This window comes from Anopheles moucheti, chromosome 3 (genome assembly GCF_943734755.1).
Source record: "Anopheles moucheti chromosome 3, idAnoMoucSN_F20_07, whole genome shotgun sequence".
Lineage (NCBI taxonomy): Eukaryota > Metazoa > Arthropoda > Insecta > Diptera > Culicidae > Anopheles > Anopheles moucheti.
Window position 1 is genome coordinate 87480439 of NC_069141.1, and position 58613 is coordinate 87539051.

Consider the following 58613-nt stretch of genomic DNA (forward strand, 5'->3'; position numbering starts at 1 on the left):
CGCAACGGGCCGGCAGGAACGCGATTGTACGATCAGGACTATTTAACGATGACTTAATTTATCATTTTACAGCAATTGTAGTACACGGGACGGGATAGTGTTTGCTCTAATGGGGCGATATGTTTTGTTGCTGTTAATTTGGCCATTTTTTTGTTTGGTTCGAAGTGAGAAATAAATGACCGAACAACTTTATTAATAAAGCGTGAGTGTGGACCATCTTGACAAAAGTGTAACATGAACAGTCAGTTTATCATCAGATCTAGATTAATTTGTTACATTCTTTTAGTTTCGTGCCTACTTATTTTTCCCAGAAGAGTATTACTTACTTACAGTTCTTACGAAGTTTAAGTTCCGAAAAATGGAAGGGCATTTAGAGTAATCCTCATCTTTTGTAATTATACTTCCTATATAAGAATCTGCCTTCAATCAATGTATTTTATGATCTATGATTAGATCTTCGGGAGAGAGAGATGGGCATTTAAATGGGCTACGGATTCAAGCAGATGCGTGAGAGTGCATATATTCGTGACGAATTTATCTTCACTGTTTTTATATTAATTAATGTAATTTTGATCTTAAAAATCATAAAGTTCAAACAACAATCAAATGCCGAAAACCATCTGCAACCTATTAGTCTCAACATGAACGAGCCTAACATAATTTGTAACCGATCGTTAAAAGCTTGTATTTATGCCCTGCAGCATCCCGAAACACCGAAACCCAATATTATCAAGTTACAGGGTGAACAACTCCTACTCAACCCCCCGAATATGTGTCACTCGTCTACACAATGCACACGATTTGCAACTCTTCCACACCTTCTGTTTCGCCCGGTGGATTTAGAACCATTCTGGCAGGGCCAAATATCGCAGCAGGATTTTTTCCGGCCTGTTTTCCCCTTGTTTAGCTCTCGCTGCTCTCGTGGCCTACATCTCAGTACTACAACAGAAATTACATAATCGTACCGATCAAGCGGCTAAGTACCGTCAAATTACTCACACAGTGTGTGTGGTGCCGGCATGGAAGGATTGGTGCGTTGGTCAGGATCCGCACGGCACGGTGTTTGAGAATGGAATAGAAGGAATCGAATCGAAGAGATTTTTTTCACTTCTGCCACACTCTCGTGCCGCTCTTGAATGCTGCTTAATTCAGCCATTTTCATCACCCTCCGCAGGGTGATGGGGACAATCGCAGCCACCAGAATGGCACGTGCTGCCGGGCCGGGCCGGGCATTGCTCTAACAATGCACTGTAGAGGTTTGGCAAGGAAACGTAAAGCATAATTGTAATTTGGACGCTATTATTCCCAGTTTGTGTGAGTGTGTGTGGGCTTACCACACCACGAGTGACGGATCCGCACGTGATTATAGTGATTTGTCTATTAATAGCTTCATTGTTAGACGCTCAAAGACGATTTACCCGGGTTGGGAAGCGGGCGATGTTGCAATTGGGAAGAAACATATGCTTTCTAGTGTATAAAGAAACCGTTGACAAGGAAGAGAAGCGGACACATTTCCAATTTCAAAGTCAAAAGTTTGAAATGAAAAAAATGGACACATTCGACAAAACCGAAAAGAACCCTTCCTTAACAGCTAGCGCCACATTCCCAGCGCGACATCAAACGCGATGAGTGCGCGGCCCCAACACAAGAACACAACGCCCAAGTCCGAGTGTAATTAATTCAATTAGCACGTTGACGCCGTGGATTCAAGGAAAACCCCCAACGATCCTGCCGAGCGGCCGCAAATGCCGCCGATGGTGCTGCGAAACTGTGAGCGCGAAATTCCCGCGCCACTTAGGGCGGCAGCGGCGAAACACGACCCCGTTTGCTGGATGCGCCTGCGAGACCTTCGAGGATATTGAGCGTGCGAGGGTTTGGCGGTTCCGGCGCATCCCGAAATGGGTACCCAAGACGCTCCGTGGCCGCATTATGCCGCACCTCGCCAGTGAAGACAAAGCACAATCTCTTAAACGATATAATACGATCAGAAATAATAAAACTTAATAGATGTTTATTGCCATCCTGTGCGAATCGGAGTCATGCACACGCACTGTCCGGTTCTCGGGCATGTTCGGAACTGGGACGGTCTGGGATTTTGCCCGTGTCGCTGCTGTATCAGCTCGAGGCCGGGGCGTGCATGATTTCTGATGGATCAACTTCACGCGAAATATGTGCGCGTCCGCATCAGTTGGCTCGGTTGGCACATCCAGATGGCGGTTGGACAGATTTGACCTGAGAGCGCGATAAAGCAAACAGGACACAAACGAAAAATGGCAACCGAAAACGGCTGTGGTAAATGCGTGGATGATAAGGCGCAAAACCAACGATCTCCGGTGCTGGATTTAAGTGAGTCCAACGCCCCTTAATTAAAGTGTCTAAACTTTAATCGAAAAGGTCACACGATCTCGTGCATCGATGGATGGAATGGAACAACATAACATAAATAACATAGCAACCTTCTCCCTGGGCAAGATGTTTCTCGATGAATAGATCTAGCTGCCATTGAACTACTCGAATACTCGAATACGCACAAAAATGCTTTCGAGCAGTGAATAAACCCACCTCGTCACAACCGAAACCAACCAATTTCATTTATCTTCATGAAGCAAATTGAACATTTCATTTAAGCACCCTCAGTGGGGTTGAATTCGTTTCATTGAGATATTCCTTCATAAAGTGCATATTGCACGATTCTTTATTTATTGCCTTGTCTCGAAAATGTAATCAGTTTCGTGTCAAGGACATAGCCATTTGTTTTCCAAACGACTTTTAATGACACAACAGGATTGTTGGTGAAGCATCCTCTTTCTGTTCACATACAAATCGTTCACAAATCAAACAGATGATTATACGTTACTGCATTGCTGTTAGCTTTCATCACTTCACTTCATTCACACAATTATTGCGTTAAAACCATTTCTTAACAAGCCCTCCAGACTATGGCAATATACGAAGCTGCATCTTTACCTTCAGGATCCTTCAGGCTGCTTTCCGATCCGATCCGAGCACAATTCAAAAGTCCTTGTTTTCTATTTTTTAAATGATTCAATTGCACAACCTCCCCGTTTCCTCGCTTTTTACGCGGTTCGGTCCTTTTTTCTCTTCACTGCATTGTACGTCTCACAATGCGCAATGTGTTTCCTGTGTGTGTGTGTGTGTGCTGTGTTTTTTTTTTTCGCTACAGCATCCCTTCGCCCAAGCAATTCCATTGTGTGCTCCCTTTTGGCATGTAACGGAATACGAATGTGCATTATTCGATCGGTTTCTGGGCGAGGGATTGGGTACGTTGGGACGAGCAGAACAACGCCCGATAAAAAAAAACCTCCTTGAAACTTTACTCGCTTTGTACGATGGGTGGAAAGATATTGGCGGCCAGAAGATGAGAAGTAATGCAGAGAAATTGCGCAAACTGCACCCAGGAAACCGAGGGACAGACGAGGGACGTGAACTTCCGGCTGAGTGCACTGCTACGGAATCGACGGTCAGGTTGCTGTAAAGGGAGTAGAAAATCTTCAAGGTAAGCCGATACCAAGTTTTGGCGAGGTAAAACAAGAAACTTAGGATACTGTTGTACGGTAAGCCCTTTAGATGCACGACATCGCCTAGCGCTTTTATGTTAATGTAATAGTTTAAAACTTGTATAAAACAAACGTAAAAGAAGCAGAAATTCACAATCAAAACTATTCTTCATAAAGTAAGAGTGAAGTAAGTAGTAATAGATTTATTGAAACAGATTGCAAATATCTGGATAGGAAAGTTATTTTAATAAGTTATTATGTTCCCCTTGCACTTTCCTAATAAAAAATCACAATGTTTTCGAAATCTGTTCATGCTTCCTTTGATTCGCTTGAATCTATGTTCAATTCAACCAATCTGATTTCTAAAAGCCCTTTAGTTACGATTAACATTTTAAAATTATCTGGATTGAGTAAGAAGAAAAGAGATTTTTATAAACAAAAATCTTCAACTTGAGTAGCCTCCACACAGTAGCGTCATACACAAAAAGCTTTTGATCTCGTTCTGAGTTCAGCCCACTGAAAGCGGAGCTGGGCAGTGAACTCTAAACCTATTCGAATTCAAACAAAACGTAGCAACAACTCCATAAACGTCCACACTTGCGTCCTATTTGCCAACACGCTTCGGGCGAGGGTGATCGGTATCAAAAAGGTTCGTTAGAAGATGTAGAATGATGTTGAAATTAAATACCACTACCGGGGAACCCGGGAGTTCCCTGCCATTATGCAACGCAACCCCGATAGGTAGATGGTAAAACGCATCAGCTTCAAACTAAAGGAACTCTATGCTACCCAGTTCCTAGACTACCGATTGCTCCCTAGAGCAAAAAAAAACTAGGGATGGATTCAAAAAAGGATTGCACCAGCGGTGTTCACTCCCATCGGCAGAGTTGAAAGTCGGGCGACCCAAAGCAAACGCAAGATCGTGTCCATGTCTCTTTACCAAACGGTGTAACAATTCTGTTGCCACGTATTCGCGGTACGCCGGTACCTTAAATGGATGACCGGCGGAATGAATGGAACGAATGAGAAAGATATTGAGAGAGAGACAGAGAGAAGGAGATAACAGAAAACAACAACGCGATCAAACAACACAAAATCATTTCCTTACGAGCGGAAGGAAGCACACAAAAAAACCGAGGCCGACATTAGCGGCCCTTTCTGTGATCGTGGTTGGTGTGGTCCGATCAATGTCGCCCGCTAAGGTGGGTGTTTCGATCGATGCTAATAAAAAGTAGATTAAAATTTTCCGGCCACTTAACGCTACGATGCAAAGGAGGTACCGGTAAGGAAGCAACATTGCTTTTTTGCCTTATTTTTGTTTCGTTTCGAGTTGATCTAATTTGCAAATGCGTTAAGAGGCAAGTAAGAGAAGAACTATCTTGCTCAGTTTGGTACCGACAAACGCCTTTGTGATTGACATTAAAGAGCATTCCTGCTACAGCTAATACAACCAACAAAGTTTTAGTAAGAAAAATTGTAAAATGATCAAACATTTATTCTATTTAAGTCAAACTACAGTTCGCAACATAACATTAGACTTGTTGGATGTTTTACAAAATTTATCAAAAAGTTCAAAACCTTCGGGCAAAAAAAATGTTTATCCAAAATTATTATTTGATAAATGATTACAGTCTTCTTTAAAACACTTATTGTTCTTGATTTTTTTCGAAAAATTCGCCTAGATTTTCTCAACACAATTTTTTTTTGTGATATTTTTTTTTGAGAACTTTTACTGATCGACCTATATGTCCCTCCTATGTAAAGAATACTATTTATTGATTATTTTCCAGAAAATGAAAAGGGACCAACTGTGTTAAGTTAAGAATAAAATAACAAACTGATGTTTTTTTTTTAAATTATTCTAACGACATTTTTTCAAATAATGTCGTTCCTACATGACTTTAAAATTGGACGCACTACTGTTATATCTTCAATTACATCACTACCGTACGGTATTTACTGCTTCCCACAAATCTCATCCTCATTTCTTTCGTTCAGAGTTCCCACGTTCCTCTTGGCTTGCTGGCGATTGTTGACCACCCGCCGAGACACTACCGACCATCAAAAGAACAACACAAATACACGCGTTAAGCTGACACCCCAAAAACGAAAAGACCATCCCGCAACCCCTCTGAGGATTAGACCGCCGTGACATCTTTCAGGAATTTCGGCAAAGATTAGCGACACACCAATTGGTAAGCTCACCAACCACCGCCGGTGTGTCCCACATGGCGTGGCATTGAAATCTTTTAATAATACATTTCGCCCATCCCAGCCTTCGATGATGGTGATTTGTACGGAGCTTTTCGTTACCACTCAACCACGGAACGGTGCATTTAATCTTGTTACCCCCCGGTGGTGTAACAAAAGGCGAGTACAAGCCAGCCAAGTAAAAAAAAATGTATGGCAACCCTCACGATTTGCATCCAGTCGGTACACTCGCAACAAAGACACAATCACTTAGAGAAATGGTGGGAAAGTTCCTTCCCGGATTTCCAGCACACAAACAAACCGAGCGACAATTTTCCACCGCCCAGGTGGGAATGAGTTTTCCATTTTCGCCATTTGCACATTTGGATTTCGATCGCGCCCGTGAGACGTGGGTTGATCGTATTTATCTGCCGAGCGTCGCCTGGGTGCCATCATGATGCGCTTTTTGCCATTTTTCCCCCGGACGGTTTCAATTTTTTGCTCTTTGTCGTTTTCTTCGCTTCATTCTTTACCCCATTTTGTTACATGAAATTGTGGCACCGCTTGCGCCAGGGGTTCATTTGGGCGGACCGTCACCGTCGTGCGGTTGGCGACATGCGGCGCATATATGTGTTCCCGTTTCGCCCGTGTCCCCTGGTTGCTGTATGTTGTATGTGAGCAATTTATGTGACTGCTACCGTGCTCCGAGGTCCATGGGTCCCTCCTTCTCATCCATGACCACGGTACACACACACATTTACCGGCGCGCGCGCGCGCACACACACGGAAGGTGAAAGGAGGAGTGTAGCGCACGGTAGCATGCAACCGAGCGATAAGGAGACCACAAAGCCCGACCGGCTGTTAGCCGTTGCATCGCTGCATGGTGTGCAAAGGGCACTGCACCAACTGCACCAACCAACACAAAAACGTACCACTAAAAAAAAGCAAACTAAAGAACAGAAGGATACGCCGCCCAAACGTTCACGGGGCACCGACATGGCCGACATGTTTGCAGTCAGTTCTGGAGCTGGGCTACTGCTGGACGAAAGAAGAAATCTCAAGGGACCAAGGCACGGTGTTCCGGGAGCCGCCTGCTGCAGGCGGAGGGACCCGCGCAGGCAGGGGATAATTACAGAGTACATGACATTTATTAACATTGAATTCCCGTTAACCCGAAAGACATCTGTACGAATCGACATTTTCCCCTTTCATGCGTTCTCTCTCGCTCCCTCGTTGCTCGTTTGGACACCGCACACAACGATCCGTGGCGTGGTACCGGCGGAAGCTCGATCAAGGCAGGGCGACAACGTCGGAGCGCAGCAAACCGAGAACCACAATGACAAAAATTATCCAAACCCAACACACACGGGCAAGCGTGCGGGCGCTTCGATGCCCGAACAAGAGGCAAAAGAAACCGCGGCTTGTGAAATGAAACTGAAAATAAAGCAAACGCACACCGAAAACCCACCCTGCGCATCGATGGGGCCCCTGGGCTGCGCTAAGCCGGGACCTCGGTCGCTGTCGAAACCATCAAAACATGAAGCAAAACTGTCATAATTACACCCTGTCGCGTGTTTGTATTTGCTGACGGAACACGGTGCGGTTGACTGATCGAAGCGGGAAGTAGCGTGAAGGCAGGGAGCGTGAGGGAAGGGTTGTGGAAGGAGGGGGATGATCTCGCGATTGTAATATCAACCACCCTGTTGCCAGCTGGTTCCGGCTTCTCCGATTGTCGCTTCAGCAAAAGAAGAGGTGCAGTGACATCGACCACCATCCCCACTGGGCAAGATGGTGGCCACGACGGCATTGAAACGAGCATGGATCGTTCGGATAGTGAGAGAGCAAGGCAGAACAGTTTCGCTCAGTGGACACGCACATGTTTTCTTTTCCATCCCAATGGTTTCCTTCTGCACTGTCTTCTCGTTTACAACTTAAAAACTTTCGTGCTGGCAAGGGTGTATTGAAGATTTTTTTATTTGAAAGAGTGACCATTAGGTAAAAGTTTGATAATTAGAATTTGTAAACATGTAGCATAATACATAAGCATTTAATAAACAATACTCACCCTTTGATTGATTCCAACTTCCGACACAAAGCTTTTCAGACAATAAAACATACACTCATGCTTTGTATTCTTTCACCAGCAACGAATCAACAACCAAATGCGCATAAGTGTTTCGATTTTCATAATAATCTTTAGTCGTTTGTTTGTTTGATCGTTTTGTTTTTAAATTTTAGCGATACATACATACACAATGACCACCCTATCGCAGCCTACTGCATACGGCCAACATTGCTGCATCCAACAGACATACGCCACACTGTACCAGCGACGGAATTTGCTTGATTGATGTGAGATTTTTTTGATTACATTACCATTCGGTTCAATGCAGAAAAGTCAAAATAGATACAGGAAATATCGAAAAAACGAACAATTGAACCAGTACTAGTGGGGTTTGAAAGAAATTTCCCATGAAGAAAATCATCGCCGGAGGAAACAAATTCGTTACTTGATTATTTTTTATTTAACTCACTGGAAACTAGACACTTTGTTGCTAGCCTCACTCACAGCATTAAAACGTTTGTTTTCTCCTTTCGTTTGTATGGTTCTGGCAGCTGTTCTGGTTTAATACCTTCGTACAGTTTTCTATTAGTTTACCGCTTTTCGTTAGTACTTACGTTTTCTCGTTGGTTTTAGATACATTTCCTTTACTTTACTGTGTGTTATGTTTGTTTTGTTTCAATTTTCGTTTTGACAAAAACATATCATTCTTTCTTTTTATTTTGTTTTGCAATGAGATTCAAACCATTTCATTCTCTTTTGTAATTTTTTCCATTTTATTTCACTTCGTTCGTTTGCTGACGACCACTTTCACTACTACTGCCGCAGCCAGCACGCACTATATCACTACCTTAAAGTTACGCCATCAAGTTTTAGTTGCTGTTTTTTGTGTTTTAAAATGTTTCATTTTCAATTAAATACTTTCATGTTGCCTGCGCTCGCGCTACCGCCGGTGCAGCTTCGCCCTATCCACTCCGATCCGCTACTATCCGCTCAATAGTGTTAGTCAATATTGTGTCTGTGTGTTTTTCGTTAATTATTTATAGCATAGCTTCGTGTATGTATAGGTGTCTCCTGCTAAAAAGGGACATGCGTTTAAATCTGCTATGTACAAATTGGCTTACTAAACAAAAACCTTTAAAAAACAGTAGCACAGCTCAGTTGTAAGCTTTCCCGGATCGTGTTTTGTGCTGTGTGCGTGTGTGATGAAATAAAAGCTTATCCCTCGTTTTGGCGGGTTTTTTAGGGGTGGGGGGGGGAGTTTTGGTTTTTGCTTTTAAACGAAATAGTCTATCCGCGAGCCCCCAGATCGATGCCCAAAAGAACATGATAGATGTGCTGCGACAGCACTCTCAACCATTCGCTCGTTCACTCGCTCGCATGCCTACAGCTTGCTCGAATAAAATTACCATTTTAAAAGGTGAGCCAACAGTTTGCTCGGCGCAGACCGATTTTAAAGTTTAAAGTCGAGATAGCACGCTCGTCGGACACGTAAATTCGTTTGGTACACATTCGCCGACTCGACAAGCGTTGCACCGGAGCGGCACGAGGGAGCTTCAGACGTTGTGCCATCTTTGATGAGATGAGATCGCGTGTCCACGGGCACGATCTGAGGCAAAAGGTAAATTTTTGTTTCCTTCTTTTATTGGCAAGCTTCCTACTCGTTTAAAAAAGGCTTACAGCGATATTGATTGTGTGTGTGTGTGTGTGGGTGTGTTCTTTTGGGAGGTTTTCAATATTAGCTCATCATTTGTTCTAAATAGTTTAGGTTCAAAATGGCGGCATATGTTGTTCAGTTTTCGTATAATTCTTGTTGGTTGAGGATTTATGTTTTGTTAATCGAAATTCTAATGACAGCTTTGTACCGATTGCAATGTTGTGCGCAATGACTAACTTGTGGGCAATAATTCAAAACAAAGAACTTAAGTAACCGACACTGTTGGATTTCGAATTAAATTTAGAAGACAACAAGTCACAAATCGAGTATGTGAATTATTTGTTCTAATACTTCCGAGACGATCGCCATCACGCGCAACCCGTACACGTGTACACTAAGGATACGTGGCATTTATTTTTACGCTTAAGAAATATTGCACAGAACCTATTCCATTGTACCATTGAACATGTTGGACGACTTGATCCTTGTATTAGAACACCCGGCCGATTCCGAACCCGAACCCGGCTCCGAAATGCCGTAGCGAATTTAAAACACACTGGGCTTAAAAAAGCATTTGTCGCACCATGGGCAGGGGGGCGCGAAACTTGCTAATTAAAAGTAACGTATGTCAAAATATAAAACGGAACAAAAACCGCAAATATACAATATCGATTTGTTTTTTTTTTTTGCTTTTTAAATCCTTCCGATCCGAAATCGGCACCGCATCCGCAACAAGTATATTACTACACGAAAAAAATACATTTAACACGCCCTGTCCTACGTGGCGCACTAGCTTTTACTTTACTTTTTCCCTATAAACGTCATATAAAATGAACAGATCACGTGCCAGGATTAAAATCATAGGATGAGCGCTCCCGCTTTCTCGCTCGTTTGCGGGATCTTCGCTTTCCAGCTACTAAATGTCTGGCGCGTCGCCATCTTTGAATTGGTTTTTAGTGTTTAATGTTTTTTTACGATTATTTCTTTCCTGCGCTGCTCTTTCTTACTGTTTTCCTTCGGTTCATTGTTCTAAGGGTTTATGCCGGCAGTATAGGATCGCTACCTATGCCACCACACTTATCTAGGAGAGTTATTTCTTACCGTCTTATGCACTAGGGATGGTTAAAATTATAATTTACATTCTCGTTATGTTAAACCGCTGGCCACACTCTGCGAGAAAGGGAGTAAAGCGAGAGAGAAAAGAATATTTTTAATTATTTTATTTTAAAACAATTCAATGATCATGAGAAAGCGTTCTGTCCGCAATTCTCTGAGTCTGCGGCTTCACCCTCGAATTCAACAAATATTTAGATTGCACTTACGTTAACAGCGACGGGTTCGTTTCCGGCTGATACCAGTACTGAGGTACGTAGCCACCCATCTGCGGTGCATGGGTCGGTTGCGGAGGTGCATGATTCGTCTGCGGTGCCATCTGCGGTGGTTTGTGGTCGGCCCAATGCGGTGGCGGTTTCTGCTCCCAGGGTGCTTGCGAGGGCGGACTAAGACCTGGAATGCGGCCAGTAGTGAGCGAATAGCGCTATTAGTCTTCAGCGACCCAGAAATTGGACGAGTGTGGGGGGGATTCCGGTGGGATTCTCCCCAGTGACGGATGATGCTTGGCTACTTACCAGGTGATAGTTCCGAGACGGGTGTGCTAGACGGCGTTGGACTGTGTCCGGGAGGTAGGAAATGCGAAGGCGAACCACTGCTAGAGCCACCACCGGGTCCTGCGAATGAAGGTTTCAAACAAATGGAACATTCATTAATTCGAAAATCTTTTCCCTGTTCTGACTTAAAAAAAAGTAAATTGTGTAACAACTCTTACCTTGATGCATGTTCTGGTGCTGTGACGGACTGTGGCCTCCCTGGTTCGGTCCACCCAATGGAAGTCCACCTCCAACGCCCGGTGCTTGGGCGGCTTTCATCATCTTCTTGTACTTGGATCGTCGATTCTGAAACCAAATCTTAACCTGAAAATAATCAGAAAAGAAATATTTCAATTGTTAATTAACTTTCCGATAGCTTTACTCCAGCAATTAATTGAAACAGAATTTGTGAAGAAATTAAATATCCATGCTGCTTAACTTGTAAGCATGGATGTTGCGATAAACACGAATGTTGCGTGTACATGCTGTCGCATGGTCATGTTGCACCGGAAAGTCGCACGATGCGACAAACGAAACAAGTAAGACGTCAGACGTTTCATATGGGTTAAATGAAAATTTTAACTTGTATTAGTTCATACTAATAAATTATTCAGTTCATAATAAATTTATTCTTTTGACAATAACACACAATTAAACGTCCCAAAAATGAGGATTTCGTATTTACGACTCGAACACTCATCCCTCCAACTTTTCTAACAACTCTACTCTATACGTATTAATTCACATCCTTAAAAACACATTAACTCGTTTTGTATTTATAGTTTATACATACACTTGTATCGCATCATAAATTCATAAGATGCGTTCATCGATACACAGCCTAACTCGATTTGCATGTCACTCATGGTGTATCATAAAAACTCACCGTTTTGCCCTACAAAAGCAGAGATGGCGCAATATCATGTCCGTATCGCTTCATTAGAATCATTCTACACCCCAACCGTCTCTCCCACCACTTCCATTTTTTCGCCCCCTCCTAGCTGCTGGGGAAAAGACATAAAATTCATCATGTTCCGCAGGGCCCCTTCCGATGCAGCGCTATTTTTCATCTCCATTTTTGCAACAAATTCTACCCCGCAATGCCACGACCGTGCCATTTAACGAGCTCTTTCACCGCTGCTACCGGGTTTTGATAAAATCGTCTACCAACAACACGGGGAGACACAACAAACACGTGGAAGATAGGGCGAAAAAAAAACGACAACGACGAAACTACAGCAAACCGAAAGCTTATCGTAGCGGCCCACCGTGCATACGGGGACACGGATCGTCCCTGCCCTGTAGCTCATTTCGCATGCCCCGGAAAATGGGGGAGAAGAAATGGACCGACGGGGCGGGTGAGGTAAGCAATGGGTGAATAAATTTTCCATTTTAATTGAAATATTATTTAAATGAGCTGGCTGGACAACACATATCGCTAGTCGCCCAGCGTCGATAACGTTTTGGCGCAACCTGGCTACGGACTGAAAATTATGTCAAGTAGGATGGAAAACGGCACTAGCGGGCATTTAGAATGCGGGAACGGTAGTCCAGCGGAGAACTGGAGCAGACACTCCAATTGATCAGTTAGGTTCAATCAATTGAGCACTTGTACGGTGCTGTACTGCCGGGAGGGCACCCACCATCCAAAATCCGACGGTAGGATGACTGACCTCAAGCATGTGCAAATGTTATCGAATGAAATTGGGTGTATGGCGTTTGGAGTGTTTAAATAAAAAAAAAACATGAACTGCAATCACGTCTCGATGAAGCTACCGTTTGTATCCGTCAAACACACACATTGGACACATATTGCCACTACCAATAAGTCCAAACAAATCTCCAAAACACACACCCTCAGTGCTCAGATCGTCGTAAATCACTGCTGATTAAAGCTGATTAGAGCACGCCACCAACATGATATCCACTGCTCGGAGAACCCCAGAGGCACACTGCCATTCTCCCATGGGAGTTATTTAAATCAATTGAACCGCAGAGCATCACCGCAGAATCTCGGAGCGGCCTCAACACACGGTACGTTCGATGTTTGGCCCGCTTCGCTTAAATCAAAGACGATCGTCAGCGATGTCAGAATGGACGCATAAAACGAAGCGCAGCGGATCAGTGTGATCTTGCGTTTTCGAACGAACCGGTACTGCCATCGCAGATGAAGCGCGCCAACGCACCGACACGGTGCACAGCTGACACAGTTTTCCTACGCCCCAATCCCAATCGCCACACCGCATCAAGAGCGCCCCAAGATAGCTGGGTAGTGCTGGAAGCTGTCCGGCACAGCCGTCCCTGCTATGACAAGTGCTATCCAAGCGCGGTACTGGATGCGGGCACACTCCGCGCACCGTGCTGGAACATAAATAAAAATTAAAACTGATAAACAGCGATTAATGAAATGTTTCCGCCCTCGGAGAGTACCGATGCGCCATGTGGAGCTGACGGCGTCACTAGATAGAGGAAGGGATTTTTTTTTTGGTGCACGCTGGACGACCGATAGACGCGCTGTCTCGGAAGTGCTCGCTGTGAGTGTGATGGTACAGTTGCGCGTTTGTTGTGGAGATTGGAGTTGGTTTAATTAAGTTGCCATAGGTGTGGACGGCGAGACTACGGAGTGGCAGTGCTTAGACGAATGTAGTTAAAACAGACCATCCTATAGGAGCATTAGGAATGGTTATTTTAAGACAAGAAATATATTCTTTTCAATTCTAACTCAGTGCTATGTAGAATTGAATGTGCCTAGTGGGAAATTTTCCCAACTAACGCCATCGTGTTACTCTACATTTGCCGTGCCAACGTTGGTTTCGGTACGATTGCTTAACCCACAGCCCCAAGCACCCCAACCACTGGTGGACGGTGCCTGTCCATCAAGGATTCCAAAATCCGTCCGTCACGCCAAACAACAACCACGACAACGACAGACGACGACCTGTCCTTGAGGGCAAAACAAAGCAACAAAAAAAAAACAAGAACCCTCCCGCATCGGCTTCCTGCCACTAATTTATCATTTCGAAAGCGGCCCACAACCTTAAAGTTCCCTCACTGCTGCCATTTTTCGAAACCGTTGGAGTTCGTGAGTTCGTGCTGAGGTGCTGAGCATCGGTAGAGCGACCCGGTGAGGGAAGGACCCTACACCGACGACCACAGGGCTTCGGTTCAGAAGTTTCACCGCACCGTACTTGAAACGCCCTCACGGTCCGTACGGTTCCGAGACTTTTGACAGGTTCTGAGAGTACACTTTTCGTTTTCGGGGAGATTACAATCAACAGTGACACACAGTGCCGAGCTACGATAGAGCCAGCACGCAAACGTCACCCAACATTGCCGTCTTTGTGGCGCTATTTGAAGAGGATACCGCACCATCCTCCCACCCACCCTCTGTGAGTGGAAAAGAGCTAGTGAAACGGTGAAACAGGACACGGATTCCTTCGGTGGTAAAATATTGGAAAAGTGTCCTAGGTGGGGTGCCCAGCCTTAAACATCAATCATGCTAACCCGCACCAGTACCCCGGAGAACGAACTCCGATACATGTCACCGGATAACATGGCGCAGAAGCGATGGGGCTTCCGAGTCAGGAGTGCCCATGCGCTATCCCAGCGAGAAAATGGGTGTTTCCCACAGCTAGAGACATCAGCAAACAGGCCGGGGTGCAGAGAAGCTTGTTCAAACTTCACCACAAACTCATGCTCGTAATGATAAGAAGCTAGGCAAAAAAAGGGGTTTTATCATGTGAACCAACGATGATGACCAGCACCATCGGCCTCCATCCCAACTGCAACATAGTAGTAGCCCTTTTTTCGTCTTGTGAGCAGTTGCATTAAATATGCACACAGTCCGGTGTATGTGTACGGCCCGACGGGAAACAACATGTTGATCAATGTTTTACTGACGTTTTATGCTGATGCCCGTTTTGTTTCATTCATGCAAGCGACTGCTCAAGCCCCACGCCGAGAGTAACCGACTTCTGTTGGGAAGTGGGGTGGAACTGGGAAGGAAGTGCCTCCAACGTACCGAGACGTAACCTCCATCCGCGAGGTAAAAAGGGATGAACGGTTTTATTCACTCTCAGATTGGCCTACAGCACAAAAAAGACCCCAAAGTCTGGACATTGGGACTCGTCGAACTCCACTCCAGGGCACCTCCCTCGAACATCAAGAACGGCAACAGCAACAGTAAAAAAAGGCAGACAACCTATGAGCACCATGTTCCTCCCGTATCAAGGTGTGCGTGTGTGAGTTTGCGGGTCTGTAGGTACTCATCTCCTACGTCGGCTTCTGTGCAAGCCCCAGGCATCTTCGCGGAACCATGGCCAGGACAGCCTCCAATTCGAAGCGTCGGACATTTGGAGTCGCTTCGATCGAGAACTGTCGAGCGTTTGGTCCATCTTGCCCGTGGCGTTCATGTTTACATGGAAAGGATTCTCCATTTCGTCCATCCGGCCAGAACCGTTGGTCCGTCGGGTAGATGGTAGGGAGTTCCCCAATATCTCAACCGCCGTCTTACGGCAGAGCGAGCGAGAAAGACGGCGAAAAAGGGTCGAAAAACGGATTCTTTGCCCCGGAGCACACTAGCACACAACCGTACGTCCACCGCTCACCAAGAACCGGGACCGGTGTGGAGCGTAAAGAAAATTTTGAATAATTGATGGGGTGCCATTACCACCTTATTTTATTTTTATTACCTACCAAACTCTTCCACCAGGGGGAGTCCTGGAGGATGGGAACAGTTCCAGGGCAAGGGAAGAAAAAATAAAACACTCAACTCATGCACACACGGCAATGCGAATTACCCCAACGCTATTTGCAGTAGTTCCGCAGTGAGACTTTTATAGCTGGCCCTACAACGGATTGGTTCATTCTGGAAGGGTTCCCCGGTGGGTTGATTCCATCATGCTACACCACTGCCCGTGAGCCTTAATCTCTGTGCAGATCCATCGATTAAGCGCCGCATGGCTTACGGGTGATCGTTAATGAGAGGGTGCAGTTGGCCATAGAGGCAAAAGGGATCCGGATGCCCTATCTATTTACGCTTAGCAGTGTAAATAAACCGTTTAGGCTGAAACCCATACGCCATACGCGGTGCGGTGATAATTAATTCCAGCCGGCACTGGAGTGCAATTTTACGGTGAGAAAAATGGGTTTTATGACTTGCAGGACATTCTAAGCGCCGCCAGGCATGTAGATAATGTAGCACTAAGTACGCTTTCACGGAAGTGCTACCGTACCAAGGTATTGAATCATTATTTCCATTGCTCGTTACGAAATGAGCGGGAGGTTTGATTGAAAAACCTTTAAACAGGATGATAACGTTAACGACATGGTGTTCCCTCGACAGAGTTAATGAGAAGATGTTGCCTTTCGATTTTGTGGAGACCTGTACCTCAGGAGGATCTTTCCCATGGACATCTCGTCAACTCGTTGGCAAGTTATTTTCATGTCCACATACACAAAAAAAGCTGGTCGACGACTAATCGTTTCTCGGAGGTAACGGGAACCGAACAACGCTTGGTGGCTAGCTCTCGCGCCCTCCTCAGATAGCCAACGACGATGTCGACCTAACCACCTGAGCGCACGGCTCCAACCAACCGTAAAGCAAAGAGTCATCCGATCAGATTCGACGGATGTTTTTTTTTTTTTGCTTTATTCTTTCTTACTCCTATCTGCACCTCACCTACAGGACAAATCTGACAAACCCAAGCGTCGTCCGGAACTTGGCCCATGTAATATACCTTCCCACGAATCCACCACCATCCAAACCGCTAGCCGCAAAGACGATCGGTAAGAACATATAAATTATAAATTGAAGTTTACATATCGGTGGGCAGTGTACCGTGGCGAAGGCGAAAGCCGCCCCGGAGAAGGTACGCGCACGTAAAAGGGTGCTCGCATCGAACCGTGACGCGCGATCCGAAGGCTTGCCAAGAAGATCGTTTCGATTTCGTGTGTGTTTGCTGGTGTGCGCGGAATTTTTTTTCTTCTATGAAGTGACTGAAGTTTATAAGGTGCTGACGGAAGGTACTATGTGACAGCGGTGGATGGCCACGGATGTTGGCTTTGATGCTAATGTTCCTGCGCATCAATGTCAGTGGAAGTGCGTCAAGAAGGTAAAGGCACCGGCGACAGGAAGAGGCTAGGTTGGGTGTAACCTAGTGCGCACTGGCGAGTTTAAGTGACATTGTTCTTGTGATTTCGTTTGTTCCAGTCGTTGGAAAACACGCCAAGGTCGACTGATTGTGTGGTCGACTGCCTCCAACATGAGTGATGTACTTTATTCGTTGAGATATTAAATATTTGGGTTGCTGTCACATCTACTCTTTTCAAAATGCTTCTCTTGCCAGGAATAACTGGAATAGCGGGTTACATATGGATAGCCAGTATTACCCAATTTAAAATCAATAAAACTGACCAATAACTATAAATCAAACATCCCAACCAGCCAGCGAGAGTGAGCGATGAGACTCAACGCGAAGATCCAAATTTTTAGCAGCCCGTAAGCCCCATTTTTCCCAACATGAAATAAGATCGATCGCAACCAGATCGATCTGTCCCGCACCGCAATCAAACGAACAAGCGCGATCGGAATGTAAACCACCGGCTCCGCAGAAAAACCCTCGCAAACTTCGCTGCGGTTCAACATCGATCTGCGATCGCGACGCACCGCTCGCATCGCACATCGCGGTTTCGATAAAAGGGTCCGATAAACCGAGAGCTCCATAATTGGTAAAAAGCTCTCTCCCTGCAACCCACCTCTATTGATCGATCGCACCACGATCGTACGAAGAAGTGCGTTAACACGCGCGCGCGCGCTCGCTCGTCTTCGCTTACTCGCGAGAACCGAGTCGCCAAGGTTGGCAAAAGCCGCCCCACGGAAGTTTGCCACCGCGTAGAAGAGACCCGAAAGCGGTAGCAAATGAAGCGAAGAACCAAACGGAAAGAAAAAAAAACAAGGTTAGATTTATGTCTCGATTGTTTTCCCGTCCCATCCCGATCATGGATAGCGCAACACCGACATGGACATCGGACGGGAGTCTCCGTGACATCGGCCCCGGTTACTGTCGCCATCGATGCGCGATGTGGGGAACTAGTGGCGATGTGGGAGAAACGAAAGACGGGAGGATAAATAAAATGTATCAATTCGCATGATAAATTTTTCACTATTGATTGTGTGTTTCATCCCCTTGTGCTTTCACCGCTCCCAGTGTTTCGCGATGTTCGCGCTGGACGGAAAAAGAGAAAACACGTTTCCCAGAATCGAGGGAGTTCATTCCCTCGGGAGAGACTGTCATGCGAAAAGGGGCAGCATCAGAAGCAGTAACAAAAAAACATATGCGAAAGAAAACAGACGCAGCGTTCGAGCTACCGAATCCGTGCCATGTCCAAAGGGTTCCAGCACCAGCAGAACCGGTGACAGAACTTTACACCGGTCGTGTGACAGTCTAATAAAAATATCACACCAACCGGTTCGCTTTGTTGTTAGCCGGGCCCGATCCCTATTAGGCCGTTCGCCGAAGGATACGATCTGGTGGAAGACGAAACCGAATGGAAAACCCCGCATCGAACGGAAGATCTGAAAGTGTCGATCGAAATTGATCGCTTGTCAAAACAGTTGCTCAATCATATCGAGTCCCGTGCGGAATGATCGATGACAGGAGCACAGTGTTGGATGTCATCGCGTTCGGGATATAGGACCTCCAGTAGAACGATTTAATCCGAACCGCTTTAATCTGATTTGAAGGCGGGTGTTTTGAGTAATTCATTGCTGCTGTAACGTGTCCCGAGTGAGTTCAAATGTAACGTCGCTGGTTCAAATCCCAACGGAATAGAGTTAAGCCATTCGACACATATTCTCTCAAGAAATCGATCATCTTTAAAAGTATCTCTTGTGATCTACTTTTGCACTTCAGATATTGCCGTCCATTTGCAGTACACTTCTACAACACTCTCGCCATTTATCAAAACTCCCCGACTCAGCTGACGACCTCGCCGAATGCTCTCTGTGTGACCATCTGTCGTTTTCGTTGGCCCCTGGAGGAGTTATGCAGTTCGTGTGATCTTCCGGACCTTTGCGCGGTTGCGAATGACATACGCGCGTCATGTAGCCGGTTTGTTGGTGCATTCGTTCATCACTCGCGTTGCATCAAATGCACCGACACACTACCCTCCTCTCCTCCCGATCTCTTCGTTACCCCCCCATCTGTCTCCCCATCCATCAGTTCCGATGCACCCCTACCTGCAACACTTGTGCGATCTTCATCATCAGCTCGCTCCGTTCGCGTACCGCAGAGCTCTGTGCGACAGCTTTCGACGATTTTTGTTGAGGTAGAAGATGAAGATGGGAGCAAAAAAAATCACCCATCCACACACACACACACAGACAAACGCACTTGGGGGTTGATGTCGTATCAACGGTGCATCGTGCACCGAGCCGAGGCGCATATATAAAAATTGACTGATGTGCGGACAACGTGGAATACAAATGAGGGGCGGTTTTTGTACGCGCACAACAACCCCGCACCGAGACACAAACAATCTTACACACTGACAAGGCAAGCGTTAGTGTGCTATGGGAGATTTTTTTCCCCCGTTCACCCTTGCAATTTTTTTTTTGTCTCTTTTCGAAAGGAAAAACGCGCCAGTATCGTTGAGTTTGCTAAAACGGGCTTTATTTGAGGCAACAGGTACGACGCGGGAAATGTGTCGTCGGACACTCCGTGTCGCGTTCGATTAACGTTCAGAGCTAACCTTTAACATGACTTCACTAGTCCCCTTGAAACAAAACGAAAACAAGTAAAACCAGACACACTGTACTTTCAGACAAAGTTACCGCTTCATCCAGACACTGAGCTGGTGGAGTCTCTCTGCCGCGCTTCCGTGTAGATAGCTTTGAAATGTAGGTGAACAACTGTAATACTGATTGCCGCGATCGAACGCGTCTAAGGGAACTGTCAAACTCGACCGGATGTCTCGAGAATGCACTTGTGCACAGCGTCAATCAATTGTCCAAAAGTGGGGTGGAAAACAAACCCCTTTTCCTTTACAACCTAACGAAGCGTATCGAGGAAAAATTCTTCCAAGACCCGCTCTACATTCGCAAAGCTTTTTTTTCTTCCAAAAATAACAATTATTAAAAATGCATAAAACGATGTAATGATTTCGATTGTTTCGTATTACTGTCACTAGCCGAGATGAAGCTCACTGCACACGGAAATATTGTGGAAAAGAAGCCGAAAAAAACACACCTTCCATGCGGTGGGAATGCAAATAGCCTCTTCCTTCGCGAGACTCCACACGGGAAAAACTCACCGGAGTGTCATCGTTACCGACCCAGCGACAAGCGACATGCAACGGTGAAGATCACGTTTGCCACGCGGTTACGCTAGATCTGTCATGCGGAAAATATGCATTCATTATATGCAATTCGATCGAGACATCGAGCGGTTTGGGCCGTTTGGCTTTTTGTGTGTATGTGTGCACGCACACCCTACGACGCAGGGTGGAGCGTAAGAAACGATGACGAATGCATTGTTGCATTCGATTTTTATCGCAAAGAAACGCATCTGAAACGCAACAAAATAAAACATTTTTACAAACTTCGACATCTTGACAGTAGTTCCTTACCCGCCATGGAAAGGCAAAGAATAATGCACTTTTCCCCTGCTCGCCTTTTCGAATCGCGTTTTTTGTGGTTTGATGGTCGATGGAGTACAACAGAAGAAAAAATATTTACACACACAATTTCAATTATTTAATTATTTTAATAAATTGTAACGACGTGGGAATGATGGGCATCATTGTGCGGTCATTCGTTTTGTATTGCTTTTTTTTTTGTTGCTTGCTCCCACCAGTGTGTGATCGAGTTGGACAGAATCGATGATGCGCACAGCAAAAAAGAAAACAAGCAACAGCCGCAAATAGGCGCCTGCCTCAAGACGTTTTATTGTCCATTTTAATTGCCCCAATTCAGTATTCGCCGTGGGTTCGCCGCTTCGCTAAGATCTGTTACAAACGCAAACTGCAACGCACTGCTGGAATGCCAACCAACATCTGCCATCGTCGGTGCGGCAGGAATGCACTTTTACAATTTATTTAGCCTCGAGCACATTTCCGTGCTCATTATCCCGAACGGCATTGGGGGAGATTTTTTTTCTGCGTTGCGTAAGATCCTCGCGAAAAGTGATCAGCTGAATGGGTATGTTATCAGCATGTGCTACAACTTTATCAACGAGCTGGTTAGAAAAAAAAGGTTGCAAAGTCTCTGGAACAAGATAAATAATAAACTTCTTTTTTTTGTAAATAATTGTTGTTCTTTTGCAGCTTTATCGTTACTAATCGCAACAAACGCGTCATTTCGGTGCATTTGCGGCACCTTGAGATTAGAGCCTGGGTGCACTATGTGTTCTTGCCCTGTGCCAGTGCTTCGCGTGTGGTGATTTTTTATTCCCCAACCCTTTTGCACGTTCCTAGAAACCTTGATCGTAACTATCGAATCGTGTACGAGCGGCCTACCGTGCCTACATATTAGAGACGTGTTTTTGCGCAACCCTGCCGCATCTCTGCCTTTTGCATCCCCCCCCCCCCCCCGCCCGCGAACTCCATCTCTTCGCCGAGAGTTATGAAAGAAATCAATCATTTGCCATCAAGCGTCAAGCTTCAATCACGTCCTCGCCGTCGTCTTTTTCGCTGTTGTCGCTGTCGACAGCAGCCGCCGGACTTGGTGAGGCCAGGCAGTGGTGGGGTAGTTTCAAGATCAGGCCACCCCGAACGATCGCAACCGTATGATAGCTGCACACGCGAGCACAATTTGCTCACCCGCTGTCGATTTTTCGAAACGGCCGGCCTGCACCTGCACCTACGAGACCGGCCCGCATTGTGTCGAACCCTCCGGTGCACACATAAACACATTCCAAATCAGCATCCCAGCGACGACAGCAAACGTCTCCTGTTCACTTCCGGCTGGGGCAGTGTACGCCACCAACATCCCTTCCCACCTTGAAAGATCACTTCATTTTCGCGATCGCACAGCACAACAGCGCATTAATTATTCATTCGATGCGTAACGGAACGCGTTCGATCGGTTTGGTGTGTGCTGTGCACTGTGCACCGCGATCGATCAATGCTGCCCGACCTCCTCGCTACAATCGCAACAGTGATCACGATCTTTTGCCGCAGGATTTCATCATTAGGGTCGGTTACTTTCGGAACCAGCGTTTGCTGAGCTGCCTGTACACCCCCGAAGCGTTCGGTTGCCAACGATAGTCGCAGAAAATCACCGAAGAAAATCACATCATGCTTAGACCGGTAGCACTAGCGTGAGGCTCACAAGGCCATAAACGGTGGTTACATTGCTGGAAACGGGTGGTGAAAAAAAATGTACCACAAAGGGGTTGTTACTATGCAAATAAAGATGTCTTTGCAATCTACAAGAATATTAACACTATTCCACAAATATTAAACCTTATTGCAGCGTTTATAGGTCAACAAGAACAACAGAAATTGAAACAGTACTCGTCTGTAAGCTCCAAGGATTTCTGAAGGTCTTCAATCTAAAGGACTGTTAAAGAACTTGCAGATCGCGAGCTCTTTAGGTTTTTTTTGTATTTAAAAACATATACTCTAAACATCAGAACTCATTCTATTCAAGTAACTGATGTAACAAACAACTGCTCCATCTAATCTTCAAGTCTATCATTTCAAGGATTTATAAGAAATTCTGGATACTCCTTATCTTGTTCTGAGAGATGTCAATATGCCTGCACATCAAGCAAAACATTTAAAATCACCGATCGAGAAACAAAAAATCCGCCACCTACAAACTTCAATTCGCTTTAGTCATTCCACCGATGGAATGCAGTGAGCGAATGGAAGCGTACGCGAGCGGGGGTTTTCCACATTCAACCCTTCGCTGCGACCACCACGTTCAAAAACCACCGCCCAGCACGATCCGTACGATCATCCCAAGATCGATGGGCCGATGATGATAGCAGAACGATCATTGTTGCATACCGGGAAATGAAACAATCTCGTTTCCCACATCGGCGCAACGGCGCTGCACAGGAACAAAACACCGGTGTGTCAGCGTTACCGCCTCTTTACTTTGTTTTAAGCGCACTTGCTTGGGAACATACCGCCGTGACGTCATCGGTCATTAGACAAAGACCCTCTTTTACCCCCTTTGAGCTGGTTGCCTACCCCGCCGGGTTGCGTCAAGCCCGAAGCGTGAAAGGTTAAGCCGAGAATGGAAGGACCCACCGGCATATGTACGCACGCATGCGGTTTCCCTTACCGATTGGAATGCGCCTTAGTTGACATCTAATCAAAATCAGAGAACCAGTTCGCTTAGCAGCTGGTGTGCGTGCTTTGGTGCGTCGCGCTGGGAGAGCCCAAAGCAACACCGGGGCAGCGTTGTAGAAAAATTTCCTGCATCGATTAATATTGATGAGTGATTGAATGATAATTGTAGATTTTTTTTGCTTGCTCGCTCGCTCACGCTCACTTGTCCTCAAACCACCCTCGAAAGCTCCAGCCCTCCACACCTCCAACGGTAGGGTAGTAGTCGACAATTTCCATAGGCATGTTTTCCTGCGCCGTTCACTTGACTTTGAGAGAGTTTGTGCGAGCTGCGGTAACGTTGGCGCTTGCGTTTCCATGGGAGTTTTCCATTCGGGCCATTCCGATGTGTGTTTGTGTTTGTGTCTCTGTGTGTGGCCTTGTGGGGGTCTCCTACCCACCGTCCATTGCAATCACAGACCCGGACAGGTGAGATACCGTCGCGCTGGCGGGTGAACGACGTTCGCCAAAGACAAGATGCGCTGAAGGGCACGAGAGACTCAATATCGGAAGGGCTGCTACGGAACGGAAGCGTTTCATGTGTGTCATGAGCCGTACCCGGTGGTAGTGGTCTAATGTTTTGGAAAGTTGATTTTCTCCCTCGCGGTTAAACTCCTCCAGGTAGCGCCGAACACCATTTACTTTGACAGCTTTGCAACGGTAGCACCTGTTTTGCATTTAAAGTGATATGCGAGTACAGCAAGATGCAGCATGATAGCACTAGACGGCCACATATCTTAAAGGGTGCACATTAAATATAAGATATGTTAAACGTCTTATCGGGAGTTAAGAATATCATCACGATCACGTTTGTTTCGAATAGATCGTCTATTTCTCATCTTTAGCCAACTGTTTTTTCCTCCCCAAGCATCTTAAATCGCCCATTAGACATTCAATTACGCAAATGACCACCGCGGTGGGGAGAGTAGCAGCACATTTGCACATTTCATGCACACTTTTCTCACATTTAGATACGTGTGTCTAACGCGATTAAGACCAATGAGCTCCCAGCTGACGGATGTAATTGCTTTCACTTAGCCGCGCTCAGTAACTTCAACGCCGGTGCACTACGTCCACGGAAGGAAGCTGCTGTCATGTTGGATCCGTAGCTTCTCGAACCGAACGCATGTAACTATGGTCCACGGTTGTATGATCTTACCAGTCATTTCTTTCAGCTGCCAACACCTAGCTACGAAAACTTGTTCCCGCCACTACTTCCAAAGGCAGTTGAGCCGTGGCCATTTTTTGTCCATTCATCTCGCTCATTAGAATGATGATTGTCGCTGATAAGCATCTTAACGCCGGAAATTAATGAATGAATCTTCTGCTCCGTACACACACACACTTGCGCACACACACTTGCGAAACATTAACGATCCATCCAGCTCCCCCGGGAAGAGGCGGTTTACTGAGGCGACTCAACATGTCACGGCACTACATCGGGTTTGCTTGCCCAGGCTGGCCAGACTAATAAAACAGCCGAGACCGGGACTGGGCCAGATGCGTCTTGTGCTAACGCCACCGCGATGAAGAGCGAGATAATTTATAGCAATTAAGTTTTACGCGCTTAGGAAGAGCCTCGTTTCGTGAGCGTAAGACATTCGGACAGTCGGTGCGTGTGTCTGCGACGCTCGCTGTGCTGGACCTGGGTCTTGAAGCTGCGTTTTGCTGAAGATGGTGCTGATGGAGGAAATGATGACGTGCGGAACGATGGGCGAAGGTGAAGGTCAATCATGGTGCCTTCTCTCCAAATCGCATACACACTCACACAAGCACGTACTTACTTGCAAAGCCCTACGTTCGGTAACCCCCCCACCGTCACGGAACTCCGGTGCAGGGTCGTGTACTGTTCGACACCGCGCTAGATTGAGGAAGTGCACAACAATTGACGCGTGCTGTAACGCCCGGACCGGTAGAATTGCAATCGTGTTCGCAAACCCTTCAACCCAACCGTTGCCCTTTGTTATGTCGGATGCTGTCCGAACGTCTCACACATGCTTGTACACTGGCGCTCTCACCAGGGCGGTGCACCTGATGCGTCTAATGCTGTGATCGTTAGAATGACGTTGTTTCGTTTTGTTGCCGCACAGTACGCTTGTGTGCTTTGTGAGACACGCATTAACGAACATCAGCAGTTCAGAATGAATAAAAAATAATGCTACCCATTCTGCTGCTAGGTGAGTAGTATAAGATCTCGCTATTCTTTACACCATTTACTCGTGAAGTGAGTGAAGCATCTTCATTATTTATTTTCTTCTTAAATTTGTATCCAAAGTAATACAAAACTGACATCTTACGTAACTTTTTCTCATTTCTCACACTGTCGCACACCACACCAACATAACCACTATTGCTTGATAACGGGCAGCATAAAATCGGCCCTTTCGCAACACTTGTGTTATTGCACCAACGCGCAAAAATGCAGCCCCCAAAACTGATGCCATTGATGATGTTGCTGATCACCGACCGTTCCACCGTCACTCAATTGGATTCGGTGTTAGCAACGGGTCTCATCATTCGGCCCCATCATCATCGGGTGCATACGGTCGCGCCGACGGATCGGTGTGAAAATTGCAATAAAATCCGTGCATGCGTTGCGCTCGCGGTACGTGCAGCTTGCAACTGTAGCTTTGATGTGGTCCGAAAGCTCTTTCCCCCATCCATCAATAAGCTTGCCCTCCGCACGCTTCCCATAAAGCGGCCTGGCGTTCAGCTCGGGATGAACCTTTGCTGGGTTTGCTTTCGTCAATGTTTCATCGCGGTGCAACCTTCGATGCAGGCGGGAAAGGATGTGTGCCCGTTTTCTTAAAAAAAAAACACATAAGCAGCTTTTTATCTGCCTATACGAAGCCCTTTTGCTATCAATTTTGCTCACACACACACTCTCTCGTGGATACTTGGAGATTGGTAAAAAGTTCACACAGCGCATAGTTTTGGGGCAGGATGGAGTTTTATTGTCCCCTTCTTTCGGGTTTGACGCAATGTCGTCCCCACTTGCAAGCTTTCCACCCCACTGTAGCCTTCCGCCGTTTCTGCGACGCTTGGCATCATTCCCAAGCGTCCGCACAGTGGCATGAGGTGAACCCGCGAGCGCCTTTTCAGCAGAAACCGCGGATCCGCGGCCCTTTGGCCGTTTGCCGAAGAATGTCCTGCCGGAATTCCACCGATGCCATATAAAAGCGGCAAACCGGGGCCTCGCTCGGGGATTTCAGTTCTTTTTTCCCAGAGCACCTCAACAAACGCACAAAGGATACGAGCGAGCGAACCCAGAGGCCCAGGGCGAACCGGCAACAAGGAAAACGGAAACATTTCGTTCATCTTCGCGGTACAAAATCTTCTCCTCTTGCCGGGGAGGCTATTGTACGCGAAATCGTCGTATTTTTGTCCTTCCTTTCATTTTTTTTGTTGTTTGGTTCATTTCAGTTGCTGCATTTTTTTTAGCTGCTTGTTTTAGCTCTGGTGTAGAACAATTTCATTTCCCAATCATCCTTGTTGGCCGGTACCCTCGACGAACCCTGTGCTGCCGATGTCGATCACCGAACGCACCGCAGGAATGACGGTGCGTTCTCGCTCGGTTGTCCGTTTCCCAGTGCGAATTGTTGCGTTTGTGAATGGAATTTTCTGCTACTGAAAAGAATGGAATGAAACCCCCCTAAGACTTTTTTTGTCTTCCGATGCTCGCTCTCGGGTTTGGGGTGACTAGGGGGGAGGAGTGGGTTCTTTAATTTCTGTGAGTAAATGTGCGATCAATTTTATCTACGCGTACACCGTGATGACAATCGTTGCCCAACGGTGGCACACACTATCAATCTACAATTTTCTGCATCCTTTTTCAACCAATTCCTTTAAAAAAGTGCTAAAAGTGGTTCTGCAAAATGATAAAAAGGTATCATAAATATCATAATAAAGACTAATTCGCAATAAAACAACTTAATAAATTTTATTATCAAACAAATCACATAAAAACTCAATGTACATTACTCAATAATTTCCATAAATGCCCCAATCATAGGACAGCTTAAAATAGCGATTATCATACATTAAAAAAGATCTGGGATACATTTTGCAATGTATCTCAAAACTATCATTATTTTATATATAATAAACATAAACATAATAAACATAATAAATTATAACTTTATTGCGGTTTGTTTTATATGACAAACTACAAACTGTTAAATGCTTTAAACTTTATCGTTCTCTATACCAGGAGTGTTTATATGGTTTGAGATGTTAAATGATTACCTTATTTTATCAGAAGATAGCCTTTTCTGGGCACTTTTCTAGACTTATTGTAAGCTATTCAAATTCAAACAGTTCTATAGCAACATTAAACATGTCCATCATGAATTGGCACGTGCTGCCGTGACAGTTATGAAAGCACTGCCTGAAATATATGGTAAACACCATCCGTGTGAGTTTCCTTTATTTCCTGTCAATTTTTAATTGATGAACAAAAAATGTGTCTGCGAGTCAGTTCAGTCCTGCGAGAGACCGAAGCTATTATTACCCCACACATAATGCACATATTTGGTAGATGATAAATTATTGATCGCAGGGCTGCCGAATGTCGTTCGGAAGGCAGCATAACGCTAGCCCCCGAAAGGTCCTGCCATTGTGCCAGAATGACCCTTGCGTACATGCATCCATCAGAATCGAACGAGTTTCCAACACTTGGACATTGATGCAACTATTCTTTGTGACTAATTTTCCCACCATTTCGTTCGGTGGTGGAAGTTATCGAAAGTGTTTTTCGGGTTGTGGGACTTGAGTGAACTAGACACAAAGGGAGGAAATGATAGGGCGACAAATCAAAGCCCTTAATTCTCGCTTCCCTGCACACCGACTGGAGGACAACACGGCTGCAGGTTAATGCCGCAAGGAGACGCTAGAGCAACGTATCAAAGGGCACAACAACTCCACGAAACAATAGAGCATGCTACAGGCCACAGTACCAGACGAAGCAATCGAGCGTGAGGAACCACTCAGATATGGCGAGTTCCCCGGTAGGTGGAACCCATAACAAACGAGCATTGTTCAGTGTGGCGGGTGAAAAGTGTCGCTTGAAGCACAACAAAAAGGCACCGCAAACGTTGACAACAATGTGAAGTTTGCCGTTGTCCAAATTTGCTGCTGAAAACACAACAATCGTTTGACAAAAGGTGGAAATACGGACGGTAAGGAAAAACTGGCTAACGATGATAAGGAAACACAATCGTACGCGTACACGTGCGGTTCGATGGGAACGGAAGATGGTGGTGTAGTTTTGGAAGCGAACGGGCATGGTGGAGCAGACACATTTATGACATGTTCAGCCCAACGCAGTCTACACTTTGACCCGTGAAAAACATTCCCGAAAAACACCACCATCATTATTCAAAACTATCGAGCGCATAAATATGATCACTGTTTGTGTTTGACTTTTTCGTTGTCCCTTTTTCGTTGTTGTTTAGTTGCTCTCGTTGCACAATTCAAAATCCAAAAACCACGGACTACGTCACACAATAATTGTTAGCCATTTTTTTACTGCTGCCCATGGTGTGTGCCACCTGTTCGGAATGGTTCACACTTACTCCGACGTTTGAAAGTTGATGCGTTCAGGGTGGTTTCCTGCTGTTGTCAGGGTGTAGTCAAATGGTTAGACGTGGCGCTATGCATCAGCTCACCTTTCCTGTGCCGGAGAGGTGAACATTAAAATGACATTTGTGATTTTTCGTCCCTCGTGGTGATGATTTTCTCTTCATATTTTTATCATTGTTTTTCCACACAAACACACACATAGTCAACGCAATTGTGTGCCGTGTTGCGTTAACGTTTCGAGCCGAAAATATGACAATCGTTAGCCTTCGTTCTGGGTCAGTTCCGAAGACGGCCAACGGTGGTGGGTGCAGGAAGCCACCGGGACGGACTACAGACCGTTTGTGGGTGGATGTGGCTGCACTATTGTATCGAAAACGTGCGTTTTCTTTTTCGTGCCGTTTTCCGGCTACAGTTTGTTAGAATGTTATTGTTTTTCCGTTTATGGTTAGCTGGTTTAGGCTTTGATCATTTCAAGTTGATTCAATGCTGCGCTGAATCGTAGAAGCGTGAATTTGTACAAAAAATAGTTTTGATGATTCTGAAATGATTCTGACAAGAAGGACAGACCCCTTTGTCAACAGCTAGTCTATTTTGGTTTCTTCGGCTTTCCCCCATTTATTTTATCCTAAAGAATATTTAATTCACTCCAATCGCCTAATTTTCGTACTTCTCAATTAAAGCGTTTAAAAGATTACAAATATATTTTTATTATAATTAATACCCCACGCGATCAATAAAATTCTTACATTAAGCAAACTGCAACACTCAAACAAAAACACCCGCAAAACAGCACAACAGAATAAGCTTAAGCGTTAAGATAACCGATCGCGCCGAACGTCCAGGACAGGCAGAACGAACGCCCGAAAGGCAAACCAAAAGAACGGCGCGCGGGAAAACCGATGGGCGTCAACAGTTTCGGCAAAGCCAGAGCACCAGCCCGGCAACGAATTCTGGATTCTGCCCCCTTTTGGAGTTCAAGCCCAAAACATAAAAACACACACACACACGCACAAGATACAAAATAAAAATATCCCAAAAGCACACCCGACCCGAAGGCGGCATCCTGGCACTGATTGTGAGTTTTTGTGTATGCCGATGTTTTGGGTGCTCCGGCTGTATGAATGGAGCCCTACGGGTGTATGTGAAGCTATGCCCTGTTTGGCGTCTAATTCCGGCTGTTCCTTCATATTCGTGAGCCACCACAAAACGAGCTCGCAGACATACAAATGTGTATGCATAAATTAGAATTTCATAAACAGAAACTTTCGAGAAAAACCAAATGATCCGAAGTACGAAAGAATATATCTCAGAACTCCCACCAACACATTCGGACGGATCTATCAAATCTGACGTCGGCATCACTCGTGGCGAGTTCCGACCCTAGAGTCCGGCGCCAGACGCCAGAGGGACTTCCCACAAAAGGCGGACGCCATCGGAACCATACCCTGGGCTAGGGAAAAGTGAATTAATTAAATTTGATTACCAGCGAAAAAAAGGGTAAACGTACTACAAATGTTCTGGACCATTCGGTACACACAATTGTGGTTCTTTGCAAGTGTCCGCAAGAAATAGAAACGCCCGCACTACTCTCATTCTTAACTATCTTGGCGAAGCGCCAAGGAATGGAGGGCGAACACAATGAAGGCGCATCAGGATTTTGCACTCCCCAATATGGACGTTAATTTTCCCGAGCTGAGCGATGGAGTGGAGCAGGGTTCGAAACAGGCAGGGCGTATCCCGGAATGTCAAACGTCAATTAGGTGCGTCTGAATCTTCTCATCGCAGGCATGTAAAATGGCCCGGCCGCTGCAAGGCGGCTTGCCTTGAAGACCAAAACGACGGGACAGATTGTTTCACGTTGCGTGAAGACGTGCGGCCGCGTAAATTGTAAAACCGCACCGGGACGTCCAATATGCCGACGAAAGAGACGCAGAAGCCCACCGCAACAGCCTTGTTAGTGTGATCGATCTAATTAAAGCATTCCCGGCAGTTGCGGGCCATCGTTCTCACACCGTTTGAGCGATAGTGCGTGGTGCTTTGGCTTTGGATAGTTTTTGGATTACAATGTGTCGATGTTGATTGAGAAGTGTTCGCGAAGTGGCCATCCTTACCAGCACAGATAGAGACATCACGGGATATGGCTGTTTCCTTCTAGGTGCCTGTAACTAGCCTTAATGTGAAACTCTTCAGCTTATACTTGGACAAATCGCCACTCAGACATACTTAACGGAAGGAAGGCTGCGAGGTGCTTTTGGACTGACATAAACGGACACTTCTTGTGCTGACATGCTCTTCAAGATCATCTCCTGAACTTTCCTAAGGAGCGCTCCGTGGCGTCACACTCAGCGTGCGTTTCCATCTCAAAACAAGTGATGTTCAATACAAACAAAAAAAGCCAAACCCATACCTACAAAAACTTGCAACATTAAACTTGAAAAAGTAGGAAGGAAAGTTGAAATGAAATTCACGAAATCTATCAACGATTACAACGAGCTGACGAGAGGATGATTCCCTGGGACCGTTCCCTTCCATATTGCGAATCGCGTCCGTTCCACCTAGAGCGAAAGCCGGTGCTTTTCTTGCAATGCTGCAAACTATAATCAAATCAAACTAAATCACACAACTCTTCTCGCAACGGCTGCCTAATGCATTTCGCTGGTGTTAAAATAATTTGATAATCCGAACGGTGGTCTGGCTATTGCAAACAGCACATTAAAACACTCATTAGCAAGCTGGTCCGTCATAAAAGAGCGATCCTCGCACAAATTAAATACACTCACACGCGGCCCAAAACAAATGAACCTCCTTGCCGCGAGTTGCTCAGCAGATGATTTACAGCATTTGGCTCGAATCGATTTGCACGGCCATAAACCATTCCGCGGGTCTCCGTTTAGCCCCAGCCGGTGATCGATTTGGGGCAAACCTTTCTCATCGTTTCCCTGCCCTGCTGCTATATCCGCTGCAGCAATTCTCATTAGCCACAATGGCAGCACACGCTTCACAACGATCCAAAGGATTATTGTTCTGATGCGATGATGTCTCCACCCGTTTTTTCGTCGCTTTTCTTACGATTCCTCACCGAAAAGACACGATTGCGTACTGCACCATCGACTCTGCACTTTCCCTTACTGGTGTGTACGTTTTTTTTTTTCTTAAAAGAAAGACGAAAATTTGTTCCCAAATCGAGAATAAGATCTCGCGTCCAGGCAGGGCGGCACTCCACAACCATGGCGATCCCCGAATGGCGAGGAGGCCGGAAAACAAAGAAGCAAAAAAAAAATAACGCTCCGCGTTGCAAAACTTTCCGTTTCCCGGGGCCGTACCGGGGCCGCAACTTGCAAAAATGAGAAGATACGGTTTTAATTGTTTTTCATCAAAGGGTGGTAACGCGCGTCTTCGAGTCTTCATTTGAAGCGCAAACGATGCGCGATGCTTAAAAGCGTCCCTTCAGAACCACGGGTATCGAATTGGGAATGCAATGGAACCACCTATCGCCCAGAAGAACCGCACGAAACGAAACGAATCAGCTCATTCCATTACTGCACACTCGGTACATTCTTTTCGGGGGTAAATAAATCCCTTTTCCTATCTTCCCTTCTCCACCTTCTCCCGCCCTCGCTTCCCCAACCAACAAGCGCAGTGTGGGAACGGTCAGCAAACAGATTGGCGGACCACTGTGATGTAATCGCGATCAATGCCCGACCACCGTCTCGCACACACCGAGCGATAGAATCGCGTACGATCACCGAAAGCCGGTGGTTAAACTGCTGCACACACTACTGTTGGGCGCACTTGCACTTCTCCGCATCTGTTTGTATTAATTCGCAATACATCATTTAGCTGAGGAGGTGATAATATTATTAAAGAAAAATCAATACATTTATTACTATTATTATCGAAACGGCACGTCCACTCGGGACATCCCTCACGGGTAGCGGCCCCGTCCCACATCCCCCTTTCAACCCCTTCAACTGCAGCTTAAGGAAGTGAAAATGATTATTATTAATAATTTTAAAAGTGTATAATCAAATCTTTCACACACAAAGAGAGAGAGAGAAACGGAAGGGAAACGGTTCACGGTGCTCTCTGCCGCATGTCCTCGGGGTGGTGGTGAAGAAGCAAGAACATTTCCAGACGTGGAATACGTCTGGAACTTCCAGACACACTTCCCAAATCCCAAAGAGATCTTCGGAAGGAAACCTGGTACGGATCGTGGCGTTGTTCCAATACGGCCAAAGAGTGCACTGATGAAGGGAATAAGAAGAACTCATCGACCGGGTCCGATGGAGGGTGATTTCTTGGGTGAGAGGGTAGGTTGCCAACCTCCAGGCCCTACCGCTTGGAAAGGCAGGCGTCATAATAGTGCAATGGAACGCTGGCAGTACCGATGCTGATACTGTTGTAACATTGTGCAGCCGACGACAGCCGTAGGCCTCGCGTCGGATACGATCCGGCGGAAGGTGAGCCCATAAGCCCGCACCATAAAGGTATCGGCCAGGGACGCTGCTGCTGAGTTTGAGGTGGCTCGGCTCTTTATTGTTTTACGATACTTGCTACGTGCGGAGACCTTTCTCGAACTCCACCTTGGAGGTTACGTGTGACTCAAATGTGGCTCTGTGTGATGTGTGTTCAAAAACCTGGGCAGTAAACCGGAGAACCCACGAGACAGGCGGGAATGGTTCTCAGTATTTAAATATCAACAAACTATATATGTAGCAAAATGATTTTGTTTCACCGCTAGATTATACGCAGGCAGCAGAAAAAGACATGTTGTATATCAAGCCTAACAACATCACATCAATGATCGTACATTTTCGATCAAATTAAGACTTAACGAAGCAACCCTATCGAAACGAAGCTTCGTACACGCAACACATAACCCCCATCCATGCAGTACCGATTCCAAGCGGGCGTCGACCGTTTCCGAAAAACGAGCAGATACTTGCACCAGCCACAAAAAAAAAACGCAGGCCCTACAGACGAATAAAACCGCCCCAAGTTTCGGAACCGACCGTGTTCTTCCATATTTCCAACCGCGTACGAGCGTGTGTGTGCGAATAAATGTTGTGCCCCTTGTACCGCCCCGAGGAGAAAAGTCCTCCGCCCCGGCACCAAGACGACCGAAAACAGATAGCGGGTACCGGGAAAAGAAGCTGGGCCCTTTTCGCACACCGCGGTTCTTCATAATTCTTGGTTCTTTCGGCTTCGCTTAACGACATTGCGCAGACTCCCAGTGAAAATGCCGCCAAAAAGGCAGCCGAGAAAGCGAAGCCAGAACGTTACAGTGGGTTAGGAAATTCTACGAAACATCTTATGGTTTCTATTGTGGTCTGTGGATCTCTACAGTTTCGACCTTGAAGATGCTGGATTAAATTTTGAATGAGATTAGTAAAGCACTTCGGAATTGAACCAAACTGCTTAAAGATCGACATCATAGCATGGGTTCCGTCTAATTCTTTCTACGCTTAATCAATGACGTACGTAATAGAAATGTCATCGATTGACACTGCTGGAATTTCATAAATCATTGATGACTTAGTGATATAAGCCAGTCTCGCTAAATGTCATTTGTTATACTTGTAAATGAAATCAATAAGCTTGTTATGCAAACACATTCGCCTCGCTACCGGATAATGATCAATAATTGTCTGGAGATACCTGGACACTGGTTAGGGTGATCTTTCAGAATCATTCCATAGTAGCTAATTCCGTTCCACAAACAAAAAAATGTAACCTTTCCCAACTCGATTGTAACACACCGAGAGCTTTAGTGTGCCCTCACGCATTCACACACACAATGTGCCACAACTCATCAACATCCCCCGACGGTTTGCCACGCGGACCACCGTTCGAAGGTGTGTTTTGTACGGTTCGGTACATAAAATTCCATAAATCATTGACAGATGAATTTCGTAAGATGGGTACGGTCTCCGCGAACAGGCGAATCTTCTTCTTTTCTCCTTGCCGATGGCCTTCATTTGTTTCAGCCTACCTTCCGCCCGTGCTCCACCATGACAGCTGGCAAATGGCCAACACGTCTCGGCTCGGGCTGCAAAACACCCTGCCCCATTGCTTTAGGACCGTTGAGTGTGTGTATTTTGTGTTTTTCTTTAACTGCCCGGTCAAACTTTGCTGCGAGGACGCTGCAACGCGTGCGGCGTCCGAAAATGAGCAGATATTTCATGTGCATTATTTGTTTACCTTTAGACTGATGTTGATTGAATGAAGCGCCCCAGCGCCATGCGCACAGATGGAAGGCCGTCTTTGTACCGTTTGTTTTTTTTCGTTGCGCTCATTTCTTTTTTTCTTGTTACAACAAACGAGCTATTTCATGTTTGTGCCATGCTGCAGGAACATTACGTACGATGTTTGGTACCATTGAAATAGGATGTTTCAAATATAAACAATTACGTACATAACATGTAAATCTTCCAACAGTCTTCTACTTTACCAGATCTAGTAGATCGACAATAAACCCTGTTAAGCTTCTGCAGCCACCAAAACTTCTTCAGAATCTTATGGAAACAAAAGCGAAGACCTTGTTATAAATAAAGTTCAATGAATGAACCAACAAGATGTCTGCCGATCAAACAGAACAGCTCTCCCGATCAGGAGTCAACTCCGCTTACAACCGAAGCACAATAGCATCACCCCGTCCAAGAGCTCACTTGTCCACTTGTCGTCCGCAGGATGCTTCAGGTATTCGGATCGTCAGGAGTTTCTAAGAATACAAACTCTCCACGGCTCGCACGGTTTTTTGCTTACTCATCGCAACCAACTTCGGACCGGCATAGCAAATGTTGATGGTTTCATCAACCAAAAACACCAACCTGACGCATCGATCGATTCGTCGTAAGCTTCAAAACAAAACCCCGAAAAACAAAATCTTCAACAACGCACCCCAGTATCCTCCCAGAGATCCAGGATTCCCAGCCAAACCTGCACAGGCTCGGAGTCGAGATAATGAAATTAAGCCTACTACATGATTATGATTGACATCCAAATCAAACCTCCTCAACGCCCGGACTGGCCGCTCGCTGACTCTCCGGTGCGGCCGCAGTATGTCTTGGGAACACAAGACACCCAAACGGACACGATTGATGCCGACTAAACAACGATATGCTTCTCCTTCGCATCGTTTGGTTCCCATTTTTCGGGCCCCGGTCTTATTCATGTGTTTCAAACGTTGAATAGATGAATGGGACACACTGGACACCCTGGTCGATGAAAAGCAACACAGCAACACGCCGGTGCAACCCCGTGGCGAACATCTTGCCTTCCGCTCGCGTCAACCGAAGTGAGAAAAAGGAAATTTAATTAACGTACATTAAACAACAACCGGCAACAAACCACGGCGAGCCGGAGTTCTTCAATCCTGGCCCCCCTCAATCCTATTGCTGTTACTGTAACGTTCGCGATCAAGATCGCGGTCTCTTCCCCATCAATGAGGCGAGTATTCGCTGTCCGAAGCTCATTTGTAACGGTCCCAATCTTGACGCGGAAAAGTTTTGTTTTCTACACCCAAAAGCGACCAAAGCGACATGGAGAGGTCGTAGGTTTTCGGTATGGTTGGACACCGAAACATCCCACTGCTCACAACGGGGCACCTTGAAAGAAAAACTCCCAGCCCAGCAGTCGCGATTGACAGCTTCGATTGGTTGTGGTGTGTCTAATGCTTTTGTAGCAACTCGTTTTGTTTCGGAACATAACGGAAGGCCTAGTCTTCTGCCGATTTGCATCATCCACTGTTGCGTGTTGCTTTTGGGAAACAAAGCAAGAGACAAAGCGAGTGGACCATTATTCAAGTCAATGATGTAATAGCGATGAGTTGAAGTGCTTCTGTTTTTCTAGCCTCTTGTGAACAAACGGTTGAAGAACAATCTTTTGGAACATTCGTGTATGATAGATTTTGGTATACAAAGGGATATTAATTGAACTTCCCTACAACCTCCGGAATATGGACAACTGTCTCTGTTCAACCATTGTAAAACCTGCTCCACTTACTCTGGATCGTACTCGATCAACGATGCGTTTATAATTTGTGGTTAAATTGAATTCGGCCTACTAAGTATCCGGGTACTTCATCCAGCCAGCCAGAATGCGTTACTAACCTGTGACGGGTAGAAAGGAGCAAGCAAAGAAGAATGTTTTAAAAATTGGTTCAATATCATGCCACTTATGGCGATCCGCAGCGAGCCAGTTGGCGATTAATATGCTAATGTAAAGTGTGTATATAAATGAGTTAATTAGACAACCTACGAGCACGCCTGGCAAATCCGGATTGACCGGGCTTATATTTATAGATTGCCCCGGGAAGCGATCAGACACAGCCAAACCAGCGAGATCTCCCCTCCGTAACTCTTTGGCCGCGTAAATGACGTACAGCACACATCGCAACACATATGTCAATTATTGTGTTCTAGTTTACGGACTATGGCTAGCCATCTTTCGCTAGCATTTTGTCCCGACCATCATGCACCCGTCTGCTGCTCTAAAACGGCACTTCCGGTACGTGCCGGAGATGCAACCAGAACGCACCAGAACCCGACCCGGAGCCCGTAAATCATAACGGCTACGGGCTAATTAAATTTATTACAGCTCAATTGTTGACCCGAACGGTGGACGAAATGGTACCGCCACTAGTCGTGGGGTCACTCGCAGAGCTCCACTACATCTGCAGGCCGTGGGATGGTCTGCTGTGTGCGAGTTGTGGAACGCACTTTACTTGATCTTGTACGTTCGCGATCGATCCGGGGTAACCCTTTTCTTCGTTTAATTTAACGTATTATGTCTCCTTTCAACCCACGGGCAAGCGGATGCATTAGCACCGTTCGGGCCTGATATGAGGGGTCGTATCGGCGAGGGTCACAGTAATTGAATACAATTGACTTTTATCGATTTATCGGACCGTGCGCTAAACGAGGGTGGATAATTTATTTGATACGATCCCTTTTTTCTTTCCTATGCGATTTGCATTCGAGCGGAAAAACGTTGATCAATCGATAAGCATGCGTTCGCGGTGAGCTCTTGAAAGGGAATAGAGTTATCAAAGGAGTTAAAGGTTGCTTTGTGGAAACCTTCCAAACCATTCGTCTCTCTTCCTGATGCGAATTAGTTTACAAAGAATAGCTTTGCAAACAAACGGACCACAAAGGTCCCCTAATGTGTTTTGTAGCGATGCCCCAGCACAAATGCCCCAAATTCTAGCCTCCATTTTTTTTCCTGTTCCATTCCATCGCTCGCCAAACGTGTGCCACAAAATATTTCGCTTCTTGGCGCCAGGAAGGATTTTAATGAGCTTAGTTCCGCTGGTATATATCCGCCGAAAAACGTCAAAGAAGTCGGTCCTTCTGGAAAGGCATTTCTTCCTTTCAACCCGGCGGCAGGTGGGTTCCCTCATAAAATCGGACTAATTTGTTTCGATTATCTTCTGTCCGCGGCCTGCCAACGTTCGGACATTTCGTTTCGGTTTCGTTTGACCATCGTCGGGGCAGGGCGACTAAAGGGGCTCCATGTGCTTTTTTAAACACATCACACGAGTCGCTTCTACGCGGCTTTTCGGGACCATGTTTTCAACTGCCTGTTTTGGGATCGGTAACCGCTTCCCTGCTGTGCGTTGTTGATCCATTAGCTAACACATCGCGAAAGACGTTACCGACGCCTGTGAACCCATGGTGGAACCTTCTGTGGTGCCGTTGCATACGTTATTACCCCAGCAGGAGGTCACACGAGCCAGAAGGTTGCGTTTTTTTCTCCCTTTTTCTCGCTCGATCTCAATGGAACCGTATCGGTCGGAGGAGGTAAATCAAATCATCGGCCCCTTTCGGTTCACGGTATAGTTCGAGGGCAACAAAAAAATGGGTACCCTCAGCCTGAGTGACCTGATGCTGATGCCGATCATTAAACGGAAGTCGTAAAAATAACAAGGATTATATTTTACTCCTTTGTAACGCTGCTGTAGGTTTAGCGGGAGTTTCATTCGGACATAGTTTACATAGCGATACTTCAAAGCGTTAGGCCCCAGTACCACAAAAGCTCGTACAATGTCCGCTCGGCACGATTTCGTGTGAACTTTTGCAATGATTCAGCAACCAGAGCTGCATGAGAATTTTACCTTAAAGAAAGATTCTGACTGACACGTGGAAGTAACGTAGGAAGAACATGAAGTAATCAGACCAACCTGCCGACTGGTACACCTCTTTTTGCGAAATGCGCAAGAACTGACCAGCCTGTAACAACGTCACAAAGGCGCTGTGTCATTCGAACTAGTGAAGTCCCCGCTCATACTGAACCGCTTTTGTAATGCTTCTGATTAACGTCGAACGGAGACTCAAATGTCTATATTGACGCGCTAGAATATCGCCAACGGTCGCTAGTGTCCTTCCCTTCCTTATCACGGAAGCTACACGCTCCAAACCCACCGCCGTCGTCGTCTAATTACAGATTTAACCCTAAACCAATTAGGTTCTGTCCTACCGATGTTTCGGCACAGTAACATCATTAGCAACCCGCCGTGGCATCGTATTCCAAGCGACCCATGAAGTTGACACCGGTTTCGTATACCGACCCCGCGTTAGACAGGGCGCCGTACGAGCCGAGTCGTGTTCGCCGGGTTCACCAACCACCACTTCCTGGTGAAACTCCCATACTAATTAGTTGAAAAATTGTTCCAATTTCACCCCCAATCAAGAGGACTTTAAATCGGTTGTGTACGGTCGTCGTAATATTTCCATAAAAAACGCAGGGATGAAGAGGATCCCCGACAGGAATTGAGTTGAGATGACTCAGCGCAACAGGTTTCCATTGTAGAAGGATTATGAAAACATATGCTCACGATTAAGTTACAGCCCTGTTACAGCAGGGCACCCTAACCGTTTTGGAAGAGTCTGCAACCTGATGAAGCATGGCTGTCTTCCGAATCGAAACGAGTGGATTTTTCGGAAAGGGTGCCCACTCCTTGCATAGCCACGGTGAGGGATGTCTGATGTCTGATGCGTCCGTAGTTTTATTGTAACCCCTAACGCTCCCTACCAAACCGGGACGACTCGAGACAGGATGAATTACAATCGATAAACCATCAACAAACTGAATTGATTGACTACTGCCAGCAGCACCAGCAGCCAAAGCCTTGATGTTTCGATGTCAAGAGAGTGACCATAAACCATGGAACCATGCTTGCCGCGATCGCGTCTCGCGTCATCTTAGTTTAAGGCTTTTTGGCGAAGTCTCGTCACTTGAACGTAAACGAAAGGGGTATGTACGCACTCAAAAGTGACCGATGGTCGTCTATTGGGATCTATTGGAACCGGGCTCCTGAGGGTAGAGCGGTACAGAAAAAAAAGTTACTGCTTGGAAAAGAAAACGACGACAACATCGAGGAGTACCGCAGGAGAAGAAGGGAAAAAAACAGCAACACACCACAATAATTGAAGCAATTATATTCGATGATAAATTGATTTTTCAACAGTTTCCGAACGACGCGAACTGTGTTGCGTCAAGTATGTGTATCCCGTCCTTGCCTACTTCGACTTATCCGGATGCCACATTGTGTTGTCAGTGAGAGAAGCTGTCAGTTGCGCTTCGGGCCGGTCGGGCAATGTGGATATCGATGGTCTGGCCGAGCACAAGTCTGACTCACGGTTGTCTTGTACTGCCATTGACTTTGAGGCAGCATGTTAGGTCAGGTTGCCCGGTTGTGGCTGGAGGCTTGAACAAAAAAACCAACCTAGCTTGACATATTGCAGATTTCCACTGTACACACAATCTGATGAGTTATTTGCTTAGTAAGGCGGAATGACTAAGCTGATCTTGCACTGGCACTGGCAGAAAAAAATGCTACTGTTTGGAATGGAAAATCCTCCACTTCTAGGAATGAGCAAGTTCCTGGAAATAGTGACTAGAAGGTTGTCTAATGCATCAGTTCCAGTACACGCACGCAATGTTCAACGACATTTCAAATGTTTGGAATGTGAGTGATTGTCCGGAGAAATTGTTAGTAGATTAGTTTCCAGCACAAAACATGGATGATCTAAATGAAACCTACATCATTGATTGACATCATAGACAAACAGATCTTCAATTTTTGTAACGAAAATGGAATACTTAGGAGAACTCGCCTTACATGACTCTCAACTAGCACTAAATAATGAAGAATTCATCTCAACAACCTAATAAATTGATAGCTCCATTAAACCATCCCTGTGCACACGTGGAAACAAGCGTGCACACTCACACACAATTAATCATGCACATTCCGCGCGCGTTGTAAAGTGTCACCAGAAAGTGTCTTGTACGGAGTTGTCACTCGCATTACCGCACCTGCCAAACCGAAACGGAGTGCGGTCGGAGCGCAAGGGTTAGTAGTAGTTGCTGCTAATTGAAACGATAATCGCCAGCCAACAATTACAAGCAATAAACCAGCAGTAAAAAAGTATAATAAAACAAGACGAAAAAATACACCACAGCGTACACCGCATTCGGACAGGTGAGTGCGGGACCGTTTTACGAGTTGTAACGAACACACGCCACACCTTCACGCGCGCTCCCATACCCATCGCAGGCCAGGGTTCCGTGTTCGCCATACCAACAACGCACGGGGCCAAATTAGTCTATATTTTGGGATGGATGGACAAAACCTCCCCGTCCCATTCCATACGCTTCGGATTGCAATTATTCTGCCGTCCCAATTGCAACCTGTTGTACAGCAGCTCAGATGAACCTTATTGGCAATGAAGCAACGAACCGGAGGGACAATTTTCCGGTTGCAAATTGAATTATAATTTGCTTCCGAACAACTGGCCGGCGTGAATAATTTACTCACATTGACAGTGGACGGTCACAGGCAAGCACTCGGCGAGTTGTTTCATTTGCGTACCGGGTAGCTCCGAGGTCCGCCCGTAACGGCGCAATTCCCACCGGTCCCATCCGCTGGTGGAAGAAAGTGTGCGATTTAACTTGGATGCCAAAGGGGATTAGTTGGCTCGTTGAGCATGGCTCACCCCCCAAACGTGACATAAGTGCTAATTTGTCACCTTCCGTACCGCGCCCATCGACCCCCCCTACCCGCCCTACGTTCGATTCTGGCGTGGCGCTGAATAAAGGGCTTGTTTCCCATTAATCTTCGATCGGTGGCCCGATCCATTATTCGGTAGGTAAAAAGGCAAATGATAACTTCTAATGTCGACACTTCAACACCGATGTGGTCGACACCTAATCAATAGGTTTTAAAACCCCCAACAAGGGTGTGCATGTGTGTTCTTTTCTTCCTACACGTGGTACGTTCCGCCGGTGTATGCCAAGATGCGCGAACAATTGCTCCACAAGATCGATCCGCCCCGTTCAAAAGCGTCGACGAGCACGGTGATGCTTGAACGAGCGGTAATTGTAATGATCGTAATTGTAGGAACGTTTCGTTTTTTTATTGTTTGCTCGTCTAGTGGCACCCACATTTCAGCACCTCTAGGTGTTTGTATGTTTTGCGATATCATTACCCCGGATAGATTGGTCGGACTTTTGGTGAACCCTAGACAAAATGGGTTCCACAGCTCGAAAGCGAGAGAGTGATAAAGTTGGAGTTTAACATGGAGTTGCGCGCAATTAAAGTCATATCTAATTATTTCCAGTGTTGAAAGGTTTGTAGCTCCTTCTCACCCTGCTAATGCTCAGCTCAGATATGATCATCTGCTCTATTTGAATGAATTGTAATGACTGACGAGCTTAGTTCACAAGTAAAATTATTCAAGAAATATTACACCTCTTTTTATTTCCCTTGCAACAAACAATACCAAATCCTGCCAACCGAATATGTCACTTGTCGCAAACGACTTCCCAAAGCCACCCAGAAACTTATACCACAAAATGGCGATCCGCAGTACAATGGAGCGATAAATAATATTGTCAACAAGCACAGCGCTTTTACTATCCAAGTCGTACCATCGTTTGCATTCTCGTTCTCGTATTCAGAAAGACAACATCGAGTCGCCGTGACAGTGAGTGGGACGACCACTCGGAATCGATTCGATCCGATGAGATTCTCACCCTCCTGGCTGACGGGCTGTGTCACAGACACATCGCGGCCAGGGTGGGGATTGTATCGACCATTAATTTAAATTAATTTAACCCCTTTTTGCTTCGTCGGATCGGAATCCGAACCGGGGTTGCGTAGGCGATACTTCGCAGCGCTCCTCCGCAAATGGAAAGGAAATCCAGGGAGCCTCGGCAAACGCAGACAACTGAGCCGACCGTACCCAAATGCAGCAAATAATGGTTGACGTGAGCGCGGAGAAGGATGGAGAAATTAGAGCTCCCACCTTCGCTACTGAGGCGGATCGGATGGCCTACCGGACAATTGACGACGATGTTAGACAGCGAGGAATCATAAATTATCCACGAACGCACTGACACGATACGGCACATTTGTCATGCCTCTTCAGAGAAGGTTAATAGGGCTACTGGTACATTTACTAGAATGCCAGCGAGTTCCGAAAACAGGAAATAGGAAGTTCTATCAATAAAAGAGGTGCGTTAGTCCTTGCCTATTTTTGTGTCATTCGACCTAGATACTGAAGGATAATAAAAGAGCCTTTTTGTGCAGCAAGCCAAAGAAGAATGATAACAAAGTCGTTTAACAGTCAATACATAGGGATAACGCAGCTTGGTGTAGTGGAGTTATTGGTCAGGAATTATTAATAAAAATAATCCTCCGCCTAGAATGCAACCCCAACGAAACACTTGCACCAACCGTTGTAAACGCTACGAGAGTCAAAGCATTTTCTATTGTTACTTCGACCGCTTCACCCAAACCCAACTCACGAAACAATCCTTCCTTGTGATGATGATTATTCAAATTTCAAAATCACCTTCAATGGTTTGTTTTATTTTGCCCCTTTTTGTTGGATTGCATCTACCGTTGTTACTACTGCTACCGATGATGATGTTGAGGAAGATGATGTGCCCATTTTCGTTCGCTGCTATCCCCAGCTACTATGCCAATGGATGCTCACTCACCTACTCTCTGACTCGTCCGGGCAGACGCTCGTTTGTTATGCTTGCTTGTCTTATCGAAACTTCATTGGCACATAACCCGTTCCGTGCGCTGTGCAGCCTGCCTGAAAAGGAGAAGACACTGTTTGTCCTGACAGTGTGTGTGGGTTGCTGAAGGGTGTGACGAGGGGCAAGATGTCTGACGTCGATGGGGGGCCAGTTAGCGTCAGCGGGCGGACACGTCTTCTTTTGTTTTCAATTCGAATTTATTGATAGTGGGCGGGCAGGCTGCGTTAATTCAATTTACTCTTACCACCACTACTACTACACGGACGTGCACGAGCGCATGGATGGAGGCAGCCATAAAGGAAACAACAAGGCAAAAAAACAAACCGTCGTACACAAAACACGAGAAAACGATTCTTTTCGTAGGTCCTAAATACTCGCTGGAGGCTCTCCTGTCTGTTCTGTCAAAAGCTCCAGGCATCAGGGGGAAAACAAACCACAAAACAAGCCCAAACCGTTCCAATCATAGAGTTTTGGAAGGTCTAAAAGGCAGCGCTTGTTGCATCTCTGCTTGTTCTGGGGCTTTAACCAAAATTTCATGTTTCGAAGCAGTGGTGGTAGTAAAAAATCGTGAAAAAATTCCACCTGTGACAGTGATTTTTGGAGTTGTTTCGAACCACACATAAATAGTCTTCCCCAAGGTGGAAAAGTACCTTGGTAACAAAGTTTTCCGGTTTCCTTTTTGTCGTACACCCTGTAGAATGGAAAATCGGTATTACTTACCGCACGAAAGTCAGGACCCTGTGGCAATCGTTTGTTTGTGTCTGCCGTTGTCCAAGACACCTTGGGGGTGAGATTGAAGAATTTCGAGCACACCATGGCGCACTACCCGCTACAAGTCTCCATGCTGTCTGTCATTTGAAGTGAAACGACCAAACGATTGGGTCGATTGGTTTTTCAAAATCGATTGCCATACCTCTGGGCACTGCACCGGCACTCAACTGGCAACCGAGGCAGGCTAAAAGGCAATCAATTCCATATTCCCCATCGGAGCCGTTGGTAGGCCTTCCTTTGTTTGTTTGAACCACTGCATGAGATTCTCCGCCTCCGCCCCCATGCAAAGGTGGTAGTTGATGGGTGCAAATGTTTTCACCCCGGAAACGAACCTACGGGCCATTTTGAACCTCTCCAGCCCAGAAGCGGCCATCAACTAGGGTTCCTTTCTGCCTTTGCCGGACGTCCACGAAGTTGTCAATCACGTGGAGAGGTCACATCGAAGGGGTGAGGTCGTTGGGAAATCCAAGAAGTTTATTGGAATCGGTGCTAATCGGGGGCAAAACCTCCGCACGACCTTACACTCCACCTCCCCACGACAGACAACCGGTTCCGGTATCTGGCAAATAAAAATATTCCACAGTTGGGTATCTTTCCATCCTTTTTTATTTTTTTGAGCTACAATGCTACCCAGTGCTACAACACGACACGTTACGTTGTTCGGTGTTAGGTTGATTGTTTTCCTTTGTACTTTTGTGCTTTTCGGTCAACCATTTTCCCTATGGTAATCATGGGAAAGTTGCCGAATTTTTCATTGGCACGCCGGTCGGATCCGGAGGGTTGCCAAATAATATAATCACCCCGTCAGATAAGGCATCCCCTCCTCCCGGCGCACTCCCTCCCTGTTGTAGCGCGAAGGCAAAAGTTTTGACGCTGTGTGTTGCCGCTTGTCGCAAATTAGCCATTATTATGTCGATATCGATGTTTTTCGAGGGTGGTCGACCGACAGCGCTGGGCGCTGTGTGTTTCCGGTTCGGTAATTCGGCTAACAAATCTAATAAAGAAATTTGGCCACAAGCACCCCCGAAAAGCCCCTTCATTATTTTGAATGGCGTTCAGAAATCAAACCAACGGCAGCAACAGCAAAAAAGTATAAGGAGACCAAGCGAATTAAAATCAAATTTCTGACACGATCGAACTGTACTTGAGGATCGTTGGCTATACTGGACGTCTGGCGCAACGTTGGTCGGGTGCGGCTAAGCCACCTGCCGTTGGATGGCGCACGCGGTTAGATATTTGATATCGGAAAATCAGAAGAGGGAAAAAAATAATACTACATTGCCTACACTCACCTGTGTCTGCGTCAGCCCGAGGCTGGCGGCGAGCTCGGCTCGCTCCGGTAGCGCAAGGTACTGTGTTCGCTGAAATCTTCGGTTGAGCTGCTGTAGCTGCAGGGAGCTGTAGATGGTGCGCGGTTTTCGCATCTTCTTGCCCTTGCCGTTTACCCGCAGACCGGTGTCTTCTAATTTATCTAGCAGGAAATGCGCGTCACCGTCGGCGTTCGGCGCGGACGCGTTCACGTGCAGCGCGGTCGTCGGTGAGGGTGGTGGTGGCGGATACGGGGAAAAACCGGTAGTTGGAGAGAGAAGAGAAAACAGAAGATCGATTGCAGATGATGAAAATTGAAATACACTATCACAACCGGTGATGGTTGGTGACTGCCCCGACCTGGCGGCGGTGGCGAAAGTAGCAGGATAAGGATAACGAAGGACCATACCGGTGTCTGTGTCATGTACCCCGGCTGCGTGACTGGCGGCGTGGCTCTCAATCTGCCAGCCCCCGATGGCACAGAAACGACCCGATAATGATTTCATTAACACCACGTCCGGACACCACGACTGGCGACTTGGCCGTTTGGAAGATGCGATTTTCCTAAAGTGCGGAGCGAGGTGCGGACACGCGTGCGGCGCTATCGCTTACGCGGATACTAACAATGTTTGGAGGAGGTTCCATTCCTCTTAACTATCGATCAAACAAGGTCCGTGTATCCCGCCATGACCCCGATCAGAGTACCCGTCGTTGGATTATGCGTGTCAAAGAAAGTGCAAAACTTCATTTGCATTCCGTCCTGTTTTGTGTCTCACGGTACGCGCCACAAATCGCTTCTGTGGCGCCCCTGTCTAAACGCGCACCCGATACCTTGGGCGGTAAGGAAAAATTGATTTAGAAAACTGAAAGACGAAAAGTTTGCTCCCTGACGGTAAAACTTTCCTCCTGTGGGACCTCCTGCTACGAACAGGACGAACGACGAAATGTTACCGAAACCTGTCAAATGCAACATTGTTGCTGTTTGTTTAGCTAACTATTCCTGGACGAATGTAGCAAGGAATCTGTTTTTTTGTTTTTGGCCAATCATTTCCTTCTGGGCAACAACCAAAAAGCTAGTATCCATCATTTGTCTACAGATGTCGCTAGTGGGTTGTTGTTCTGACATTTACTAACACGAATGGTATGTCCACAATATTTTTCATCATTTTTATGCCGACTGCAGCTAGAAAGTTCAAAAAATTAAACTTCCACATCGAACCCTTTTGTCACTACAACCGAATTCAATCTCACAACAGCTCTCCATCAACACTTGCTCAAGAGTGGCGCGTTTTGAACAGCAAAATATAAGGTGCGTGTGTACATCCAGTATACATTAAACGCGTTTGCCGTATTTAATCAAAAATGTTAATTTATGTGTGCCAACATACTTTCTGCACAGCACCAAACCCCAACATACGGACCACAGGCGACACGAATGTGCGGAAAGGGCCGGGGCATTGCGTGTGAGCTTCATTCCATGCGAAACACCCAACCAACACGGTGGTGCCTGTGTTTTGGGCTGAAGTACAGAAGCACCTTCAGAGCGTTGGTGCGCTACTGTTGTCGTCGGCCACTTGCTACGCTCATACATAAATGGAGCATATATTGGTTGGCGAACGGTTGCGCTTGTCTCGGTGTGAAAAGAGCTCCTTGCTTTACCCGAGTGACCACCTTAATGCCTCCACCGCGCAACAACACATTTAACACACGAGCACCACGCAAGATGCACTTTAATATTGATAAAAGAAAACCCGTTTTCAGCTGGGATTAAATTTAAATAAGCATCCACACACCTCGCAAACACGCTGCTGCTGCTGCTATCACAGTGGCGAGCCAAGTTCGTGTACAGATTCACCAAATGGGATGGTGTAAAATTTGAAACAAAAACTAGTATGTAAAGAGCAAAAAAAAACACACATCACACTTCACAACAATGTTGGTTCCACCCGAACGAACGCACCCTTTCCGTATGTGCTATCGCAAAAATTAACATCCCATCCATCTCCCAACCCTCACGCAGAACAGATTGCGTACCTACCCCAATTGCAGCGGCGTGAATGACGACTGCTGCCAAAATCATGACACTGAGGGAAGCTGCCAAAGCAACAGCCAACAACAATAGCAAAAAAGCCGATCGTCTAAGGAAGTCCTCACGCAACGGGAGAGTCGCAACATTTGCGAGGTTGCGAAAATGCTGCGAATAAATTATTCCGTCCTGCACGTCCTTTTACGTTCCACGATCGATTGGGGGGCTGGGGGTTACGCAGGTATGTACGCGACGGACTGTCTCTGATTCCCGTGCAGCTCAAATGCGAGCTCAGCCGCATCATGGGTGCTCAGATTGTCGCTTTTTTCGTACCGAAGCTGCCTCCATCCGAGAGGAATTTCGCGAGCTGACCTCCGTCAAAAGGGCCGTGCCGGGATACGTGCCGGTTTGGAGTCGGGTTTTTGGCGCTGCTCTTGTGAAGAAAAATTTCAATTCCATCGCGTCACACGCGTTGAGTTGTGCAATTGCCTCACTGGATGTTTTGCGCATGGACTCAGGGGATCTTCGAGGTAGATGGATCACTGTTTCGGGAACAGTCACGTTTGTCTACCAACTTTCTATAAGTGGTTTCAAAGATTTTAACGCATTACCGACAGGTGCGTACACTAAATTTGTTAGAATTTAAAGATGATTGTTTTTTTTATTTTGAGCTGTGCTCCCCAACCGTAACTTAAACTTGCCCTTACATGGATTGCTCCCGTGTGAGATATGCTCACCGAGATCCCGCCACACCATCTACGGAAATCATCTCTCGGGAAACAAAGTAAATGCGAAGCGATCACTCTCCGGGCCTTCCAATGTTATGTTGGTGTCCCTGTCGCATAAATATCGGTCGGTCGGTAATGTTTCGCAGAAATCCTTGACTGCTCTCGGTGCCCTACTTTTACATAAATGGTCCCACAGCGTTCCTTCACAGTGTGATACGTTTTTACTGCACGCTGATCGATTGTGACCAATTCTTGGATGGACATCTTTTGATATTCGTAAACACACGTGACTGGAAGTCAGTGGCGAACAATGTTCGAAACGGAACTAAGACAAAACAGTAACCGCAAGATTCTCTGGAGTGATAAAAAATTGATCTGATTTTTAATATTACATGTTATTTCGTACGCATCAAGCTATTTTTGATGTTTTTCAGAAATCAAAATAGGTTTCAAAATTTAACTTCTCCCTCCTACGTAAGCCATTATTACAATTGGATATATTAAATCGGAGGTCTAAAAATAGCTATCTATATTATTCAAATGTTGATTTATATTAGGAGGGGACTACACGTAGCTCATCAATCCGATCTGGTACGATCCGTTATCCGCGAAAACATTTCCGGGACATTTCTAGATCCCCAAATACGGTTTCTCAATCGTGCCGAAAAAGGGATCTTCTCACCCTTTGCATCGATTTGCACACCGGTGATACAGTTTGGTGCGTCTATTATTATTTAAATCGGTAACCATTCCGTACGCACCTTTTCTTCCGACGGCCTACTTCTGCTGCGGAGAACGTGCCATCTACCTTTTGCGGCGCCGAGATGGGATTGGCCGGAACATAGAATCGCGCACCGGAAACGCACATATGGAAACGGTTTCTATGCCGCGAAAGGTGCGTGAGATGCTTGTAGCAATACAACTGCACACACACACAAAAAAAATCTATGATAAAATAGAAATAAAGGGACACACAGCTCACAGCTGAAAGCATTCACATTCCGCCAGCAGCCGCCGCCATATCGAACACATCGTAATAACGCTTACAAAAAAGTGGACCTCATGTCTAAGGTAGAGCAGCAGCTTTTTGCTGTTGAGGCTGTTAGGCTGTAGTAATGCTGCCGGTCCCGGGCTGAGGTCGATTCCCGTGGGGTTTGTTTCTCGGGCACCGCCTACCGTTGTGGCAACGACAGTCAGGACAACCCTGGGCAACCACACCGGTACCAACCGGCACCGGAAACCGTATCCGTCGCTCACGTCGGTTTCAAATTTTGTGCGACGGAAGCGAGGGAGCAACCCAACCAAGCGGCTGCGTTGGACCGTGTTTTATTCATCGGAGCGACACTTTTTATTTCATTCCTCGATGCCGCGCTTTTTTTATTTATTTATTTCCCCCGCGCGCACACGGCAACACACCGAGGGCGGATGTACGATACTGGCAGTTCCGCGGCGACGACCCTTTCGTCCATTGATTGTTGGCCCGACGGTTTGGGATTGCGTTTCGTTCATTTTATTTTCCTTCCAATTTTATTGGAAACATATTTTACTTTTTCACCCAAATGCCCTAAGGCTAGGCCGGCTGTTGTAGTTTTTGCACAGGGCGCCAAGATTTTCCCTGCCTAGTGCGAGTTCCCTGCTTTTTTTGTTTCTTCCTCCCTTCCAAGCAGCACGCGGTTGTGGGTCTAATTTAATTTGCACCTTTCGGCTTGTCGGGGAAGGAACGTCCGAACGGATGAAGTTTGGCACGAGCTCGATTTATGTTGTGTGTTTGAATTGTTGCTAAAGCGATAGCGCCATTAGTTTGTGCTTTTCGGGCAGAAGGCCTTATTGGAAAAGTGTGCTTTAGTTTTGTTTTCCTGTAAAATGATATGTAACAATTGATCTTCTACGATGGTTGATCATTTAGTGCTAATGTTATTTACTGTTCTTCCCAAGAGGAACACAGCAAAATAGTTAGGCTCAATTTTACGCTCAATTCATTTCGGCTTAATTTACTGCCATCGAACAGATCAAGCAAATGCATTAAAAATGCGTTATTTTCATTCCGTATTTTTTGTTAAGCTTGCCGTTCGGACCGTTTGCAACCGACATCCGACGGACCTTTTCATTAGACGATCGGTTGATTTTTTGCTCTTTACACACTCTTTGTTTAGTTTTTGCCAACGGAATACTCCTTGTATGTCTTGCACCTTTCTTATAAAGTCGTTCACCATCTGGCGGTTTTTCACAACGACTAATTAATTTATGTGGCATGATAAATAATCCCGCAGTGGGTTAAGTGCCATTTTCTTGTGTTCTTTTTAGTTCCTAATGCACTAAAATGTCTACAATGTAAATGAAACACAAACAAGCAAGGTACAGCGTTTTTGCTACATTAACTAATTTTCTTCACAATGCATTGAATGCATCACACTGCTTCACTTCTTCACGCTCATAAAAAATACCATTTTTTATGTAAGACTTCGAATATTTTAATTATTTCTTTTGCCTTAAATTGTCTAAGGCCTGGAGTTCGATAAAACCGCACTCAAGACACCGAAACCGGCCGGTCGATCCTTCATAACAGTGCTGCATTTTGAGTGAAAAACTTACCATCTTTTGGTGGACTAGCGCAGGGTGGTGCGTAACTGCCTAAATGATACCCAGAGTACGAGTTCTGGTGCATCGGTGGAAACGGATAGCCGAGGGCACCGCGCGGACTCGGAAAGCCCGAATCCTGACCGCCCTGTGCGCTAAAATGCTGATAACCGCTCCGGATGCCACCGTACCTAAAAGCAGAAAATAGAAACCCGAAATCGAATTAGATGTTGTGTTTTAGTTATTTTAAGCAATCAAATACTCCCATCAAATAATCGCTTCAAATTGCGCTTCAATGGCAAATTGTTTTTAATATCTTCATTTTTCCCTTGAAATTGGTGGCCTTTTTGATATTCGACAGATTTGTGGGAAATTAGTAACCTAATAGCATCCACAACAAATACTGCAGTGCGGAATAGAAATATAATATCCACCACCGTAACTCAACAGCACATCAAAGCCCATCGACAACTTGGCCCAAAACAACACAAAACTTAAAACCTTCCGAAAAACTCAATTAGGCCTAATTTTTCCGAACTAAAAACCACACCAACCATCGATGTAAACGTACACGGGATGTAATTTTATGCACGTGGAACGTGTGCACCGAAAATGCTACCGAGTCTGCTGTTGTCCATTGTGCGGTGGCCTCCCCTCCAGCGGCGAAGAAGTTTCGTACCGGGGCGGCCGGATGGCGCCACCAAATGGAAGGTGCGGAAATGGTGAGAAAAACGCAGCAACACACAAAAAGCGTACCACCTCCTTTTCCAACCTCGCCCTAACCCTCCAACGGACCAAACCCGCACTGGTCGATTTGTAACACACGCGCAGTGTATTTTATTCGGGTGCCGCCGGTGGGCTGTAGAAACGATTTGGATTGGATGGAAAACCTCGGGCGGCGCTTTTCCAGCATGGCGTCCATCAACGCGGAGCGCTCCCACATGTTCAAACAAACGTCTCCGTTGTACTGGGTCTGTTGTCTAATACCGTAATACCGATGTAATGCTGAAGAAGCCGAAATAGAGAACACCGGAAGAATGGAAAGAAAGGGGAAGCAGACGAAGAAAACAACACGAACCGGAAAAGCGTTCGCGTAGCGGGGTGGAAAAATTTTCGGGGGTGAAAATAAGAACAAGCGTAAATACCCGAGCCGAGGCGCGTAAGTGAAGCTGATGTGGTAGCCATTGGCTTGCTGGCCATACCAATGTATCTAGGTCCGATCCGGTTTGCTCCCAACGCTACCCAGGCGTACTCGAGCTGAATGAATTAAACAATTTACGTATAATTCAATTTCGGTAGCGAACCTTTAATTTCGATCGACCCATTAGACGCGCTCGCCACCCGTCTGGAAGCGCCCCCCTAGGCGATTGACTGTAGCAGGAGCCAGGTCATGAAAATTGTACCAGCTGCTGAAGAAATGTTTTTAAACGGGGGCTTTTTATGGAGAGCCTCGTGTGGAGAGGCTTCTTATTTCCCATAATTTATTTCATATCCGTTGGAGTTTAAAATCTAAAATATTACACATAAATTTTGTTTGTTTTACCATCTCTTCTACTTAAAAAACGACTTTCTCTGTTTAATTTAAATTAACTCACTGTCACTTGAAACATAGTCTAAACAGCGTCAGTTTTAATGTCTGGGCTGTACATGACGTGTCGTGAAGTTTTGATCCCAAACCAGACGTTTGTTGTTGCATCACAAAACTACCCAAGTAGCTATTTGAGCGGTCCGTCTCTAAATGTAATAATCATTACTATGAATCAAACACCTTCACACCACCATTACTGAGTGTTCATTTGGATATTGTCAATTTATTGCTGCCTTCACCTTTAGCGACCCGAACTTTGCGCACATCTCTTGAAGCCACAAATGCAGTCAAAGTTGTAGTGCACCTCTCTGTCCTCAAAATAATGAACACAATACGATCGGCAATAGTACGTTAATTGTTCGAAATAAAAAAATTTATGTCGGTGTGCCATAACTCCCTTACGCCATAAACCAGAGCTGTAAGACTGCTGCATGGAAACCCTCACAATCTTACAACCCGTTAGACAATATTCCATCGAGTACGCGAATGGGGATGTTACGCTCCTGTCAAGGAAGATCATCTCATAAAACAATGAAACCCCATCCACAATCACCTGACACACACTCTGCGGAGACTGTAACTGATTTGACGGTAAATAAATAAATCACAACCCTGTTCACCCCTTACCACTCAGAAGGTAATTAACGGAAATGGTTGCGTTGTAATCGCTGTTCCGTTGCTGAAATTACACTGTTGTAAAAATCTCTCAAACCAATGCCCATCGCAAACGGTGGGCCGTATCGTTTCCTTTGATTGAAGCAACATAAATCAATCCCGCGATTCGGTGGGCAATCGTTCGCCCATCCAGAAGCGACCGATCTGGGAGGACAAATTAGCACAGACCTATTGGGCCATAAAGGTTGGTTTATGTACGGCACAAAAAAAACCCAGCGCTGTACCTCCTAGAGCCTCGGGGGCACGCGTGTATGTGCCATAAAACTTGACAAACTACATGACCCTACCGCAGGCATGCCATCCGTCACCGAACCTGGCGCAAAAGTTAATCATAAAAACATAACGTAAACAATTGCCGCAAAGTACTTTCCACCCAGCACAGCACGTTGCAGTAGTAAAACAAACAACAACTTCTTCTGGCCCAAGCCACGTCCTTTCGCTTGTGTTCGTACGCATATTTTGCTCCACATACATATATTTTTTTACGATGCAGACATTTCCGTCGATTTATGTGCGCTAGCTTTCAGCGTTTCGCCTACTACTAGAGCTACCACCATCTGGGCCCCGACAGGGATTCTCAACATTAAATTGGTGGCCATAAAACCTAGCCTCGGGAGAATGGGCAAGCAAACGGTGACTGGAACGGGTGGAATGGATCGTAAAACTATGAAGCCTACTAGTAAAAACAAAAACCGATACATCCAAATCGGGCACTCTGCTCGGAGAGCTCACCGTGTACCGTTTTCACGATCGCGCGTAGAATCAATAGACGCGATCGTTTATTTGCACCGTTCACTGAAATGTACTACACGGTAGGAACTAGAGATGGGTTACTGTTATTTATTTATTTCAGTTTTTTCATCTACCTGCAATAAAGCGTCCAAAAATGGCCACTCCGAAAGCATCCAGATGTCTCATTGCCCCATCATACCAGCGTTGACACACCGTCTACGCTACAGTTATGCTCACATACGGGTAGAAAGAGTTCGGTTTTTTTAATTTTGCGTCGCAGTTAATATGTGACCGACGCGTCATTTTACGAATTGATGCCTACTCAGACGCGTGCCTGCCATACCCGTGCGTCATTAATCATTATCATTAGGCCGGTGCTAATTATCGCTGCACAAATAGCGATGCACCACCATCAAGCGGTACATATTTTTGCACAACTATCTTCCCGTTTTGCTTAGGTTTTGTTCGGTTGTCTGCCTCTTTTCACCAACTTTTTTCCTTTATTTAAAATATAACGAGTTATTATTTCGATCACTGTCTCGTTCCATTATCTCTTACGGACCAGAGAAATCTCCCACACGGAATTCGATTGCATTTATCACTGTCAGTTTGGATTAACATTTTGCAACCGCGGGCTTCGTGTTGCATTTTGCGTACGCCCGCTAACCTTCCGCTAGGATCTTTAAATGTAAAGCAAAAACATCATTCTCATCGATTGATGGCACGCTTCATGCCATCGGTGGCTAATGATGATGATGATGATGATAAGGTGCCTCATCGATTGAGTGTTAATTGCTTTTACGGAAGCCGGCTACAATTAAACGGTCTAATGGAGCAATTCGGTATCGATTTTGTGTGTGTCCCAATAATACAGTTCGGCAAGGACGAAAAGGCAGCAAATGCGCATGAATGAATGAAATTTATTTTTGTAATCAGCGAAACTATTTATAATTCACCATCAGCCAAAGGAATTCAGATCTAATTGAAATTGTTAATGAATATAATTTTTCCTACGCAAGCCAGAAATCATTTTATGCACAAAGAAATTTTTAAAGTACAATTTGTGTAATTGTTTTAAAAATTATTAAACTCTTGTTAATTAAGTAAGAGGCGAGTAAAATTGATAAATCATTTTATTTTTTTACATTACCATGGATCGAAATCAAGGCACCAAAAACTCCCTCTGAATAGATCAATTTTGAATGAGTGCCCTCTTTTGTTCAAAAATAGAATTTAATAATGGTAATTAATATTTATTTTGATAATAAATAATGTCTTTTAAATGTCAAAGCATCTCGAATTATTCCGTCCGATCCGTATCAAAACACCGGGAGGGATGTAGTAAACGGAATGAAACTGGTTAAATCGTTCTGAATTAGAATTGAAGATTATTGTGACTATTTCCTATATACTTTCACATTGTTAGGTATTAAAATCTGTATGTATATTTATATTTGTATATTACAATTTGGTTTGTTTCTCTTTCTAACTGACGCTAGAACTACCGAAGTAATCTTTTTTACCAGTACGGTTCCTTCTATAAGTATATAACTTCGGGGTTAAACCATCCCCCCATCATCGTTGATGCATGAATTTTATTTATCTATTTGTAAGTACAAACTCCAAGTGATAAGTGAAAGTATAATTAAAATCTTTGAATTTTTATCCTATTTAAAAAAGACCACAATCGCTATAAACATTTGGTAGGCACCATTCTGCAGTGATTATTGAGCAATACAACTCTTCAGGAATAATTGAATACGCTTTGCATGCACTCTGATGATAAAAGTGCGTCTTCGGTACAACGTCTCAAACATTTGCTATTATTAAGAAATTCCGAAACTATTTGCCGCATTTTTTTATAAATCAATCCACACTAACCCATGTTGCTGGAGCTCGACGAACGCCGATTTGCCGGGCGCGGTTGCCGTCGCACCGCCGTCGATGTACTTCGGCGTGTGCGGTGCATCCGGCGCATCCATACCGGACTGGGGTGTGCTCGGGGGGCCCTCGTAAGGGCTCCCCAGATCCGTAAAGTTGAGCGTGTTGGCGCCGATCGAGGCCACTTTATCGAAATGAATTGTAAGGCCGTTGTTGTAAGCGTGGTCACCTATCGCACTCTCTATCTTGCCGCGCCCGTACGGAAGCGACACGTCAACACCACTTCACCAAAAGGATCGGTTCGGCTAGTTCACACCCGCGTGCTGGCAGATCGCGAACAATTTTCTTTCCAATTTTTATTTTGGGATCGCTGTACCCTGGCACACTTGACGCCCTCACCGGGAGTCACTTTGGGCGAGAGATTTGAATCACACTAGCTCTTTTCTCCTTTCTTTCTTTATTTTCAGCACACTACCCACCGACACGTCGCACAAGCACTAACGAGGCACAGCCACACAACAACACACACACAAAATTATAAAAATTAATCTTGCTTCCGGAAAAAAACACTTTCAGGATCGAGAACTTGATCCAAAGAACACACTTTTCCAGAAAATCACTCTCTTCTATTTTTCTTCTCCTCACTGCCAACTCTTATGGAAATGGCACCGGCTAAACTAACTCCGGCGGACTTCCTGCATTCGATTCACTTGACGGTACAACATAATCTTCTGCCCTGCATCAGACCGCACTTTGCTTGTTTCTCCGACACACGTTCCTTGACTGAACCTTTCCCAGGTTATTCGGGGCTTCGGTTTGATGCGTCGAATGCTTTGTGACCTGCTTCGGTTGTGAGACGCACTCGGTCTGCTTTACGTTTGTTTCGGGTTTTGGCTACGAAGAACACATCACTTTTACACACTAGCCCGCACGGTTGCCAAGGACTTCGGTTCCTGAAGGCTTTATTTGGACCGGTGCCTACTTCGATCGCTCAATTGAGCTTGAACATTATTTCCATCTATCTCACCCACTATTCCGCGATGATCTTGCTAGATGATCGACAAGGGTTATATGTTGAAGGAGCTTTCTTCCTTTCGAATGTTGTTCTCACACTAGCACGACATTACCGCCACAGGCAAAGGGTTGATTACTCGATTTGGCTAATTCACTTAAAATTGCATCCAACTGGCGAGATTTTGTAAACACTCATCGGATTGAATTGTTACCATCACATCCCAAAGCGCATGTCTCATTTTAACGATAGTGAAAATTAATTTTGCTTTCCATTGCCTCTAGCCGCAGAGATCAACATTAACCGGTGGTCGTACATTTAATTCGTCGCAATTTTGTTCTCGTTCGTTCAATCCTTCCTTCCGCACCGGTACTGACACTAACACACACGGAACACTCCTGTTTTCGGGAACACTCGCACTAGTTTCGCTGGTTCCGAAACCGCCGGGTTAAGATACGCACACGGTGATCGATGATCACTTGTACGCTTGATTCGAGACGATCCAAAACAAAAATCACTCACGCGAATCAAAGAAAACACATAAATGTGTAATTAAATTTTAACTGCACACCGAAACCACACCGATCAACCGGATACCGGAGAGTGCTGTCAAATCTCGGCGCACCTCACAAATTTCCCGCGACGGTTTTGAGAATATCACAAGCGACGAACGGACAGCAACAGCACGGCGACGACGACGGCGCAAACAACCGCGAGCAAGTGACAAAGCAACTTCCCGAGAAGCGCATCGTTGGCTGCACTAAGGGTTGCGTTTTCCATGGCTCCGCCTCGTTCGTGGGGCGCAACACAACGGCGATAACGCACCCTCGTTGCTGGTGGGGTGAGCGAGATGACTAGAAACGTTACGGCCATTTTGTACCGATGCAACGCACACTTGGGTGCGGGAAAGCGTACGGATAAAATCGCGCTTCCAGGGTTTTTGCCTGCGTGTGCGTGGAACTGCTGACGCTCCGCTGACACACCAACAGCTCGAAAAGCGTTTGTTGCTGTTTCAACTAGCAAACCAGAGCAAAGAGCGAGACAAAACATTCGCCAAGGGTTGTTGTTGATTGGGAAGAACCGGGGCTGGAGGGTTGCTCGTGGAAAACCTGTTCTGCACAAAGCACCTCAAACGTGCTTCAACTTTGCAACCGATGCGAACCGACAAGAAGCCCAGGAGAGTCTTGCTGATGTCGTTTTTCTTTTTTTGTGTCTATGTTGTATCTTTATTTTTTGTTTTTGCTTACCCCAAATGAAGCCCGTTGTTTTCACCTC

General features: G+C 45.8%; 1 protein-coding gene across 2 annotated transcripts; it reads right to left on the reverse strand.

Moving 5' to 3' along the window:
- Positions 1-10202: 10202 nt before the first annotated feature.
- Positions 10203-56427, reverse strand: LOC128300772 (homeotic protein distal-less). Of its 2 annotated transcripts, XM_053036964.1 has the most exons (7): positions 56327-56427; positions 51466-51641; positions 46104-46282; positions 11247-11397; positions 11056-11154; positions 10750-10933; positions 10203-10597 (listed from the first exon to the last, which is right to left on the reverse strand). In XM_053036964.1, the coding sequence occupies exons 1-7, from the start codon at positions 56425-56427 to the stop codon at positions 10579-10581; spliced, it is 909 nt and encodes a 302-aa protein (XP_052892924.1). In that variant the 3' UTR covers positions 10203-10578. The 2 variants fall into 2 exon arrangements, with proteins under 2 accessions (XP_052892924.1, XP_052892922.1); XM_053036962.1 differs by lacking the exon at positions 10203-10597 and having other exon boundaries at positions 10746-10933; positions 11056-11214.
- Positions 56428-58613: the final 2186 nt, after the last annotated feature.

Excerpts from the sequence above, each read along its gene's own strand:
- LOC128300772 (XM_053036962.1), bottom strand. The coding sequence starts at position 56,427 with ATGGATGCGCCGGATGCACCGCACACGCCGAAGTACATCGACGGCGGT. Across the intron at positions 46,283-51,465 it reads CGCTAGTCCACCAAAAGATG|ATAAATTAGAAGACACCGGT; the intron begins GTAAGTTTTTCA and ends ATTTCCTGCTAG. Across the intron at positions 10,934-11,055 it reads CGTCTCGGAACTATCACCTG|GTCTTAGTCCGCCCTCGCAA; the intron begins GTAAGTAGCCAA and ends GCCGCATTCCAG.